Source organism: Aristolochia californica, unplaced genomic scaffold (genome assembly GCF_029961685.1).
Source record: "Aristolochia californica isolate CCGP_79_NKW_82.1479 unplaced genomic scaffold, dmAriCali1.0.hap1 SCAF_10, whole genome shotgun sequence".
Taxonomy (NCBI): domain Eukaryota; kingdom Viridiplantae; phylum Streptophyta; class Magnoliopsida; order Piperales; family Aristolochiaceae; genus Aristolochia; species Aristolochia californica.
This window is the reverse complement of record NW_027181771.1, coordinates 19541466-19613554: the sequence shown is the minus strand read 5'-3', so window position 1 is coordinate 19613554 and position 72089 is coordinate 19541466. Positions and strand designations below refer to the sequence as shown.

The 72089-nt window shown below is 37.9% G+C and overlaps 3 protein-coding genes across 3 annotated transcripts; 1 reads left to right on the top strand and 2 right to left on the bottom strand.

The window, feature by feature from the left end:
• Positions 1 to 10041: 10041 nt before the first annotated feature.
• LOC137942881 (uncharacterized) lies at positions 10042 to 10461 on the bottom strand. The gene has a single exon (XM_068788604.1). The coding sequence runs from the start codon at positions 10459 to 10461 to the stop codon at positions 10042 to 10044; it is 420 nt and encodes a 139-aa protein (XP_068644705.1).
• Positions 10462 to 40974: 30513 nt separating this feature from the next.
• Positions 40975 to 50349, bottom strand: LOC137941268 (transcription initiation factor IIF subunit alpha-like). Its single transcript, XM_068786602.1, has 10 exons — positions 50168 to 50349; positions 49805 to 49978; positions 49556 to 49714; positions 48467 to 48612; positions 47723 to 48090; positions 42890 to 43005; positions 42412 to 42549; positions 41790 to 42014; positions 41433 to 41651; positions 40975 to 41237 (listed from the first exon to the last, which is right to left on the bottom strand). The coding sequence occupies exons 2-10, from the start codon at positions 49973 to 49975 to the stop codon at positions 41148 to 41150; spliced, it is 1632 nt and encodes a 543-aa protein (XP_068642703.1). The 5' UTR covers positions 49976 to 49978; positions 50168 to 50349; the 3' UTR covers positions 40975 to 41147.
• A 9396-nt stretch (positions 50350 to 59745) lies between these two features.
• On the top strand, positions 59746 to 64560 carry LOC137942880 (uncharacterized). Its single transcript, XM_068788603.1, has 7 exons — positions 59746 to 60327; positions 61084 to 61275; positions 61443 to 62176; positions 62393 to 62511; positions 62937 to 63101; positions 63631 to 63853; positions 64359 to 64560. The coding sequence occupies exons 1-7, from the start codon at positions 59746 to 59748 to the stop codon at positions 64558 to 64560; spliced, it is 2217 nt and encodes a 738-aa protein (XP_068644704.1).
• The last annotated feature ends 7529 nt before the right edge of the window (positions 64561 to 72089 follow it).

Sequence of the window (72089 nt, the reverse complement as noted above, 5' to 3'; positions counted from 1 at the left end):
ATTTATTTTTTTTATATTAGCTTCTGCAATCATCTGAATAGGGAGTGAGGGGGTGGTGGCCGGTGCAAAGGATTTTAAACTGAATGTTGACACCCAAACCATAAGTCATTTATTACAAAAATTATAGCCGTTAGACATCATTAATCGATCAATAACTTTACAATGATCTATGATTGTAAGGTCAGCTTTTTGTAAATGGGCAAAATGTGGCATATTTCGCTCGGGTAAATATCCCACCACACGTTAACTTGAGAATTTAATTTCTTCTCCTCAACATTTTTGGATCATTAGGTCATTTGCATCTTCAACATGTTTGATGCTTGCATATCCATATTTAAAACATGTTAGGATCAATTAGAAATCTCTTTTTTAAAAAATTCCAATCTATTAGGGATTTAACAAGCGGAATTTCTTAGACATGGATAAAAAAACTTTGGTGTTCATTTGTAGTGCAAGCATAAAATTGCTTTACTTACATTTATTATTGTTTTCAATTTTTTACATTCATAAACTCTAAAATTTTCATTTTGTTGTGATCTATTTGCGTAAAATTTATGTTCACGAGAAAAAATGGAGTGAAAAATCAAGTTTGGATTTGAAAAAAATTTGAAAATCTAAAATGGAAATGCACAAATGCAGAGAGAGATAATTCCCAAAACTGTCTGTAATTTTTAGGGATTGTAATGTCTTTTTAGTTTTTATATATTAGGTTTTGCAATCATCAAAAAAAGGGGGCGGGGGATTTTATACTGAGTATTGACTCCCAAACCATAAGTCATTTCTTACTAAAATTATAGACGTTACACATCATTAATCGATCAATAACTTTACAATGATCTATGATTGTTCGGTCAGCCTTTTGTAAATGGGCAAAAGTGACTAGTTTGACTCGGGTAAATATCCCACCACACGTTAACTTAAGAATTTAATTTGTTCTACTCTTTGAAATTTTTTTATCATTATGTCACTAGAATCATCAACATGTTTCATGCATGCATATCCATATTTAAAACAGGTTAGGATCAATTAGAAATCTCTTTCTTATAAAATTCCAAGCAATTAGGGGCTGAACTAGTGGAATTTCCCAAACATGGAGAAAAAAACTGTGTTAATTTGTAGTGCGTGAATAAATTTTATTTACTTACATTTATTTTTTTTTCAATTTTTTGCATCCATAAACTTTAAAATTGTCATTTTGTTGTGATCTATTTGCCTTATCTTTTTCTTTACGAGAAAAAAGGGAGAGATAAAACTAAAGTTTGGATTTGAAAAAAAATTAAACATCTAAAATGGAAATGCATAAATGCAGAGAGAGATATTTCCAAAAGTATCTGTAATTTTTTGGGATAGTAAATTATTTTATTTTTTTATATATTAGGTTTTGCAATCATTTGAAAAGGGGGGAAAGGGGGGGAGGTGTTTTAAACTGAGGGTTGACTCCCAAACCATTAGTTATTTCATACAAAATTTATAGCCGTTATGCATCATTAGTCAATCAATAACATTACAATGATCTATGATTGTTAGGTCTGCTTTTTGTAAATGGACAAAAAGTTGTTTATTTGGCTCAGGTAAATACCTAACTTGAGAACTTAATTTGTTCTACACTTTGAAATTTTTGGATCATTAGGTCATTTGCATCTTCAACATGTTTAATGCATACATATCCATATTTAGAACTTGTTAGGATCAATTAGAAATCTCTTTCTTATCAAATTCCAAGCAATTAGGGTTTGTACTAGTGCAATTTCCCAAACACAGATAAAAAATTTTGGTATTCAATTGCAGTGTGTGGATAAATTTTATTAACTTAAATTTATTATTGTTTTCAATTTTTTGCATGTATAAACTCTAAAATTATCATTTTGTTGTGATCTTCTGGCCATATCTTTTTGTTTATGAGAAAAAAGGGAAAGAGAAAACTCAAGTTTGGACTTGAAAAAAATTGAACATCTAAAAAGAAAATGTACAAATGTAGAGAGAGATAATTCAAAAAAGTATCTATAATTTTTAAGGATTGTAAACTCTTTTAGTTTTTATATATAAGGTTTAGTAACCATCAAAAAAGGTGGGTCGAGAGATTTTTAACTGAGTGTTAACTCCTAAACCATAAGTCATTTCTTACAAACATTATAGTCGTTACCCATCATTAATCTACCTATTACTTTACAATGATCAATGATTGTTAGGTCAGCTTTTTGTAAATGGGCAAAAAGAGTCTTGTTTGGCTAATGTAAATATCCCACCGCATATTACCTTGAGAATTTAATTTGTTCAACTCCTTGAAATTTTTGGATCAATATGTCATTTGCATCTTCAACATGTTTCATGCATTCATATCCATATTTAAAACATGTTAGGATCAATTAGAAATCTCTTTCTTATAAAATTCCAAGTTATTAGTGGTTTTTACTAGTGGAATTTCCCAAACAGGATAAAAAAACTTTGGTGTTCATTTGTAGTGCGTGAATAAATTTTCTTTACTTATATTTATTATTGATTTCAATTTTTTGCATACATAAAATCGAAAGTTTTTATTTTGTTGTGATCTATTTGCCTTGTCTTTTTGTTTATGAGAAAATTGGAATAGTGAAAACATAAGTTTGGATTTGAAAAAAAATTGAACTAAAAAGGAAAAGCACAAATGCAGATAGAGATTATTCCAAATAGTATCTATAATTTTAAGGGATTGTAATGTCTTTTTAGTTTTTATATATTAGGTTTTGCAATCATCAGAAAAGGGAGGCGAGGGATTTTTAACTAAGTGTTGACTCCCTAACCATAAGTCATTTCTTAATAAAATTATAGTTGTTACCCATCTTTAATCGATCAATAACTTTACAATGATCTAAGATTGTTAGGTCAGCTTTTTTGAAAATGGGCAAAAAGTGGTTGTTCTGCTCCGGTAAATATCCCACCGCACGTTAACTTGAGAATTTAATTTGTTCCACTCTTTGAAATTATTGGATCATTAGATCATTTGCTTCTTCAACATGTTTCATGCATGCATTTTCATATTTAAAACATGTTAGGATCAATTAGAAATCTCTTTCTTATAAAATTTAAAGCGATTAAGGGTTGTACTAGTGGAATTTCCCAAAAATTGATAGAAAAACATTGGTGTTAATATGTAGTGCGTGAATAAAAATTTTTTACTTAAATTTATTATTGTTATCAATGTTTTTCATACATAAACTCTTAAATTTCCTTTTGTTGTGATCTATTTGCCTTATCTTTTTCTTTACGTGAATAAAGGGAGAATGAAAAGTAAAGTATGCATTTGAAAAAAATTGAACATCTAAAATGGATATGCACAAATGTAGAGAGAGATAATTCCAAAAAGTATCTGTAATTTTTTGGGATTGTAAACTCTTTTATTTTTTTTATATTAGGTTTTGAAATCATTTGAAAATGGGGGAGGGATGGTGGGGGATGCGAGGGATTTTTAACTGAGCAATGACTCCCAAATCATAAGACATTTGTTACAAAAATTGCAGCTGTTACGTATCATTAATCGATCAATAACTTTACAATGATCTATGATTGTTGGGTCATATTTTTGTAAATGGACAAAATGTGGCTTGTTTTGGTCTTGTAAATATCCCACCACACGTTAACTTGGGAATTAAATTTGTTCTACTCCATTAAATTTTTGGATCATTAGGTTATTTTGCATCTTCAACATGTTTCATGCAAGCATATCCATATTGAAAACATGTTAGGATCAATTAGAAATCTCTATCTTTTAAAATTCCAAGCAATTAGGGTTGTACTAGTGGTATTTCCAAAACATGGATAAAAAAAATTTGGTGTTCATTTTTTGTGCGTGAATAAATTTTCTTTACCTACATTTAGTATTTTTTTCAATTTTTTGCAAATACAAACTCTAAAATTTTAATTTTTTTTGTGATCTATTTGCCTTATCTTTTTGTTTACGAGAAAAAAGGGAGAGTGAAAACTCAAATATGGATTTGAAAAAAAATAGAACAAATGCTGAGAGAGATAATTCCTAAAAGTATCTGTAATTTTTAAGGTTTGTAAACTCTTTTTAGTTAATATATATTTGGTTTTGCAATCATCGAAAAAGGGGTGGCGAGGGATTTTTAACTGAGTGTTGACTCACAAACCATAAGTCATTTCTTAAAAACATTATAACTATTACACATCATTAATCGATCAATAACTTTACAAAGATCTATGATTGTCAGATCAACTTTTTGTAAATGGGCAAAAAGTGGCTTGTTTGGCTCCGGTAAATATCCCACCGCGTGTTAACTTGAGAATTTAATTTGTTCTACTCTATAAAATTATTGGATCATTAGGTCATTTACATCTTCAACATGTTTCATGCAGGCATATCCTTATTTAAAACATGTTAGGATCAATTAGAAATCTCTTTCATATAAAATTCCAAGCTATTTAGGTTGTACTAGTGGAATTTCCCAAACACGGATAAAAAAAATTTGGTGTTCATTTGTAGTGCATGAATAAATTTTCTTTACTCACCTTTATTATTGTTTTAAATTTTTTGCGTACATAAACTCTAAAATTTTCATTTTGCTGTGATCTATTTGCCTTAAGTTTTTGTTTACGAGAAAAAAGGGAGAGTGAAAACTCAAGTTTGGATTTGAAAAAAAATTGAACATTTACAATGAAAATGCACAAATGAAAAGAGAGATAATTTCAAAAAGTATATGTAATTTTTAGGGATTATAATTTCTTTTTAGTTTTTATATATTAGGTTTTGCAATTATCGAAAAAAGGGGGGTGAGAGATTTTATATTGATTGTTGACTCCCAAACTCTAAGTCATTTCTTACAAAAATTATAGTCGATACGCATCATTAATCAATCAATAACTTTACAATGATCTATGATTGTTCGGTCAGATTTTTGCAAATGGGCAAATAGTGGCTAGTTTGGCTCAGGTATATATCCTACCACACTTTAACTTGAGAATTTAATTTGTTCTGCTCCTTGAAATTTTTGGATCATTAGGTCACTTGCATCGTCTTCATGTTTCATGCATGCATATCCATATTTGAAACTTGTTAGAATCAATTATAAATATCTTTCTTGTAAAATTCCAAGCTATTTGGGGTTGTACTAGTGGAATTTCCCAAATGTACATAAAAAGACTTTTGTATTCATTTGTAGTGCGTGAATGAATTTTCTTTACTTTCATTTCTTATGTTTTTTCAATTTTTTACTTACATAAACTCTAAAATTTAAATTTTTTTTGTGATCAATTTGCCTTATCATTTTGCTTATGAGAAAAAAGGGTGAGTGAAAACTCTAACATGGATTTTAAAAAAAATTGAACATCTAAAATGGAAAATGACAAATGCAAAGAGAGATAATTCTAAAAAAGAATCTGCAATTTTTATAGATTGCAAACTCTTTTTAATTTTTATATATTTGTTTTTGCAATCATCGAAAAAAGGGGGCGAGGGATTTTTACCTGAGTGTTGATTCCCAAACCATAAGTCATTTCTTACAAAAATTGTAGTTGTTGAATTTAGGACCACATTAATACTAGCTCGAGCAAGCTGAGATAGGGAAGAAAACCAAGAAGGAGAGAGAATACTTTTGGGTAGAGAGGGGAGAAGAAGAAAAAAGAAGGAAAAAGAAGAACTTCTACACGAGAGAGAGAGAGAGAGAGAGAGAGAGAGAGAGAGCTCCATGCTTTTGATTTGATTTTTCTTGAATAAAAGCTCCATTATTTATAGTGGAGGAGTAATATAATTTATGTACACTTTCCAACTTTAATTCAACTCAATTTAGAACTTACACAAATTGTAACTTACCCATATTCTAACTTACCCAAAAACTGAATTTCCCAATTCCTTCTTCACGAGCTGGCTAGGCTGAGGATGCCAGCTCATGTTATATTCTTGTGGCTCCCATTAGATATTCCAGCTCATGGGACAAAGATGCCAGCTTGTGTTATCTTTGTGGGTCCCACTAAATCTTCAATTCTACCAACTTATTCCAGCTCATCATCCAACTCATGTCAGCTTGTGTGTTGTTTCATCTTGGCTTCTCACGTCCTCATGGTGGGTCCCACCAGCTCATGCAACCATGGTGGGTCCCACATGTAACAATAACCATTACGCATCATTAATCAATCAATAACTTTACAATGATCTATGATTGTTAGGTCAACTTTTGGTAAATAGGCAAAAAGTGGCTTGTTTAGCTCTGGTAAATATCCCACCGCACGTTAACTTGAGAATTTAATTTGTTCTACTCAAAATTATTGGATCATTAGTTCATTTGCATCTTCAACATATTTCATCCATGCATACCCATATTTAAAACATATTAGGATCAATTAGAAATCTCTTTCTTATAAAATTCCAAGTTATTAGGGGTTGTACTAGTTGAATTTCCCAAATATGGATAAAAAAACTTTAGTGTTAATTTAAAGTACGTGAATAAATTTTCTTTACCTAAATTTATTATTGTTTTCAATTTTTTTCATTCATAAACTCTAAAAATTTCATTTTGTTGTGATCTATTTGCCTTATCTTTTTCTTTACCAGAAAAAAGGGAGAGTGAAAAGAAAAGTTTGGATTTTAAAAAAACATTGAACATCTAAAATGGAAATGCACAGATGCAGAGAGAGATAATTCCAAAAAGTATCTAAAAATTTTAGAGATTGTAATGTCATTTTTGTTTTTATATATTAGGTTTTGTAATCATCGAAAAAGGGGGGGCAAGGGATTTTTAACTGAGTGTTGACGACCAAACCATAAGTCATTTCTCACAAAAATTATAGCCGTTATGCATCATTAATCAATCAATAACTTTACAATGATCTATGATTGCTAGGTCAGCTTTTTGTAAATGGGAAAAATGTGGCTTGTTTGGCTCGGGTAAATATCCTTCTGCACGTTAGCTTTAGAATTGAATTTTTTCTACTCCTTTAAATTTTTGGATCATTAGGTCATTTACATCTTCAACATGTTTCATGCATGCATATCCATATTTAGAACATATTAGGATCAATTAGAAATTTATTTCTTATAAAATTCCAAGCTAATAAGGTTGTACTAGCGAAATTTCCCAGACATGGATAAAATAACTTTGGTGTTCATTTGTAGTGCATGAAGAAATTTTCATTACTAACATTTATTATTATTTTCAATTTTTTGCATACATAAAATCTAAGTTTTTCATTTTATTGTGATCTATTTGCTTTATCTTTTTCTATACGTGAAAAAAGGATAGTGAAAACTCAAGTTTGGCTTTGAAAAAAAAATGAACATCTAAAATGGAAATGCACCAATGCAGAGAGAGATAATTCCAAAAAATATCAGTAATTTTTAGGGTTTGTAAACTGTTTTAGTTTTTTTTTATGAGGTTTTGTAATCATCGGAAAAAGGAAGAGGTGGGGAGGTATTTTAACTGAGTGTTGACTCCCAAACCATAAGTCATTTCTTACAAATATTATAGCAATTACGCATCATTAATCGATCAACAATTTTACAATGATCTATGATTGTTAGGTCAGGTTTTTCTAAATGGGAAAAAGTGGCTTGTTTGGCTCAAGTAAATATCCCACAACACATTAACTTGATAATTTAAATTGTTCTACATCCTGAAATTTTTGGATCATTATGTCATTTGCATCTTCAACATGTTTCATGCATGCATATCCATATTTAAAACATGTTTGGATCAATTAGAAATCTCTTTCTTATAAAATTCCAAGCTATTAGGGGTTGTACTAGTAGAATTTCCCAAAAATTGATAAAAAAAACTTTCGTGTTCATTTGTAATTTGTGAATAAATTTTATTTACTCACATTTATTATTGTTATCAATTTTTTGCATTCATAAATTCTAAAATTTTCATTTTGTTGTGATCTATTTTCCTGATCTTATTGTTTACAAGAAAAAAGGGAGAGTGAAAACTCACATTAGGGTTTAAAAAAAAATAGAACATCTAAAACGGAAATTCCCAAATGCACTGAGAGAGATTTCCAAAAAGTAGCTGTAATTTTTAGGGATTGTAAACTCTTCTTAGTTTATATATATATATTAGGTTTTACAGTCAGGAAAAGAGAGGGCGAAGGATTTTTAACTAATTGTTGACTCCCAAACCAGAAGTCATTTCTTACAAAAATTATAGCTGTTATTCATCAGTAATCGATCAATAACATTACAATGATCTATGATTGTTTGGTCAGCTTTTTGTAAATAGGAAAAAAGTGGCTTGTTTGGCTCGAGTAAATATCCCTCTGCAAGTTAATTTCAAAATTTAATTTATTCTACTCCTTGAAAATTTTGGATCATTTCATAATTTGAATCTTCTACATGTCTCATGCATGCATATCCATATTTAAAACATGTTAAGATCAATTAGAAATCTCTTTCTTATAATATTCCAAGCTATTAAGGGTTGTACTAGTGGAATTTCCCAAACATTGATCAAAAAAAACTTTGGTGTTCATTTGTAGTGTGTGAATAAATTTTCTTTACTTATATTTATTAATGTTTCATTTTTTTTGCATACATAAACTATAAAATTTTTATTTTTTTGTGATCTATTTGGCTTATCTTTTTGTTCAAGAGAAAAAAGGGAGAGTGAAAACTCAAGTTTGTATTTGAAAAAATATTCAACATCTAAAAATGAAATGCACAAATACACAGAGAGAGCGTGAGAGAGAGATAAATATAAAAAGAATCTATAATTTATAGGGATTGTAAACTCTTTTTACTTTTTATATTTTTTGTTTTGCAATTATCGAAAATGGGGGCTGAGGGATTCTTAACTGAGACTCCCAAACCATAATTCATTTCTTACAAAAATTATAGTTGTTATGTATCATTAATCAATCAATAAATTTACAATAATCTATGATTGTGAGGTCAGCCTTCCGTAAATGGGCAAAAAGTGGCTTGTTTAACGCGGGTAAATATCCCACCACACGTTAACTTGAGAATTTAATTTGTTCTGTTCCTTGAAATTTTTGGATCATTAGGTCATTTGCATCTTCAACAAGCTTCAAGCATGCATATCCATATTTAAAACATGTTAGGATCGATTAAAAATCTCTTTCTTACAAAATTCCAGGCTATTAGGGGTTGTACTAGTGGAATTTTCCAAACATTGATAAAAAAAACTTTGGTGTTCATTTGTAGTGCGTGAATAAATTTTCTTTACTCAAATTTATTATTGTTTTCAATTTTTTGCATACATAAACTCTAAAATTTTCATTTTATTGTGATCTATTTGCCTTATCTTTTTGTTTAGGAGAAAAAAGGGAGAGTGAAAACTCTAGTTTGGATTTGAAAAGCAAATTGAATATCTAAAATGGAAATGCACAAATGCAGAGAGCGATAATTCTAAAAAGTATCTGTAATTTTAGGGATTGTAAACTTTTTTTTATTTTTATATATTAGGTTTTGTGATCATCAGAAAAGGTGGTGGGTGACTGATTTTTAACTAAGCGTTGACTCCCAAACCATAGTCATTTCTTAGAAAAATAATATAGCCGTTACACATATGTTATGGTCTCTGACCTTGGACCTATTAATTCTACGGTGGAAGAGGGTTTCTTGTATTTCCGAATCTGAATCAGGTCTCCTTGTTCTGCCTAGATGACCTATGCTGATGAATGAGGGTGAATAAACGGAAGGGAAAAGTGGAAAGGAGGAAATCGATGAAGAAGAAGGGATCATGCTCGTCAAAGGGAGTCTTGCACCTTGGGTTCCAAGGGAACACCGACCCTGGTTTGTTGAAGGAGAACACATATCCTTGTAATTTTCTGCAGAATCTTTCCTTCCCTCTCGATAGCCTAATAAAGCCAAGGCTCAAGCTATAGAGTCATTGTTTATTACAATATTTCCCTCATGGCCTTCCTACTTGCCATTAACAATTTAAAAGAACAAATGTTGCCTAATGTACTTCACTGCTCTACTGAATCATCGTCTCGTCCGCATCGCCTCTGGATTACTCGTTCTGCTATCGAGTCCATAGCATCACTCCCCTCCTAGAAAATGAGGTTATCCACAAGCTCAAATGTGGGGTAGACCTACTGGAAAACGTCTAGGTCCTCCCAAGTGGCAATGGTTGCGTCATTGTGACACCATTGAACTAAAACTTCTCTTCGCTGCGGATTCTGATGAGCCTTCAAAATTTTTATGGGCATAAGAGATATTTGTCCATCCTCCATGGGTGGTAAAGAAGGATTGTGAGGAGGGGCACTACCTTTGAAAGGCTTGAGGAGTGAAACATGAAAAACATCATGGATCTTGGCTTCTCGAGGCAGTTGGAGCTTACATGCGACTTCCCCGATCCTCTGAGTAATTTGGAACGGCCTAAAATATTTGGGCGAGAGCTTGTGCCTACGGCCCGCTAAGGAAGCTTGCCTGTAATGTTGGAGCTTGAGCCAAAAAAAGTCACCTGGGTTGTACTGAATATCTCTGTGGCCCTGATCATAGTATTCTTTCATACAGGCCTGTGCTTGGTTGAGTCGCTGTTGAATAATGGCCAATAACTGATCTCAATCAATGAGAGCTTTGTCAATTGCATCGACTCGGGTGGAGCCATGATCATATGAAAGGAGACGTGGAGGGTCCCGACCATACATAACTCGAAATGGAGTTTCTTGTAAGGCAGTGTCGAAGGAAGTGTTGTATCAATACTCCGCCCACGGAATGCATTCCACCCATCATTTAGGGTGGTCACCTACCAAGCACTGTAAATACATGGCAATGGTGCGGTTAAGCACTTCTGTCTGGCCATCAGATTGTGGGTAATATGTTGAGGAATAATTCAGTTTGGTGCCGCAAAATTTGAAAATATCACGCCAGAATTGACTAGTAAAAACAACAACCCGATCACTTACAATTGACTTCAGAATGCCGTGTTGGCGCACAATGTGTGTAAAGAAGACCAGGGCTATTGATGCCGCTGTGTATGGATGCTCCAAGGGGATGAAATGATCGTACTTGGAGAATTGGTCCACTTCCACCAAAAGAATAGATTTTACGGAAGACTTCAAAAGACCCTCAATAAAATCCATAGATAAGTCAGCCCAAACATGAACGGTTGCAGCACCCCAACGGGAGATAAATACTTCGCCTTGTTCAATTGACACACCTAACAAGCAGCTACATATGAGGTAATGGAGGATTTCATACCAGCCCAATAAAAATCCTTGCGGATCTGAATTAGTGTCTTTTGAATTCCTTCATGATACCTGTCATGATAAGCTGATAATATAGTGGCAATCAGATGAGAAGATTGAGACAAATAGATGCAGTGCTTATAAAGAATGTGTCCAATCGGAAGGCATGTTGCCAGTTGTAATGTTCTGAAATAGTTCTTGAAATTCCGGGGAGCTTCTGTTTGCCACCTTGATGGAGTCCAAGAGGACCGGTGTAGGGTGACTTATTGCAGATAATTGTGGTGCATCTTTTGATCTGTGTGACAGAGCATCAGCTGCTGTATTTAATCTACCCGCATTGTGTTCCACCGTAAAGTCAAAGCCCAGCAATTGAATGATCCACTGCTGCTGAGGTTAGGTGGAAATACGCTGATCCAACAAACATTTCAAACTATAGTGGTCCGTTCGAATAAGAAAATATCTACCCCATAAATAAGGTCTCCAGTGGCGGACTGCCTTTGCTAAGACAATCAGTTCACGCTCATATGCTGGTAACTTGTGTTGATGACATGCGAGTTGGCGGCTGAAATAGGCAATAGGATGGTTGGAATATTGCAGCACTACCCCGATACCACCTCCAGATGCATCACATTCAATCACAAATGGCTCTTCAAAATTAGGCAACTGTAAGACCGGCGCCATGGTGAGGGCTGTTTTTAAAGTTTGGAATGCTATGCTGGTCTCTTCATTCCTTCCTAATGCTATGCTGGTCTCTTCATTCCAAAGGAAGGCATTGCAATGTAGCAGGTTGGATAAGGGTGCTGCTAGGCCCGCATAGTTGGAAATGAACTTTTGATAATACCCGGCTAAGCCCAAAAAACCCCGTAATGCTGAGACATTGGTTGGTAGAGGCCATTGTGTGACTGCTGCAATTTTCACGGGTCCACTATAACTCCAGATGCTGTAATAATGTGTCCCAAATAAACTACCCGTTGTCTCCCAAATGTACACTTGGTTCTTTTATAAGTAAAGTCGATGGGCTCGAATCAGTTGGAAAACCATATGTAAATGCTCTAGATGTTGAGGCCAGGACTTGCTGAAAATTAATATTTCATCAAAGAATACTAACACAAATTTTCTAAGATAGTCAGTAAATACCTCGTTCATTAAGTCCTAAAACGTGGATTGGAGGCCAGTGATATCATGGAGAGAAATGGCAGGTTCTTCCTCCACGGATTCTTCACTCTCTGGGACTTTTACCCAATCATCATTGAGTTCTAACCAAAATAACTTCTGACACTAATGCCCGAATGTGTATTTTTCCTCACAATTATAGCATAAGCCTTTGGACCTTCTTTCTTCCATCTCTGCCATGTTATATTTTCTGATGAATGCTGGTTAAGACGGACTGGGATTGGGATTTGTAGGCGCAGCTGCCGGTGCAGGTGAGCGCCAGTGGTTGCTGGTAGGGGAGGCGCATTGAGATGGTTTCCCTCCCTACCAACTAGATCTCTGGTAGCTTCTAAGGTCCTGGCCAAGTTCATTGCCCTTGCTAAGGTAGTGAGGCCCCAGTAATTCCACTTCTAAGCAGAGGGACTCGGTCAAACCCGTTGTAAACAGACTGACTTGTTGATCCTCATGAACCATCTTGCTGGCCCTTGCCAATTTTTCTTGAAATAATTTTTGATAGGTCTCCACACTACCTATTTGGTGTAGCAGCACTAGATCCCCCAGTGGGTTGCTTTGTGTTGGAGATCCAAACCGAATTGTACACAATTCTTTAAAATCATCCCAATCTAGGTTCGGATGCTCCAATTCTAACTGGTGGCCCCATAGTTGCGCTTCATCGAGCATGTGGAAGGCGGCCAACCCCACTTTGTCATTTTCAGCTGTCCTTTGATGTGAATTTTTTTTTTCACACCTATTGATCCAAATCAAAGAGATCCCTTATAAATTAGAAAGTCCAATTTTGTATACCGTGGAATGGTCCCACTACCTGGACCAGAACTCATGCCACTTGTTGGGTGCTCTCTTTGCCCAGCAAATTGGTCCCCTTGCGTGATCGTAGGGCTTCTCCCTCCTTCCTGAGGGGTTGGGGGTTTCTTACTCTCATGCATTCATCAAAATCGATTAGATAAACTTTGAACTTGTGTATTTACCTAGTGAAAGGCTTGAGAAATTCGGTTGTCCACCAACTCAGCCAGACGCCCTTTAATCTCTTCCTACCCAGCTACCTGGTCTGCGTGTATCATTTCACTAAGAGTAGCTATCAATTCGGTGTTGTTGGATGACTCTCCCATCCTGACCTGCTCTGATACCAAGGTGTTATGGTTTCTGACCATGGACCGAATAATTCTACGATGGGAGAGGGTTTCTTGTATTTCCGAATCCGAATCAGGTCTCCTTGTTCTACCCGGATGACCTATGGTGACAAATGAGGGTGAATAAATGGAAGGGAAAAGTGAAAAGGAGGAAATCGATGAAGAAGAAAGGATCAGGCTCGTCAAAGGGAGTCTTGCACCTTGGGTTCCAGGGGAACGCTGACCCTGGTTCGTTGAAGGAGAACACAGATCCTTGTAATTTTATGCTTAATCTTTCATTCTCTCTCGATAGCCTAATAAATCCAAGGCTCGAGCTATAGAGTCATTGTTTATTAAAATATTTACCTTGTGGCCTTCCTACTTGACATTAATAATTTAAAAGAACAAATACTGCCTAATGTACTTCACTGCTCTATTGAGTCACCGACTCGTCCACGTCGCCTCTAGATTACTCGTTCTGCTATCAAGTCCACAACAGCATCATTAATCAATCAATAACTTTATAATGATTTATGATTGTTAAGTCAACTTTTTTTAAATGGGCAGAAAGTCGGTTGTTTGGCTCGGGTAAATATCCCACTACACATTACCTTGAGAATTTAATTTGTTCTACTCCTAGAAATGTTTTTATCATTAGGTCATTTGCATCTTCAACCTATTTCATGCATGCATATCCATATTTAAAACATGTTAGGATCAATTAGAAATCTCTTTCTTATAAAATTCCAAGCTATTAAGGGTTTTACTAGTGGATTTTCTCAAACATGGATAAAAAAACTTTGGTGTTCATTAGTAGTGTGTAAATAAAAAAAAATTCTCAATTTTATTATTATTTTCAATTTTTTGCATACGTAAACTCTAAAATTTTCATTTTTTTGTTATCTATTTGCCTTATCTTTTTGTTTAAGTGAAAAAAGGGGGCGAAGGATTTTTGTTGTTATCCAAAAAGTATCTGTAATTTTTAGGGATTGTAATATCTTTTTAGTTTTTATATATTAGGTTTTGCAATCATCAGAAAAGGGAGGCGAGGGATTTTAAACTGACTGTTTACTCCCAAACCATAAGTCATTTCTTAAAAAAATTATAGTCGTTACACATTATTAATCGATCAATAACTTTACAATGATCTATGATTGTTATTTCAGTTTTTTGTAAATAGGCAAAAAGTGGCTAGTTTGGCCCAGGTAAATATCCCTCCACACGTTAACTTGAAAATTTAATTTTTTCTACTCCTTGAAAATTTTGGATCATTAGGTCACTTGCATATTCAACATGTTTCAAGCATGCATATCCATCTTTAAAACATTTTATGATCAATTAGAAATCTCATTCTTATAAAATTCCATGCTATTAGGGGTATTACTAGTGGAATTTCCCAAACATAGATAATAAAACTTTGGTGTTCATTTGTAGTACGTGAATAAATTTTCTTTACTTACATTTATTATTGTTTTTTATTTTTTGCATACATAAACTATAAAATTTCCATTTTTTCTGATCTATTTATCTTACCTTTTTCTTTACGAGAAAAAAGGGAGAGTGAAAAGTGAAATATGGATTTGAAAAAAAATTGAACAAGTAAAATTGAAATGCACAAAAGTATAGAGAGATAATTACAAAAAGTATCAGTAATTTTTAGGGCTGGTAAACTCTTTTTAGTTTATATAATTTTGGTTTTTCAATTATCAAAAAAGAGGGGCAAGGGAATTTTAATTGAGTGTTGACTTCCAAACCATCAATCATTTCTAACAAAATTTATAGCCATTACGCATCTTTAATCGATCAACAACTTTACAATGATCTATGATTGTTAGGTCAGTTTTTTTGTAAATGGGCAAAGACTTTCTTTTTTTGCTCTGGAAAATATCCCACCGCACGTCAACTTGAGAATTTAATTTGTTCTACTCCAATAAATTTTTTGATCATTTGGTCATTTGCATCTTCAACATGTTTCATGCATGCATTTCCATATTTAAAAGATGTTAGGATCAATTACAAATCTCTTTGTTATAAAATTCCAAGCTATTAGGGGTTGTACTAGTGGAATTTCCCAAGCATGGATAAAAAAACTTTGGTGTTAATTTGTAGTGCGTGAATAAATTTTCTTTACTTACCTTTATTAATGTTTTCAGTTTTTTGCATACATAAACTGTAAAATTTTAATTTTATTTTTATCTATTTGCCTTATGTTTTTCTTTACGAGAAAAAAGGGTGAGTGAAAAGTAAAGTTTGGATTTGAAAAAAAATAGAACATCTAAAATGAAAATGCACTAATCTAGAGAGAGATAATTCCAAAAAGTATCTGTAAATTTTTGGTATTCTAAACTCTTTTATTTATTTTTATATTAGGTTCTGTAATCATCTAAAAAGGGGTTGAGGGGGTGGTGGGGTGCAAAGGATTTTTAACAGAGTGTTGACACCCAAACCATAATTCATTTCTTACAAAAAATTATAGCCGGTATGCATCATTAATCGATCAATAACTTTACAATGATCTATGATTGTTAGGTCAACTTTTTGTAATTGGGGAAATGTGGCATGTTTGGCTCAGGTAAATATCCCACCGCACGTTAACTTGAGAATTTAATTGCTTCTACTCGTAATAATTTTTTGATCAAGTTAATGAAGTCAATGAAGTATTTCTCTTTTCCATAAATTCAATAGTTTTTATAGCTTTTGAGCTACATTCCCAAATATTTTCCGCCTTGATCCTAAACCTGTTACTACCCTTGAAAAGTCCATATGATGCATTTTATGCATGTGATCTGAGTGGTGGAGAATGAGAAGATATGCAAGCCTATGGTAGATCATTTCTATTGGAATGAATTTGAGCAAAACACATACCCTTCAAACACATAAGAGTCGAGTGTTTATTTCTGTGAGGGTCTACTTATTTAGTTTACTTTGAATGAAAATGCTTACTAAGTAATTGTAAGTTGATTAAGAATTTTTGTTCATGATATGTTATGAGTTTTGAAGATCTTGGTGGTTCTTTTTTTATGGCGTTACAACCTTGGTGTTTTCTGGAATGTGAATTTGAGTTTTGCCCAAGGATGAGCAAAAACTTAGTGTGGGGGAATTTGATGAGAATGAAAAATGTCATATTTTTCTCCCTTAATGCATAGGCTTTTATAATTATTTGGTGCCTAAATATACTCAATATTCTTTTATTTTTATTTAGGATACAAATGGAGGTGTTAAGTGCAAAACGAAGTTAATTGGGCGATTCTGGACAGTTTCAACATTGCTTCATAATCTAGACATAACTCTCTCATCGGAACTCTAATTGATATGATTCAAGATGTTATGGAATGAAAATAAAAATTTATACAACTTTTATGTTTATAATTTTGATAGATATTGGCGTTATCCAGGTCCCAATCGGGCTTGAAGTCGCGGCACGTGCACTGTGACATCTTGGAACTCACTTTCCTAGTCAGGGTAGTATTGTATTTTTTTATTGCTTTTAGCGATTTTTGCGCAAAGGGACGAAAATAAAAAAGGTAATTAGGGCCGGGATCTTGTTCTCTTCTCTTGGTCTCCTCTCCAGCTTTTCATCCTCTTTTCTCTAGTTTTTCCCTCAGTTTTCTTCATGACCATGCGTGGCTAAACTTTCAGACTTGGTCAAAGGAAACTGAAGCCATCGGAATCAATACAACTGTGAGATCCAATTTGTTTTCATCGATCAATTTATGTTTTGAGTATCCGATGTTCTTCTATAATTTTCTTTCATGATTGTCTCATTTAATCACTAGGGGGCCTACTAGTTTATTACTCAGTGCAATCTACTACTAGATTAGATGTCGAATCCGTAATTATTTGATCTCTCTAACTTGTGAAGCAATTGAGATTTGATGATTTGTTGCATCAAGAATTATTAGATCTTAAGAAGAATGCTTGACTAAATTAAATGCAGCCACTTGTGCTTATGTTGTTTAGTTTCATCGATCTCTCTAACTCTTAAGGTTGTTGCAAGATTAAATCTTTAGCGCTTGTCTTGGGTTGTTTGGTAGTTAGGGTTAATTGGATCGTTTGTTTTCTAATTAACTATGAAAGGAGAGATAGGAAGATAGTTCCAACGGTGAAAATTCAAGTGTGAATTGATATACACGGGCATCGATGATCAGTTGTGAAATTCCGATGGTGGATGTTGACTTAGACCAATATTTGACTTAGACCAATATTTGAATTATTTCTTAGTTATTTTTCTTAAAAATATTTCCGATATACTCAAACCCCCCATCCTTGTTCACGAAGCATAAAAGTAGACTAATCACTCTTCATGGGAATGATCCTTGATCCCACTACTACATATATTTTTAGGAATATAGGTTTTATTTTTGGTGCATATGTCAGTACACCAACTAACTTGACTAAAACACCTTTAAACTAAAACTTTTCTTTGAAACCAGCTTCCAGAATAATAATTTTAGTTTTGTAAGACTTCTTATTGTGTAAGAACTCATCATGCCATAATTGTATGGACCTGGGCTTCTCCTTGGTCTTTGGGCCATGAAGCCATCTTCCACATCTCTTGGATGTGTGGGTCTTCCTTAGTCTTATGGGCTTGGGCCCATCTTCCAACACACTTGGCTATGTTGGCCTTCCTTGGTCGTGTAGGCTTGGGACTATCTTCCAACACTCCCCCTCAAGCTGGGGGTGAGAGAACATCATGAACTCCCAGCTTACTACAAATGGTGTATAGGATCTACTCATATTAAATGGTAGTCCTTCATATTTTCCAACACTCCCCCTCACGCTGGTGCTCTCTTCCATGAGGCCCAAGTGGCATAAGATAAGTGAGAGTAAAATCACTCTAAGTCGTATAACATTGCTCCATAGTCTAGTCATAACCCATGCTGGATGTAGGGCACACTCCTATAATTCTCAGGTAGATGCACTCCTACCTTTCACAGGTAGTGGGTCTATACGTAGTGCTCAAAAGTGTAGTAAAAAATCATCCTTCCCTGTATCCCTCCACAGGACAACGACTCTCAAGCGGTAGGAGTAATAAATACTAATTAAAATAGGTAATATATATGTAGTAATAAGCTCCTCCATCACGGTGTCCCAACTTGGGCACCGACTCTCATAGGTTGAAATGGATGATAAATGTCTGTCATTCACAAGACGGCGATAAAAGATGTGATACGTGATAAGTATCTGTCATTCACAAGACGACAATAAAATACGTGATAAGTGGGTAATGCATGTCATTCACAAGACAGGGATAAATAATTCATGAGTATATATTGTTATGAACCCAATAACAAGCCGAGTCATGTAGAAACGTCGTGGCTGAGTCAATAACTCTAGCTGAGTCAGTTACTGAGTCATTAAGTTTATTTTTCAAGCTAAATGCTATGGAGGGGCTAATCTATAATTTTCCCTTGAACCTTTTGTTTTTCAAGTTAAATGCCGTGGAAGGGTAAATCTGTAATTTTATTTTGAACTTTGTAGATATGAATCCTATTAAGAGCGAAAATGGAACGAAAGAAGGAAGTCTGGATTTATGTTCAAAAGAGGGTTTGAATTCTCGTAAACGAGTATGCGTTGTTAATCGTAAATGAAATGCGTGGAGTTCTACGCGCAGAGTTTTTATCAATGTTACGTCAGTCTTCAAAACGAGATTACAGGAATTCCAGAAGCGTCCTAAAAATATTTCAGAGAGGAATGTCGCCGTTCGTCGGCCGGCCTCAAATTTCTGAGGAAGGGGCCGCAGAGAGAAAGGTCGTTCGACCTCAAATATCTGAGCAGGGAATTCCATAGGCGCAGTCCAAAGCCTGGAATTTCAAATACTGGGAGCCTTGAAATCCAAAATCGGAGGGTTATGGAGCAAAGAGCTCTTCGGAACAGTCTGACGAGCGCCAGCCCCTTGTTGCTGCTTTCGGTCTCCAAGCTGGAAATCCATCTTCTCTGGAACTTACGGAAAAGAAGATTTTGTCGGAACATTACACCGATTTGAGTTCGACCTCAAATCGACCCTTTGCAAGGCAACCTAAAATCCTCCCAAAATAGGAGAGGGAAAATTTCCGAATTACCTCTGTCTCGGAAAATTTTTTACCTAACCTCTCCAAGCTTCTCCGAGTGGAGAAGCCCCATATGGCTGCTGCTCACCATCGGGAACCGGTCAGTCTCTCACTTTCACTCTCACTCTCGACCTCCGAATGGGAAACTGACCTAGGCACAACCTCTCTTATTCCGGCAGACGGCAGGGTGAATCGAAAATGGGAGAAATGGAAATGGCGACTACTGTGGGAGAAAGACCACAGTGGGAGAAATGGCGTTGACCTTAGAAGGAGCAGTCAGGAACAGAGAATTCCAGAAAATTACAGATTGCATTTGGGTTTTTGGCGGCAAATGTTTTCTCAAAGGTAAAATTTCCTTCAGTTATTGGCTATGTGTGGGTCTTTGGATCAGGACTTGAGGAAGGCTCTCTATTTCAAATTTTTGTTGACAATACAAGCTTCTCAAGAGATGGAGTTTTAGTAATGGAGAACTTTCCTGGTTTTTCTCCATACCGAGGTCTATATGAGTTTACACAGTATGCCTTTACTGGAAATTCTATTGGAATTTCTGGAATGTATTGGAGGGATCTGAATGACGTTGATAATGGGATCAAAGAAATTTTAAATCTTATGTTTGATGAAAAGCCTGAAAGAAAGGTAGAGTACTGGATTTCTATGCTAAGAAGTTTTGTTGAACAGGGGAATGTGATGAATTATATTACTGTTGTTGAGAACAGAAACAGTGTTCTGACTGCTTATGTCATTCTTGGAGATCTTGAGACTGAGATGATAATGAAAATTAAAATTGGTGTTGCTGTTGCAATGAAGAAAGGTGCACCACATCAGAAAATGAAAACTGAGAGTAAGGATTTTGATGCAGTAGGTGCCCTTCTTCATTTTGGAAAGTCTGACTTAATTTCATCAGTGGCAAACATGGGTCCTCCAGTTGAACAAGGGACTGTTGGTGGCATTGCATTTCCTTCCCCTATGGATGTGGAGAGGAGATAGGAGGAAGCTACTGGTTTTGCACCACATGTTCGGCAACAATTCACTCGAATTGTTTGGTAAAATGAACACTCATGCTGTTGGACTAGAACCGGTAACATACCTGGGCCTGTTCAGTGCTTGCACTCAGGGTATTTTAGTACAGCAGGTAACCATCTTGAAGGCCCCTAGTATTCTGCCAATTTCTGTACAGCGCTTCCAGTCGGGAAAACTGGCAAGCTCAACAACATGGTAATTTTTGGGCAATAGTCTACTATGTGCAGAATAACCAGGGGCAGTGGTACAAGATTGATGACAGCGGGTATCTGAACTGGATGGAGGAATGAGCCTCTCAACCATTAGTGGACTCGGATGTTTATCAGGCTTCACAGAGCTCGGTCTGGAAGGGCAGCAAGCAGCAAGGAGTTTCTTGGAGGATAATGCAACTTCGTGTGCAGCAGCAGCCTTATGAGCCACGTACCGACAGGGGATTCCAGGTAATGCTGATTGCTTCAGTTGATGGGTTTGCCTTTGAGGTTTACGTCAAGGCAACAGATCCTTGCAGTGAACGAGGGCAGAGTGATCCTAGAGCAGCAGTTGAGGCAAAGAAAAGAGAAGGTACACTGGAAGAACTGGGGCGGACAGCAGTAATTATGCATCAGTGGAATCTTGTTTGGCTTCCAAGAATTGGAGTTGGGTCTCAATTTGCAACTGCCCCCATCACTGGTTGATAGAGTGTATGAGGTTGTTGGCCAGTTCCATGACATGCCTATCAAGGCACTGAGGGAGGACTCTTTTAGCAGAGTTTTTGACCAACTCTCACAGAGGAATTTAAAAGGTTGTACTGCAATAATGTTGGCACACTGTGTTCCTGGATATCTTGCAGCAGTGGGCGGAAAAGCTCCAGCAACAAAACCGAGGCAGGCAGTTGTGCTGTTTTTCTCGCCTACATTGGTACATAAGCTGCTGCTACTGTCAGTTTCAGGGGCACCTCATATCGTTTGCCTGCCTGGTCTGTGAGCATCCTGCCTGCTGACTAGAATGGGGTCTTCAACACAGCAAAGATCAACTCTCCCACTACTCGTTTGGCTAGGAGATGCCTTAAGTCTAGTTCCCAGAACATTGTTGGCTCTTCAGAAGTGTACCAGTCAGACTGGAGCTGGGTGACTGAACCTATTGTGCATCATCATGATGAGTGCAAAGAGACCCTCAGAATGGAATGTAATCACTATATTCCTGGTTGCTATGATGGCAGAGCTAGAGTACTGAAGAACGCAACTAAGTTATTCAGTAGAGTTTACTTCTACTTCTCTGATGCTTTTGCCCCATATTCCAGAGGAGACCTTAGAGACCTTCTCCTCGTGGCTTGGGGTGTTGTCTTGGATGACAAGAAAGACCTAAGGAATACAGCCCAAGTGCTTGCCTCTGCATGTGCCTGGACAGTCAATATGTGATTCTGCCCGGCATCCAATAAACAGGGAGTACACGGTAAGCAAGTGAAAAACTGTGGTAGACCAACTATATCAACTTGTACCTGGGATGCAGATTGCAACTGATATAAATTGTGGGTTTCATGTCACCATTTTGGTCAGCGTTAGCCTTGCTGCCATGTATGGCATTGCGGTGGCAGTTCTTGGAATGCTGAGCACCATTGCTCCTAGTTTGGCCATTGATGCACATGGTCCCATTAGCGACAATGCTGGAGGTGTTGCTGAAAAGGCTGGCATGAGTCACAGGGTACGCAAAAGAATGGATACCCTTCCTGCCGCTGGAACCACTAATTCTGCTCGTGGAAGGGGGTTTGCCATGGGTTCAGTTGTCCCCGTGTCTTTGGCTCTCTTGGGTGCCTTGGTGAGCCATGCTGAATTTCCCACAGGGGAAGGTTTAACACCTAAAGTCTTCCTTGGGTTGATGGTGGGTACAATGCTTCCATACTGGTTCTCCACCACGACCATGAAAAGTGTGGGAAGTGCAGCCTTGCAAATGGGGGCTGAAGTGAGGAGGTTGTTTCACACAATTCCAGGACGGATGGAGGGAAGAGCAAGGTCTGACTATGCCGCTTGTGTCGTCCAATGTGTTGACGTGGCTGCCACAGAGGCTACTTGCGGAACAGTGGTGACGTTGGCACGCTTCCCTACTTTTGAGTTTGAGGACAAACTCGTTCTCCAGGGGAGGGGGGTGTATTGTAATAAACCCAATAACAGGTCGAATCATGCAAAGATGTCGTGGCTGAGTCAGTTACTAAGTCATTAAGTTTATTTTTCAAGTTAAATGCCGTGGAGGGACAAATCTGTAATTTTCCCTTGAACCTTTTCCTTTTCAAGTTAAATGTTGTGGAGGTCAAATCTATAATTTTTTCTTGAACCTTGTGGACATGAACCCTATGTAAAGGGGAAATGGAATGGAAGAAGGGAAGTCTGAATTTAGGTTAACACAGGGTTTAAGTTCTCCTAAACGAGCTCGGGGATGTGTGTTCTCTCCTTAACAAACCTAGGGTTTTCAAACTTCCCTTCAGTTTGATTTTTTTCTCCCCTCTTCTTCCCTATGAATCGCTATGTTAGATCCGGGACAGTAACATATATATATAAAGAGTCTCAATGGACTTAAAACAACTAACCAAGATCGACTTCAACTCCCAACCGAAGCGACATGTAAAAGGTTACCCAAAGATGTATGTGAGAGTCAAATAAATGATGGTAGAAGTAAGGTTATCAAATAACCAATAGGTAATGGGTAAAGAAAAAGATAGGATAGTGAGGTCACCACTTCTTCAATAATAATGTCTCATCCAAAGAGACACAATAGTTGCAGATAAAATGGGCCTGGGCCCATATAACATGAACCAAAATAAAAAAAATCATTGTAAAAAGGACCCAAGAAATAATACAATGTAATATGTTGACTAAGGAATATGTTGTGAATACCTCAAAATAATAATCCGGCTGGAAAAATATAATCAAGTCAAGTTGAGTCAGGTATCACTAATAATTACCACAATTATTACTACGAGTCAGGATTTTTGATCTTCAATTTATTTGCTGCAAAAAATTTCTTCTTCGATGAAAAAGTTTCGTTGTGCTCCCCCTTTCTTGAGTATTTTGGTCACATAAAATTTACCACAACGTATGAAACAAAATACATCTTTCTTGTATTTCTTTTACTTCCCCCCACCCCCTCAAGCTGGAAGGTAATGACAGTGCTCCCAGCTTGAACCAAATAACATAGACATAGTAACTAAAAAAGGGGTAAGTGAGATATGTTCCTAATATAGTTGATCAATAACAACAACTCAAAAAGTGATGCAAAACAATTGGCTTAAATTTGGATTTTTCAATGTAACAAGATACCAGTATGACCTATGTTTTCTTCCAATGCAAATGTCCTTAAATATAGATTAGATTGATATGAAATTTTCTTCTTTTGAAACTAGACTTAAATATCTTTCATACAAGTATAAATTCTCTGCATAAAATATACTTCTATTGAGATATATAATCTGATAGATTTCAGTCTCTATCAAACTATGTACTCTCTCCTTTTTTCAGCATAACCATTGACTCTTTCAAAATCAATATCTCTATATGAAAAACCTCAAATCGAGAATTTTTTTCAATAGGTAAGAAATTAGACTTACAAATCTTTCTTTTTAATATATAATTCTCCTTATAAAGTCTCGTTCTTGATAGCATAAAATAGCTCAGACGTTGAAGCTTTCAGCTGCTGCACGAACCTCTTTTCCAATCTGACCTTTGCTGCTTCAAATATCGATTTCACTTTTTAGATAACTCCGATTGAAAAAAAATTCATTTTTCTTGTAAAGTAGACTTGAATATATTTTCTTCAATATATAATATGCAATATGAAAAGCTCAGTATAGAGGTGAAAACGTAAAGCAAATAATCAGTATAGGGACTAAAAAAGGATAAATACGAACCTAAATTACTAGAGATAATAAATAAAAAAATATCACATTACCTCTGTGGGTTGACCGAGTCAACTCATAGAACCTACTCTGATACCATGTTGAATTTATGGAAAAGATAAATTCTTCATTGACTTATATAATCAGAGTACATGAACCTTTATTATAATAGAGGAAAGTAGTAGAGTCCAATTACAATTAAACTACATTTGTCCCAGTTACACCCAAACTCTAACACTTAATGATAAGTCATAGCATAATTAAATAACCAATATAAAAAGAAGAGTAACATGACTAAAACACCTTTAAACTGAAACGCTCTATGAGACCTGCTTCCATAATAATTTTAGCTCTATAAGACTTCTATTGTGTAAGAACTCATCATGCCATAATTGTATGGGTTTGGCTTGGTCTATAGGCCTTGAGCCCATCTTCCACATCTCTTGGATGTGTGGGACTTCTTTGGTTTTATGGGTCATCTTCCAACACACTTGGATATGTGGGCATTCCTAAATCATGTGAACTTGGGCCTATCTTCCAATAGGCTTGGGCCCATCCTCCAACACACTTGGATGTGTGGGCCTTCCTTTGTCGTGTGGGCTTGGGCCTATCTTCCAACACACTAAAGTGTCATCCTCCATGGGCATAGGGGAACATCAACCGACCCAGCCGAGACCGTGAAGAAATTATAGAGGAGGAAGAGGAAGAGGTGGAATGAATGGTTTTGTCAGAACATATGGTAGGGAATGCACCCATTGTGGGAAATATGGTCACACAATAGATCATGTTGAATTAATGGAAAAGGAAAATACTTCATTGACTTATTATAATCTGAGTACATGAACCTCTATTTATAATGGAGGAAGGTAGTAGAGTCCAATTACAATAAAACTACTTTTATCCCAATTACACCCAAACTCTAACACTTAAAGATAAGTCCTAGCTTAATTAAATAACTCAATGTAGATAAAAGACAGACATAACTCAAACTAAAACACTTCTTGGTCTTGACCCTAAAATATACTTTTGTGAGTCCTTCTTGATCTTCCAACTGATGTGATAAGGATGCCAGCTCATGGTAATCATCGTGGGTCCTACTTCTTATGTGCTTGGGCCCATCTTGTGGGCCTTCTTTGGTCGTGTGACCTATCTTAAATACTCTTACATATGTGGGCCTTCTTTGGTCGTGTGACCCATCTTATAATACTCTTACATATGTGGGCCTTTTTTTGTTGTGGGCTTGGGCCCTATTTTCCAACACTCCCCCTCAAGCTGGGGGTGAGAGAACATCAAGAACTCCCAGCTTGCTGCAAATAATATATAAAATCTTTTTTTTTGTATAATGTGGCAGATCTTCCAACACTCCCCCTCACGCTGGTGCTCTCGTTCATGAGGTCCAGCTAGTATAATATCAGTGAGATTAAATCACTCCTAGCTACTAAGTCATTGCTCTGAAGTGTCCATCTCCACCACCGTGTCCCTCCATAGTACAACGACTCTCAAGTGGTAGAGAAGTAATATATGATATTGATGGGGGGAAGTAACATAAATATAATAATAAATTTGTCTGTCATGAACTCCAAACCATGATTTTTTTTTACAGGGCCCATCATGGTTTCCCAACCGTGATATTTTTTAACAGGGTATCCTCCGTCATGGTTTCCCAACCGTGATACTTTTTTTTTATAGGGCCCATCATGGTTTCCCAACCGTGATATTTTTTTACAGGCTATCCTCCGTCATGATTTCCCAACCGTGATATTTTTTTACGGGGTAAAATAAATGATGTCCCCAATAATAATGTCCCCAAAGAGACATAATAGTTGCAGCTGAATATAACACGACCATCTTCCAACTCATATAACACGAACCAAAATAATAAACCTTGTAGAAGGACCCATGAAATAATTATAATCAAATATAAATATTTTTTCTTAGATGCAGAAGCTTCATCTTTTGTGCTTCCCTTTTCTTGAACATTTTTGTCACATAAACTTATCCACAACATATGGAATAAAAATACCTCTTTCTTGTACTTCTTCTACTTCTCCCCCTCAAGCTGGGAGGTAATGGTAGTGATCCCAGCTTGAACCAAATATCATAGATGTAGCCATAAGAAAAAATAACAAAGATGTAAAAATAAGCCCTCAAACCAAGGAAAAGTGAGATATTTTTTGATATATCAACTCAAAAAGTGATGCAAAACATGGGCATAAATTCGGATTTTTCAATACAATAGAATACCAGCATGACCTTTGATTCTTCTAATGCGAATATTTCTTTAAATATAGATAAGATTGACATGAAATTTTCTCCTTCTGAAAGTAGACTTAAATACCTTTCATAAAAATATAACTTAAATTCATAAAATATAATTATCAAAAGATAAATAATCTGATATATTTCGGTCTCTGTCATCTAGCCGAACTAAGTATTGTTTCTCCTGTTTTTCCAAAATGACCATTGACTCTTCCAAGATAAATATCTCCTTATAAAAAATTTAAACCAAGAATTGGTTGAATATTAAAGAAAATAAACTTACGTATCTTTATTTTGATATATAATTCTCCATATTAAGTCTCTTTCTTGATAGCATAAAATACATCGGAAGTTGAGGCTTTCTACTGCAGCTCGAACATCTTTTTCAATCTGACCTTTGCTGTTTCAAATATTGATTTCTCTTTGTAGATAACTTAGATAAAAAATTGGTTGAATAGGTAAAAGAATAGACTTAAAAATATTTTTTTTGATATATATTTCTCCATATAAAGTCTAGTTCTTGATAGCAAAAAATACCTCGAAATTTGAAGATTGCTGCTGCTGCTCAAACCTTTTTGCAATCAGACCTTCGCTCATTCAAATATCGATATCTCTCTGTAGTTAACTCCGATTGGAAAAAATCGTTTTTATTTGGAAATTAGACTCAAATATATTTCCAAAAATATATAATTTTCAATATGAAAATATCATTATAGATGTGAAAACTCAAAGAAAACTATGGTTGTAGGGACTGAAAAAATAACTATGAACCTAGACTTAGGGTTGAGGGTTTAGGATTTAGAGAAAGGATCACATTACCTCTGTGGGTTGACCATGTCAACTCACAGAACATGCTCTGATACCATGTTGAATTTATGGAAAAGGAAAATACTTCGTTGACTTATTATAATTTGAGTACATGAACCTCTATTTATAATAGATAAAGGTAGTAGAGTCCAATTGCAATAAAACTACCTTCGCCCCAATTACACCCAAACTCTAACACTTAAAGATAATTCCTAGCTTAATTAAATAATTCAATGTAGATAAAAGACAAACATAAATCAAACTAAAAATCTTCTTGGTCGTGACCCTAAGATAAAAATACTTTTGTGAGTCCTTGATCTTCCAACTGATGTGATAAGGATGTCAGCTCATTGTAATCATTGTGGGTCCTACTTCTTATATACTTGGGCCCATCTTGTGGGCCTTCTTTGGTCGTGTGGCCCATCTTATAATACTCTTAGATATGTGGGTCTTCTTTGGTCGTGTGGGCCTTCTTCCAACATATCAGTGTTTTAAAATCCGTGGCATACCAAATTGGGTTAAGGCTAATCAAGCCTCTTTAGATGATACAAAGGAGGACCAGTCTACCCCATCAACAGAAAAGAAAACCCTTAATGATGATGAGTATGACATATTCCAGAAAATGAAAACACTGATGGTCTCTCCTCCAAGTTCCTCCTCAACTACTGTTCCCTCCACTAATTCAGGTTTGCTCTCTGCCCACTTCCTCCTCTTCATCCTGGATAATTGAATCTGGGGCCTCCGAGCATCTCACAGGTAACAAAAATCTACTCCACTTAGTTTCTCTTTGTCTCTCGAATAAACTTGTTACCACAGCTAACAGCTCCTAAACTAAAGTTCTCAGGAAATGATCCACCTCTGTTACACCATCACTTCTGCTCATAGATATTCTTTTTGTTCCACCTTTCCTTTGAATCTTTTATCTGCTAGTCAACTAACACAACATTTTAATTGCTCAATTAACTTATCACCTACTTCTTGTGTGTTTCAGGATCTTATAATGAAGCAGGTGATTGGTGGAGGCCGTGAACAAGGGGGGGGGGGGGGGGGGGGGGGGGGGGCTCTCCTACTTAGACGTGCCTAAAATAAAAACCATCTCAACCAAGGAAACTGAGACAAGTCTATGACACAATCGGTTGGGACATCCATCTGCACAATCTCTTCATCTTCTTTTCCCTACCTTTAAGGATGAGTCAAATTTAATTGGCAAGTCTATCAGCTGAGCAAACACTAGAGGATCACATACTCACCTCATCTAGAACTCAATTATGTTGCTCCTTTTTCATTGATCCACACAGATGTATGGGACCCTTGAGCGTCTCAAACATTTCCCGAGTCAAGTACTTTATCACCTTTATTGATGATTTTACTCGTACCATATAACTATTTATTTTTAAAGAGTGATCTGAAATACCATCCATATTTCAATCCTTTCTTGCTATGGTTGTCACTCAATTTGGTCAGAAAATCAAAGTACTTCAGTCTGATATTGCCAAGAAATATACTTCCAGAGATCTTGACTATGTTTGTCAAGAGAATGACATTATTCATCAAACATCTTGTGCCTACTCTCCCCAATAGAATGGTGTAGCAGAATGGAAAACCGTCACCTTCTCGAGGTAGACCGTAACTTATTGTATACCATGAAAGTCCCATACTTTTATTGGCCACATGTCATCCTTATTGCATGCTTTCTTATAAATAGGCTACCCTCTTCCGTTCCCAGTCATAAATATCCATATTCCTTATTATTTCCACATGGTGATCCTTTTTCACTTCCCTTGAAAGTCTTTGGTTGTACATGCTTTGTTCATATTATCTCTCCACAACATAGTAAACTTGATCCAAAATTTGTCAAGTGTATCTTCTTAGGATACCCTCGCACGCAGAAGGGTTATATTTCTACAATCCCACTCTCCAAAGGTTACTTGTGTCCAAGGATGTAACTTTTTTTTAAGACTCTTCATACTACTTTGACAATGCTCCTCCAGGTCTCTCTTCTGTACCAGCCTCTCCTCGACCAGTTGTGCCCCGTGCTACGGAAACTGTTCAACCCCCTAAAGCACTGGCTGACACCACACCTATGGATTTTGTGGATCCCTTCGAGGTAAGTCCATCGTCTCCTATTCTTTCTGGACCACAATATGATATCGACCCATTGCCTTAAGAAAAGAAACCAGACCTTGCACTAGGCCCTTTGCTTCTCACTCCATATCCAATTTTGTGTCTCACCATCGTTTGTCCTCTTCTTGCTATCAATTTCTTTCGTCTATCACCTCCATCTTAGTCCCACAGTCCTATCAAGAGGCTCTAAAATATCCAAGGTGGAAGGCGGCAACGAATGAAAAAATGCAGGCACTCTATGAGAATCAGACATGGCCTCTAGTTCCTCTTCCATCAGATAAAAAACTTGTCGGTTGTAAGGGTTTTTACTGTTAAACACAATCCGGATGGGTCAGTTGCTCGACTTAAGGCCCACGTAGTTGCTAAAGGTTGTACACAGTGTTATGGGATTGATTATGAGGAAACATTTTCTCCGATGGCCAAAATGGACTCGGTACGTATTTTATTATCTCTTACTGCTAATTCTTCATGGTCAGTCTATCAGCTTGATGTGAAAAATGCTTTTCTGAATGGGGATATATGCAACAACCACCTGGATTTGTGGTTGAGGGGGAGTCGGTATGTCGATTGAAGAGATCTCTTTATATTCTTAAACAGTCTCCTCGTGCATGGTTTGATAAATTTAGCCAAGCACTCATACGGGCCGGATTTCACAGATATTCTGTAGATCATTTTGTATTTCTTAAAGACACACCTAAAGGCAAAGTGATTTTGGCCATATATTTTGATGATATTGTCTTAACCTATAGTGATCCTGAGGGCATTCAGGAAACCAAGTAAAAGATATGTGAAGAATTCAAAACAAAAAATCTTGGACTACTTAAATATTTTTTTGGTATTGAAGTACTACAGTCCAAACATGGGATTATACTATCTCAAAGTATGTCCTTGTTCTACTGGAGGAGACAGGAATGATGGGATGTATACCAGCATAAACTCCTATGGATTCCAATATAAAATTATCTACAGGCACTAGAGAAGATGTGGATATCGAAAAATATCAAAAACTTATAGGAAAACTCATTTATCCCTATGTAACTAGGCCGTATATATCATATGCAGTAAGTGTGGTGAGTCAATATATGCACAAAACCACAACTTACTCACTAGCAAGCACTAGAATGAATATTGTGATATTTGAAAGTAGCTCTAGCTACGAGTCCTAAAAATCAATGATATGAATCCATGTTAATTTTCAGGACTCCATGGATTACACCATGGTGAAAATGAGATAAGGCACTTTGGGGACTTGTGTCCAAACCCTCCCCTTGAAGCTCTATTTATAAATAAATAAAAGTATAATATTACAATTATACCCTTCACCCGATGAGTGAAGAAGAGATAAGAAAGATAAACTAACTACTTCAGTGTCATCTTTATGAGATGACTTCTTATTACCATCATGCCACCTCTCTTGGACGTGTGAAATTTCTCCTTGGTCGTGTGGGCTTGAGGCCATCTTCTAACAATTTGCATATTTTAAATGTTGAGTTTTTATTGATCTAAAAATATATTTGTCATCATCAAAAGGGGAGATATAGTTGGCTTAAAAGGTCCCCTCAAGTTAATTTTGATGATAACAAACACTAAGGAACTAATTGTGATATTTAAATGAGCAATATGGACCAAAAAATATTGCTAAAGAAAGTTGACATTATATCCATCTGACCCAATTAACTCGTTAGAACAATGCCTGCAAAAGTTACCCTAGTAGTATTGGAAGTAAACCACATGACTACAACTCGACCACATGACTTGAACAAAAAAAATCCTCAGTTAGAAGTCATATGCCAAAACGACTGAATGAGGAAGGTTCACAAAGAAAGAAGGAAATAGAAACTACGGAAGATCGATTAATTGATTTCAGGAAGACAAGTGACTTGAGAGAGAAAACACTTTGTTGCAACTCAATCAGCATATTAACCAGATGCCAGTCGAACAACTAAAACTTTAAGAGAGTCTATTTCAAGTCATTCGACACATTAGATGGATGACTTGAACAAATTACCAGAAGTAGTAAGAAATAATGGCAAAACCATCCCAACTTGATCATATGACATTGTTGAGAACGAAAATACATTAATGGTTTGTCTACTCGATTCAGCCAACATGAGTCGTGATAGCTTGTAAGTGATTTACCACTATCAATATCAGCTCAAATAATGGTTTTTAAACAATACTCAAATGATTATTTTTTTTTTAACTATTTTAATTAGGATGCTATAATGAATTTTGAGGCTCCCCAAAGTATTCTTGTGCTTTAAGATTTTGAAATCAATTTTAAGTGCCTAACAAAGGAAGTATTTAAAAAAAGTTAAGTACATGTGCTCATGAATTTGAAATTGATTTACTTATTATTTTTATTTGTTGAACTTCTTGTTAGGAATTAGACGCCCAAATTCTAAACTAACGAAAGCAATAATAATAATTATGGGAGAAAGAAAAAACAAGCATGAAAAAACACAAAATTTATACAAGTTCGTCTCAAGGTGAGACTACATCTTGTCTTTCGCCGCTGCAATAATCCACTATGAAGATGAAATAGTTTACAAAAAAAATCGCACACACTTATAGGAGTTTTTCTCTAACCTTTCTCGGGGGCCGCAATAGATGATGCTCCTCGGATGATGAATGATACTTGGCTGATGATAAAACCCTAATAGCAGCGCCCTTAAACATAAAGAAAAATTTATGGCAACCGGATTACAAGTGTGAAATCTCCAAACTACCCTAAATATAAACAAATCGCATATAAACTCAGTGTAAGGCAATAATTAGGCTCCACAACATAACACTTCTTGTGTTTATCTTGAAATCGAATTAATTTGAGTTCAGCCTATCATTTTCATAAACTTCAAACTTTATGAATTGACTTTTCCAATCTCACTGTGCTTTTGCTTTGAAATTCATAGTTTGAGATTGGATTTGAGTTGTTATTTATTGTGGTACTATCACATAGGATTCTTTGTATTGTTATTTGTGCCTTTTATTGTAATATCTATCTATTAAGAGGTTTTGTGCTTAAGTGAAAAACAAGCTAAACTAGTCAAGACTTGGATAAGATGATTGCTAGAAGCTATTAAAAAATCCATTTGGTCTATGTGCCTATATCTAATTGTTGTTGGCATAAGTCCCAAATATTGGGCAAGTACTAAAAATTGGATCTTTGAGATCTACCATTGTAGATGTCGTTTGGCTGTAGATAGTGGAACCTCTAATTCCAAGACAAGAGATCCCCAGGAGGGGAGTAGCTATCTTAAATAGTGATTGTGAACTACTATACCTCTTGGTGTTCTTTGTGGTTGAATGTTTGACTAACTTTATTGTTTGCTTAGTTGCATTATGATAGATGTTAAAGTTTAAACTAGCCATTAGAATTTGGTAAACTTACTCATTCCCTCCCTATAGGTTTATCCTTGTAGGACCTAACATCAATGACTCATAGCATTTAAATGGATTGTTTAAGCATTTACAGGGTGAAGTTTTAGATTGAACAAAAAGACTCTGAAAAAAGCAGCATTTGGATGCCGCACCCAGCATCAAAATGGTTCAACAAATAGAGAGACATTGGAAAAGGCAGCATTCTAATGCTCCTCATCCGATCATTGGAATGACCAAGTAGACTATTGGCTTAGGTATCTTTCTTAAGGGCATATTTGATACTTTGCATAATCTTGTTACCTAATGATATTAAAAGAAGTTAGCTACTAGAAATTAAACCCTAATTGTCTTTCTCTCCAGATTCTCTGATTCTTTTTTCTAGCTTAATATGTTGAAATTCTTCATGGTGTTAGAGTAGTGCTGATCTAGGGTGATCTTCATCCCTCCAATCTCTTTAATTCTTTAACCAGTGAATAATTAGAATATCCAAGTTATAGGGTATTTTGTTCTTTGTGCCATGACCTACCAATGTTTGGTCAATACGCTTTTAAAATTGTTGACAAAAGTTATGCCCCAAGGTAGGGTTGTGTAATAAGTATTTGTATACTTTTAATTTGGTGTTGAAGGGAGAGTTACAATGTTGAGAAAAAATTCTCGAAGGAAAAGTTGAAGTTTGTCTCCCATGCTTTGAATCTATTACACAAATTCAGCACAATCCATTATTATGTCATAAAAGGTTATACAAAATTGTGTTTTTGGATAATCAAATATACATAAGTGTGTTTCCTTTGAGATAATTGATTCTTCCTCTTTTAGTCAGTGTTTTGTGTTGCACAATAACCTCATCTAGGTCATCTGATGTGGCCTCAGAGGATACTCATGTTGATAAAGATAAGAAAAATATTTCACGTGTCTAGATTAAAAGTATGAAGTTGAATGACAAGAATTATTTTGTATGGCTAAGGGCATTAAAAATCTTCCTTGAGGCCCAACAGAAGGATTATGTTTTGGTCAATCATCCACCCAATCCAATTAGAAGTACATGGAAGAAAGATGACATTATAAATATGACTTGGCTGATTAACAATATGAAACCCTTTGTTCATAATCAAGTTGTGCTTTGTGTCACAACTAAAGAAATTTAGAAAGTGTTAAAGATAATATTTTCTCATGAGAATTATTTGTCAAAAGTATAAGAAGTTCATTCCAAATTGTCTTGCACTTCTATTCTAACTCTAACTTTTATTGCGACTATGACTTGCTAAGATTGGCACATCCGAACATCCAACTCAATTCCCAACTTTTTCTCCTAATTTCTAATTTATCCATTACTTATACATAATATCCTAAAAGCTTAATTATACTAATAAAAACTTATATTCCTAAGCTCCTAAAATTTACCCTTTAATCTCTTTAAAGTGCCAAAAGTCACTAATTATTATTATAACTATTATACCCCTAATTTATTAAAACTAAGCTTATTGGATCTGTAAATATCCAATGACTTGGCTAATGATTTGGGTTAGATTTGAATAAATTTAAATCCTTGATAGTCCTAACCTTGTAGTCTTCTACCTGGTTTGTTCTTTTCCTTTCATGGATTTAACTAACAAGGGTTGCCTATTATGGTCCCGGATCTGACACATGGATTCGTAAGGAGGGAGAAGAGAAAGAAAAAAATCAAGCCAAAGGGAAGCTTGAAAACCCTAGGTTCGTTGAGGAGAACGCACACCTCTGAGCTCATTGAGGAGAACGCACACCTCTGAGCTCGTTGAGGAGAACTCAAAACCCTGTTTGCTCTAAATCAATGTTTGCTTTTCTCATTACTCTTACCACTTAAATATGGTTCACCCATACAAGGTTTAAGATAAAATATTGCAAAAATACCCTTATAAATGAAATATTCCAAAAATGCCCCAATGGCCTATTAATTATTTAGCTGAATTAAAATAAAATAAAATAAATAAAAATAATTAAAATAATAATGTTATTAAGTGCATAACATTACACGCCCCTGGGAGAAAGAGCTTGTCCTCAAGCTTGAAGGTAGAGTTTGTATACCAACGTCTCCACCTGCTCCCAAGTAGCATCCGCAGTAGCTGTGTCCGCCCTCTGGACACCCAAAACTGGAGTATTCCACCTTAGTAGCAAGTTTTTTTTCCTCAAGGTCAAAGGTAGGGATGCATGCAGAACGTCGCCACATCTCCCCAAGTAGCATCTCTGCCCTCCATTAGTCCTGGACTGGTGTGAAACTGCCCCTCACAAGCGGCCCCCCATTGGCAAGGTTGAACTGCCCACACTTTTCCAGCATGGCAGCAACCTTTCCTGACTAGCCCCCTGGGATTGAGAAGACTCAGCAGCACACATTATATATATCGCCGTTATTTTTTCACTCTCTTCCTGCAGCGGCAACTAGATATTCTTTGAGTAGAAAACTCATTACATCTACTGCCTCGGCATAGGGGAACTTGCAGTATTTTATTCCATTGATCTCTGCATTCCTTTGAGCATCTAACACTACGGATGCATTCATTTCAATGCCAACTACCATGCCAACACGATGTCCCAAACTAAGGCCAATGGTTCCAGTACCGCAGCACACATCGAAAAACAATGTATCCGGACCAAGATCAGCCCAATCACCAGTTAGAGAGTATAGCTTCTCTGCAGCCAGAGTGTTAACTTGAAAACAATGTTGTAGGCGATATAGAAAAGCATAAACGACTGATGAAATCATGAATTCTTGCTGCAACGGGGGCTTGTAGGACCTCATTGCTCAAACCTCTTTCCACCTGGGATATTGGCAGAGGCTGCAGTGGGCAATCAGTTGCTGCTGCATTTGATATGCTTAGTGTTGTTAAGGGCAGTGGGGGAGATCATGCAGATGCTCCTTGAGTAAGGGATTGAGCCAATTTTCTAAATTCACTTTCAACCACTGGAGCTAGTTAGTGGCAAAAGTAATCGAGCACCATTACTTACCATGCAAGAGGTCAATGAGACCAATAAAGGAGTACAACCGAGACTGAAGGCCCTTTCATATTCATTTATGTCCTGTTGCAATATATCTTCCATCTCATTAAAAGGACTAAGTAGGAGACTCATGTTTGACGTTTCAAATCCAGACCATGAGTAGAAAAAAGTCACTATGCCAATCACTGATTGATTAACTTCAACACCTGCTAATGTAAGAGTTCCTGCAAGTGGTTCAAGTGCCACCCCAACGCAAAAGCACTAGATTCAACACCACTGGAACCATACTTCCCTTTTCCATCACTCTGGTTTATTGTCATGATTGCATGAAAATAGTCATCTGCATCCTCAAGAAGCACCTTGGCTTGGCTGCCTTGATCCTTAATAAGAATCAAACTACCAATAGAGTGGTAGAAGTCAGAGAGTAAAGATGCATCCTTCAGAACTGCGTGAAGCGTTGAAGTGATTGCCTCTAAAATTTTGTCTCCAACATTCCAATTCAATATGCGATTGAAGTAGTCCTGTGTCCTAGAAGATGACGAGACAAGGGTCTCAACAACAATAGGGCATGTTCATGGGCTTATATCAGCACTGTTCCCTACATAAAGAACTTGAAGTGTCCTCAGCACTTCATAAGTTTCCTCTAGGCTTCCAAAAGATCCATCGATCGGAGCAAACAGTTTCAAAGCAGCAGATCGGTGCTCATTTGACATCGGTTGGAAGAGCGCAGCCTTACAGGAAATCAACCAAACAAATAGAACCAGAAGACCGAGGTTCCTGGCCATGCCTGGCCAATCTGTGTCCACCATGCTTACTACGACAGCAGCAGCAAGTAATTGGTCTGCTTCATCAAGCATCAGATACTATACTTCACTTGTCTTAATTTTTTTTGAGCATTTCCTCATCTATCTTGTAGGCTACATCGGAATAAGCCACTAAAGCACTTCCAGGTTGCCCGCGTGCTTCATGTATAAGACCTTCAATATGCAGTGTAGCAGCAGGATATCGCTTCACTGCTCTGGCTTTCTCCAAGCATATTGCGCCAAGTTTCAACTTTGCCTTCATTCTTAGCAGTGGACCCTAGTCGCACTTGGCAGTTTCATCGAAAGCTGCATCAATAACAACTTCAGCCTCTGATATCTCTGTTGAGCAAATAAAATTAAAGCCAGCAACCTCCACCCTTTTAATATCGATCCCCCTGTCGCATCAATAATTGAGTTATACTGTGCAGCCCAGCTATAGAAAAATCATTCTATCCACCCACAAGACCATTCCTAGCACACCCAAAAAAATTCTATCTTCGTTCTTTTTTTAACCAAGAAACGACAAATTTAACTTACTATCCCGTGAATCTCCTATCACAGCAAGGCCCTTAACTACCTGTTATGATAGCATATATACCACTCAACATATTTCTCAAGTTCACTTCAGGAGGCCTCTTAAATTGAGGCACAAGAACCCTTTCCTCCGGTGGCAGTCTACACAGAAGGAGGGTAATCTTCTTCATAATGAATGTCATCGGTCGGTTTATCAAGGTTAGAAAGCGAAGAATATGAAACACGTCCTTCATCCATGCATGCAGTAGCAATTTGAAGAGGCTCACTGTTGTTGTTCTCAGTAGTAGAAAAATAAAATAACATACAAAAAAAAAAATTCTATCAATCCCGCATCCCCAAAAAAATTCCATCTCGGAATTCATACATACAAGCCAGAATTCCAGCAATTGTGCAATGTTTCTCTGTTTTACAGAACAAAGAACTTCCGTCCCCAATTTTCGAGCAGCATTGTTGTTGCTCAAGCCCTTGGAGCCCCATCAACCCCATGGAACAACCGATTTGACCTAAAATTCGATGGCGTTTCAGAAGCTTACCCCCAAATGCGTTGAAGTTGGTTCCCCACTGGACTCTCGAGAGCGAGTTTGAGAGTGAGAGTGAGAATCCGGAAGCCAAAGCCCACCGGATTTGTTTCCGTTGGTGCCTCCTCTTTTTCGGTGGCGAATAACAACCCTTTGGGGCTTCGCCGCTTGGAGATTATCCGAGACAGAGGGCTCTCGGATTTTTTTTCCCAATTTCGGATGTCTCCTATTCGGATTTTTCTTGCATCCCTTGAGAAAGGGTTTTTTGAAGTAGAACCCAAATTTACCATTACCGATGAGGTGTTTGCAGTATAAGCCTCCAATTTTGGATTTCCAAGGGCTCGAAAAATTAAATTTGTCTGGCCCATCGCTGGACTTCCCTACGTGGAGATGTTGAAAATTTCTGAAGCTTGGCCTTTTTGCCCGTCCGAGAGAGTGTCTGCTGCCTCTCGTTCAGTGCTTATTTCGTGCTATGAGATGGTGAAATTCTCTAGCCCTTGGCCTTTCTGCCCATTCAAGACAGCGTCTTGAGCGACTATGGCAGCAAATTTCTCTATTGCAGAAAATTTAATGGAAGATGCACGCCATCTTTCGTCAAATGCTCTACACCAAGTACGTATTTCTTCCAATTGATCGTGCATGGCAATCCATTTTTTTTGGGACATAGAATTGCTCATTGTGTTCCTGCTCTGATACCAGTTGTTATGGTCCCAGATCTGACACATGGATTCATAAGGAGGAAGAAGAGAAAGACGAAAATCAAGCCAAAGGAAAGCTTGAAAACCCTAGGTTCGTTGAGGAGAACACACACTCTTGAGCTTGTTGAGGAGAACTCAAAATCCTGTTTACTCTAAATTAATGTTTGCCTTTATCATTACACTCTTATCCCCCTTAAATACGGTTCACCCTTACAATGTTTAAGATAAAATATTACAAAAATACCCTTATAAATTAAATATTTCAAAAATACCCATATGGCCAATTAATTATTTAACTGAAATAAAATAAAGTAAATTAAATAAAAATTATTAAATTAATAATATTATTGCGTGCTTAACACTGCCTTATTATCTCGTGATGATGGATTTAGAAATCAGAACTCCTTTTTTGTTTTAAATTATAGTAAACAAAAGTTGAGTTGATATCTTCTTACAGTTAATTAAGGACTTTTGTTAAGCGTATACTGTCATACAATGTTTTCATAAGTCTTTAGACATTACTAGGTGAAGTTGTGTTCTATTTTAAATTTCAGATTTTTTTTATATACTAATTTTCCGTTTATTTAACTGTTTAGCAGTTTTTTATAATTGGTAATTTGATAAATAAACATAATACTCATATTTATTAAAGGTCCATAGGGAAATGGAATAAAAAATGCTATGAGAATTATACACAAGAAAACTTATCCTTAAGTTCATATACAGTTTACACTAGCAAGTTCAATAGGAATTAACTTTCAAAACAAACTCTAGTGGATTGGATAGATGTATGTATACTACTAGACATGGTTTAGCATGAGCTACCAGGGGCTTGACGTCGTGGCAACATGGAGGGGCACGCTCGTGCATTTTCCCTTTCAAAACCAATAAAAACGAATGAATAATTCCAAACAAATTTATTTGAGCTGCTAAATAAACTAGTAGTTCGCTTAAAAATTTTGGAGACCTACAAACTTCATATTGAAGCTTGGAATATTCAAACATTTGTTTTTGTTCAAACATTCTAGTTTTGTTGTATATTTTGCTTTGGGCTTTGTTCATATAGATCCTTGTGTTCGAATATTTCATCTTCAGTTGAGGCTCATATTCTAGAACTTTTTTCAAGCAATCTCCTTTGTTCGAATACTTCTTTCTCTTCCAAGTCTTTTGTTATGAACTTTTTGTTGAACTACTTCTCTACAAAGTCTTTTTCCGGTGAGTTTTATTCAAATATTGACCTTTGCTCGAACCTTCTTTTTTCCATTGAACTTTCTATTAGAATGATTTGTCTGAATATTCTAATTTCGTTCGAACATTTTTTTTATCTTGGGTCTTTTATTTGATGTCCTTTGTTCAAACATTTCCTTTCTACTTCTAATACACTTCCTGTAGAGAGTTTGTTCAAACATTTCGATTTCTTCAAACGGTGAGTGGTAACGATATTCAAATTAAAGTGTTCCACTAAAACATTTTTTCCAAACAGTGTAATCTTGGAGGTGTTTGTTGTCGTCAAAACATTATTGAATGAAGATTTTAAGATCATTTTCTTCTCATTAGTAAAACATTTTAGCATTAATAAAAGTGTGATTTCATACAAACAAACAGATGAATGCCACAATCCGACCCTACATGGCCTATCATGAAGACTACCCTATGATCCCCACTCTCACATGCTTCAAGTTGTTTGTTATCATAAAAATACAGCAATACTTGCAAAGGTTTTTTAACTTAAAAAGTGTTATGTTCAAACATTCTTTCAAAACTCAATCTTCAAGTTATTTGTTATCATCAAAGAATGAAAATTGTGACACCAATATCATATTTATTAGCAAAAGATTTTAGCATTAATAAGAGAGTGATTTCATTTAAACAGACAAACCCCACGGTCTCACTCCCACATGGTAGGCCATGAAGACCACACTATGATCCTGCTCTCACATAGTCGGGCCAATACCACACATAATGGAAGCATTTAACAAATTTACATCATTAATAACTTGTAAATGAATTATTAGCAAACATATATGATCCACCTTAAGTACATATGTTGATTTTGACCTAAGCAGGAGGAAGAAGAATATGCAAAGGAGGTGTCCCACGACAAATAAGACCTTGAAAAATCGTCAAACAACAACAGAACAAAAGAAAACCTGGAGAAGAGGTTACATCTATCATTTGACAACAGAATGTAGATAATGGTAAATTCCAATGCCACTAAGGGATGAAGTTAGAAGAAGGGGAGGAAAACAACAAAATTAATGTCTTCCCAACAAGGAAAACCCTTTATACCTGAAATATCAACACCCACACCCAAACACCCCCTAATCAAGGTTCCAGAAAGGCGAATGTACCTGCCAAGTAAAAAAACTATGGAAAAAGCTGGGTCAATACCTCAGGAAGAGTTGGGTGGCTAGAGTGAGTCGGAGAATACCGACGGTGGTTACTTCGCTGAAAGCAAAGGCAAGTTTATAAAAAAATAGATGAATTAACATTGAAGTCAAAGTAATCTAAAAATTGTAATATATTAATAAATTAATACATAAAAGGTAAAAATTCCTTCATAAAATGTGTTTACTCTTCATATAATAATAACTGTTATGCCAAGAGAAGAGAAACAATCAAGCAGCTCCCAATTAAGCAGACACTTAAAGATGCTCCTCCCAAGCAGAAGTACCATTAAATTGTAAAGGAAATCCGAACTTATTTGTCTCTCAACACGACATAGCTGGGTCCATTTGTCTTCTGAATTTTAGATATTCTTTTCAAGATGTCCGCAAAAGCCTTTTTGTCCTGCAACATCGTTCTCCAAGTTAAATCAAGGACAACATAATAAGTGCATAGAGATGACGTTTGAAAAATCAAATGATCTCATGTGGATGACCATTAACTCCAAAAAAGTCGGCCCGAGTTACTTGCACAAAAAGAAAGTCATAGACATGAGGGTATTTTACATGAAATTGGTGAAATGAACAAACTTGTGCCTACCTCTGATGATCTCAGTCTAGCCTTGAATTTATCAACAAGATTTTGTGTTGTCACTGGGGCCTTTTGCAACAGTACAGCCCTAATTTCTTCCTCAGTCACAGGAGCCACTGATGTTGCAGGCCCGTTAGTTGAAGATGATGAAGAAACTTTTGGAGGTGCCCCACTTTTAGAAGCGGAAGAAGGTTCTTCTTTAATTGATGAAGTCTTAGAGTCCTGAAACTAGTTTTCCCCAGACAAACCGATGGAAAACAGTACAGCACCAAATATGCTTCCAAAAATTATTACTCATTTTAAAAGGATCAGCAGAAAGCAAAACAGAAAAGGTAATAGGTTTCCCATGAGAAGAAAATTACATACATGTTGAGGCTTCACCTTTTTGGCAGGTGAGCCACTGGATGATTTCATATCATCACTATTAGCTTTCCTCTTTGTCTTTGCTGACTTAGATTGTGAAGGAGTTCCTCGAGAAGAACCAGCGACTGAAGTTTTGACAGGGCTGTTGTCAACAGGTTCTTCTTTAGGTGCATCTTTCTGTTTCATTTTAGGAGCTAGCACAGGTGACAAGCCTTCCTCCTCATCTACCTGCACACCCAAGCAAAAGAGCAAAGTCAATTAAAATGGATCAAACAGGTGACTTAATTTCACTAGGTTTTGAATACCGGTCATCTCATTACATTAAGAAATCATCAGTATGGGCATCAAGCTTACAGGATCAATTGACAAGTACAATTGATTTTATTGAATATATTCCAGTTATGTTCATTTAATATTTTCTAAAGTAACTAAAGAATTGAAATAAGAATATGAGGTGTGATAAGAGTATTCTACTAGATAGAAGAGCCCTATCTTCTAATGCCATACATATGTACTAAAAAATATTATTAAACTTGGATATTTAATCTTTATTTTTTTAACAAAAATGAAAGTCCTTGAAACAAAATGGCAACTGCAGTTTAGTGTCAGCAGTTAAAGAATTTACGTCATCATCCTCATCATCATCTTCTGCTTCAGATTCACTCAAGCCTGCTGCTTTACCAAGCAACTTTTTCAGCTCCTTCCCTGATTTGCTCAGCTTTGTACCCTCCTCTTCATTACCATCTTCTTCATCCTCCTCATCCTGCACGCATGAAAGAAAAATTTTACAGAAGAAGACAAATTAAGAAAACTCAAGTGACCACCAATTATGAAATCAGGCACTATAGAATATAAATGAAGATGCATATGAAGTAAAAACAGATGAAGGAAGTTAAATAAAATCACACTAGGTAATCTATTCACAAATATAAATTTTAAAAATAATAACATATTGGTGAGAATAATCTCAAATAGTTTCTAAAAAAACAAAAAAAAACTGTGGTTATAGTTGGGAAAAGACCTTCTAACTTTGGTTAGTAATCATCAAATGAGCCTGACCTTATTTTAACAAAGCACTACACAAAGTTGTCATTCAATTCTACCTGCTTGATTTCTGGTGGTGCAGGAACTTCTGGAGCAAAATCTTCTCTCTCCTCCGGGTCATTTGCTACACCTTCATCATCATCAGTAAATATTTCTACATGCTCCCAATCATCACCTAAGAAGAGCTCATGACATTGACACATCAGATAGAAAAATTTTATCCTCAGGTCATACAACTAATGAATAAAAGTTAATCACCTGAGGTTCCACACTACATGTTCATTCCAGTACCATCTGAACAGAAGTAGGCATGGCAACTAACAAGATTCCAAACTCAACATTTCATATGGAAATTAAAATTAAAACTAAAACTAAAAAAAAAGCTTTATGTGTCTGAAGCAAATCTACATTCCAATAAGCTGCATACAACATTGTATGCCCTTCCTAAGGTGGTTTGAAATGGAAAAAAATGGATAAAATAGATGATTAATGGAAACGTCAATCACTAAAAGTTCTCAAGCATATATGATGTCTAGTTTGATAAGGGAAGTACCAAACCAGATGGAGTAGTCACCAAAAAGAAATTTTGATGGTCTATAACATTCTAAGAAGAAACCTGTTAGAGCTTTTTTCTTTAATGAAATATTTAGTAGCATATTCTATGGCCTAAAGTCTTGCACCAGCCATACTTTTACTATAATTAAGTAGATTCTTCATTAGATTACATAAGAAAATTATCTTTCCAGCCATCATAAATGTCAAAGTTTTCTTTCTCAGTGTTCAACGAGTTTCAAAATGAGTCTTCTCTATAATAAGAAGATATGTAAAGACCAATTCCTATTATACCCAATGTTTTCCAACCCGGGATTTGGACCCGACCCATGTTTTTCAAAATCCGGGTGGGGTCAGCCAAGTTAGGTCGGCTCAACCCAAGTTCAGTGTTGGACTCAGGGCAGGTCGGAGTAGATTTGCCCAAAACAGAAGGGGCAAGTCCGACCCCAAACCCAACCCTACCCCATTAAAATCCAGGTTGACCTGGCCAAGTTGGGGGTTGATCTGTCAAAAAAACAAACACTTGGCAAGGTCCCCCGCGGGCCTTCTACAGCCTAGTGACCTACCAAAGATGGTTTGGGAGGATTTGACCATGGACTTTATTGAAGGGTTGCCAAAGTCAGAAGGTGTTGATACTATTATGGTGGTGGTGGATAGGTTGAGCAAGTATACTCATTTTTTGGGGTTGTGGCACCCATTTACAGCCAAAACCGTGGCTGATGTATTTGTGAGACAGGTGATTAGATTGCATGGGGTACCCAAGTCTATTATTTCGGATCGGGACAAGGTGTTCATGAGTCATATCTGGCAGGAACTCTTCCATCTCCAAGGGACTGATTTGCGACACAGCACCACCTACCAGCCTCAAACCGATGGTCAATCTGAAGTGGTTAACAGGTGTTTGGAAACCTATCTTCGATGTTTCGCTTTTGATAGGCCAAAAACTTGGGCGAAATGGTTGGCATGGGGCAGAATATTGGTATAATACCAGCTTCCATTCCTCTACGGGTACCACTCCATTCCGAGTCTTATACGGACGTGACCCCCCATCCTTATTGCACTATAAGTCCGGGACAACTACCGTTTTTGAAGTCGAACAGATGTTAAAAGAGGAAAGGGATGCGTATCTTGATGATTTGAAGATGCAATTACTGCAGACTCATAAGAGAATGAAGTCCATGGCTGATCTTAAACAGAGGGATGAAGAGTTTCAGGTGGGGGAGCGTGTGTTTGTAAAACTCAGGCCCTACCGGCAACGCTCTTTGGCCACTCGGCGCAATGAGAAGTTGGCAGCCCATTTTTATGGCCCTTTTGAGGTGGTGTCCCGAGTTGGACGAGTTGCTTACAAACTGCAACTTCCACAAGAGTCTTCTGTGCATCCGGTGTTTCATGTCTCCCAACTTCGTCGAGCAAAAGGTATATCGCATTCATCTTCAATTCTTCCTCCACAATTGAATGCTGAGTTAGAAATGTTGGTTGAACCTGCTGCCATATTGAATATACGCACAGTGGAGAAAAATGGACAGCAACAGTTAGAGGTTTTGGTGCAATGGAAGGACCTGCCCAAGTTTGAAGCCACTTGGGAGGATTTTGAGGCAATGAGGCAACAGTTTCCTACTTTTCACCTTGAGGACAAGGTGAAAGTTTGGGCCGGGGGTAATGATAGACCCCAAATCAGTGTTACTTACTCTAGAAGGAATAAACAGCACTTGGGAAAATAATTAGAGGGTGATTAATGTGGTCAAGGGCATTTTGGGATTTTCCAATTTAATTACGTTCATTAGGGTATTTAGCGGGAGAACAGAGGAAGAGGAAGGGTCGTCGTTTTGAGTATTCGGAGGAGCGTGGCTCAGGGAGAGTACTGGTTTCTCGAATACCAGGGTTATCGGTGACTATTTCCAGCGAGTCTTACATCGATTTCGACAGAGGAGTTCCTGTTTCTTGTCGTGGGTCATATTCGCATCAGGAGTCATATCTATCGGGCGTCTTCTCGTCGATTTGGGTGATTTCGGCAAGGAAGGGAAGGGTCGTCGTTCCTTCTTTCATTTGTTTTGCTTGAAAAAATTTTATTCCTGTTTCGGGGTATATCATTGACCTAGCAGGTCTAAAACCATTATTATACCACACCATTTCATTCTCGCCAGTAAAGAAAATTTTAAATTATTTCAGAACATTTCAAGTCTGCTGCAAAGCCTGCTGGACTCCCCTTGACCCCTCGGCTCCCTTCTAAGGCTTCTTAGCACCCTGTCATTGAGCGATTGGAAGGGCGTTTGGCCTCCTGGAAAAGGAAATTCTTTTCAAAAGTTGTAAACCGGTTCTGAATAAATCCTGTTTACATGGAATTCCCAACTACTTTTTGTCCATGTTCCATTGTCCTCCGTCAATCAGGAACAGAATTGAGCTTCTAAAAAGAAGATTCCTTTGGGGAGGGCCAAATGGGGAGAAAAAATATCATCTAGTAAAATGGGAGGAGGTTTGCAAACCAAAATCTCTTGGTGGTTTGGATATTCAGGTTACTACCACTACAAATTCTGCACTTCTCTTTAAATGGATCTGGAAATTCAATCTCTATCCTGCCTTAATTTGGAGAGCTCTTGTTGCGGCAAAAACTAACAAGCATTCAGGCTTGTGGACAGAGGGGGGACGATTCTATTCTGTCTCCCTTGCTTGGAAAAAAATCGTCAGACTTCTTCCTGAATTCAAAAAGGCAGTAAAATGCTACATCGGAAATGGTACCTCAACAAAATTCTGGAATGATTGGTGAACTGGCCAATCTTGCCTCAAAATTAGCCATGAAGCAATCTCTAGCCTTTCAGTTAATTTTGATGCCTTCATCTTTGACATCTGGTCAGACAGTAGAGATTGGAATTTAAACCTTAGAAGACATCTCTCTGATCTTAAAGCCATTTTGGCCTCCAATCTCCTTGAAAGCCTTCCCGCAATGAAGCCCAACAACACAGATGATACTTTAATTTGAACATCAAGCTCAAAAGTATCTTTCTCCACTACCTCTGCCTACAACTTCCTATGCAACACGTCCATAGCCCATCCAAAACACCCTGCGGCCTCAACCTGGAACCTCCTCACCCTGCCACATGAAAAAAATTTCATTTGGACCGCCCGCAGAAATAAAATCCTTACCTCTGATTCTTTAATCCGAAGGGGTACCCAAATCCAGGACCCACTTTGCCCTTTCTGTAAAGTTGCTCCAGAAACAGCCAACCACGTTCTCCTATCATGCTAGTTTGCCCATTCAGTTTGGACCTCTCTCTTTTAAATAAAATTGGGCTCCAATACTGTGTTGCTGCAATCTATTAGTTACTATCCTCTCACTTATTGATTCCAGATTCCCAAAGTTAGGAAAAATGATTATATCGTGTTTTATTGGTCATATCCTATGGGTACTATAGAAAGAAATAAATAGGAGGAAATTCAAATTCAAATCCTCCCCAATTGAAGTTCTGACTGAACAAATATCGGGACAAGTATCTATTTGGCTCCTTAACTAAAAAAAATTCAGAAACTTTAGCTACACCAACTTCAGGGAAAATTGGCAGTTAGTTGCAGGTCTCTCTCAGCCCTCTCCCACCGGTCATGGCTATTTGGACCCCAACACTTCAAGCTTAACTTTGATGGGAATGCTCTCAGTTGCCCTGGTCCTGCAGACTACGGAGGAGTTATACACAATGCAAATATCGATCTCCTCTTCTCTTAGGAAGGACCCCTTGGAAACTCTGATTCCACAACAGCTGAATTATCGGGACTGCTAAACAGAATCAAAAAAATTTCAAATCATCTCTCGGGTCCACTCTGCATTGAAGGCGACTCAAAGGTGGTCATCAACTGGTGTGCAAAATCCATTAAGCCCCCATGGCATCACTGGGATATGCATTCGAAAATTTGTAATTTAATTTCTCATTTGAATTATAATTTTAAGTACATTCCCCGCTCTGCCAATCATTGGTAGACACCCAGGCCAAGGCGGGCATTTCACTCCAACACTTTGTTGAGGAGGAAAGCCCTCCGACCTAGGTTTGTTTGTACTTACTCTTCTCTTTTAATCTATTACACACTCCTTCAAAAAAAAAAAAATACTTATCTTAAAAATGCTCCGTTCCAAAAACACAACAAAACAACCGACAAAAAGAATATTCTGCAAAGAGTTTAAATGTTTCCAATAGACATCTTTCATGGTTTCAAACTTTTAAAACTTCCTTTGGGCTGGATGGACAGAAAGATGGTCGAGCAAATGAACAAAGAAGTAATAGTACTCAACCATAATCACTAGCAAAAATTACTGGACATAAAGTAGAAGAAGTACAACCAGACTAGGTATTCACCTTTTTCAACATCATCATCATCATGATCAAAATCCCCTCCTCTTGGACCTTCTTCATCACCATCAAGACCCTTTTTGTTGAGTCCCAGCCTATCTTTCCTTGCATGTTCTTCCTCCTCATCTTCCTCTCCTTGATCTGAAGCAGCAGCTTCATTATCATCAGGTTTGCCCTTTCGGCGGGGCTCCTTCTCAGCACCATCCTTGCTGAGATCAATCTTCTCAACTTCACCAAATGCAGCTGCACCATTATTTGCTGCCTTCATCATCCACCGCTCATAACCATCTGCTGTTTTCCTCCGGTTCTTCATCTTCTCCTCAGCTTCTTCAAGAGTAAGTTGCTTATACTGGGCGACTTTGTTAAAGTTGTACCTACAGTCAAAATGCATCTAATCATACGCTAACAATCTCTTCATTTTGCAAGCTTAACAAGAATAAGTTGCAATATGTGATGAAGGGCCAATACTGTGAGTTGGCATCAAAACTCTTTTGTTTGTTTCTATTAGGAAAATTCTATACAAATTCATCAAGTTACTGTTTAAGTTACATTATAATCTAAATTTGAGGAAAACAGAAACATTAACATCCAGAAGCATCACTTATCAGATGTGCTCATATAGTCAGGCTGCTCCATTTCCTTCTCTTTCTTGATTGTTTTCAATGCATCCATTCATTCTTTTTCAAAGAAAAAAATCGAAAACATAAAAAAATAATAATAATAAACAAATAATAATCAATTTATGCATACCAGGAACCAGCTGGAATAGCAAGAAACTCCTTCCCCTGCATCATTAACAGGTAATAGTTTGCAGATGGAGCACCCTCCAGATGACCCTGGTACTGACCCTGCCCAGTCTCATCCTCCAATGCCCAGGGTTTATTCTTATACTTCTCCTATTTGATGTACATTGGAGACACACCAATTAGTTCTATTGTAATTACAAAGGCAAATTAAAAATATAAATAAGAAATGAAGAGCAAATGAGAAGTTCCAAAAAAAAAACTCTCCAGCATCCTTAGGGCAAACTACTTGCAAATCAAGTTGCAGTCAACAATTGAAATTCCTAGTAGCTCAAGGTTTCAACAAATTAATTTTCTTATTGTGAAAGAAGCCATATGTTAGAGTCTAAGCCAAGTCTCATAGAGGAGGAAGTCTCATAAGAAGAGCAAGCTCAAAGCAGCAGGGTGTAATTGGAAGATGGTACTTTGCTTTAAGTATAATTCCCAGTACAATAAGTTTTTCATGAATAGAATATGTGAGAGAAATATAGTACATGTTCTTTCACTTTCTCTCTTTTCTCTCTCTCACAATTTTTCCACTCCTTTACTCTCGTTCTTTGATTTTTCACACACATCATACACAATCAGACAACAAAATGACACAAAATTAACTTTAAGAAAACTTCATTGATTTTTTATCTGCAGTATTCCTAATGTGCAGTCAATTCCTAAGATGTCTGGTATTAAAGCTCATACCAAAGTAGTTAAAAGTAAAATAAAAGAAAAAAGAACCAACTTGAAGAGATGTCTGCAAATCAAGAACAAAAGCTTCAAACAGTATTGGTAAACTAACCTTGATAACCTACCACCTCTAAGGCTTCCAATCTAACGTAGCCTAGAATAATTCGTGCCACCCTCAAACCAAATGATATGGTCTTGAATTAGCTGTGAACGAGATAGTTGAGAAAAGAAAACCTCGCTTATACATCTAAGACCCGTCCAGCATAAAAAAGATAATTGCCACATGATTTTAATAAACACCAATTATAGATTGCAACCTTTCTGAAGTCCAATCATTCTCAATCTGGAAGAATCAATTTCTGAAACTAAAATTTACCCGCAAAGTATCAGTTACTTGACGCCCCTGAAGTCCTTCTTTCCGAAGTGACCACTTATTTTCAGCACTTCTCTTCTTCGAAAATGTTGGCAGACCCGCAGGAAATCGTGCAATAGAGTAAGCCTTATCCGTGTTCGTATTAATTCGGACATTGTATTCCTATAGAATAAGATGAATAACAATCAGTCTCAAAAAAACCTATTTAAAAAGAATACACGCAGTCAAATCTAGACAGAGAAGAAAACAGACTCTAATCAATCGAGTGATTTGAGCTCCACACTCATAACATTTGGCATGGATTTCTGCCTTTTTCTTTCCGCATGACAAACACAGCGTCATGTGTTTGCAGTTGCTCCCGTAAAGGTCAGATGTTGAACCACAGCCGCCACAAGACGGCTTTAGAATCAGATCAAATGACATTTTCTGATCCCCAAATAGCAAAAAGTAAAATAAAATATCAGAGAAACAATAACAGGGACAAGTTCACTGGATCAAAAAACAGAGACGCTTTAAATCAAACAGATTGAAGGAATAATCGAAGAAACCACGTTTTTCGATTAAAATGCCTGATGAAGTTAATAGACTTCCTCAAAATTGAATTCAATCACTCACCGCGGGGGAGAAGCCGGACTCCCGTGCCCGTACAAGAGTACTGTATACGACTATCGAGTGTCTACCGAAATCTGAATTGGAGGAGAGCCAGAAGGCGACGGATCAGAAGTTCAAAAGTTATAAGGTCGGAATTTTGATACAAGAAATGCCCCATGCGAACTTCTTTGTACTGATAATTATGGCCCCGGAACCCGGATATTTTGCACATGTACTGAATTATTTATTTATTTATCTCATGAGAAAGCGAAAATAAAAACCTCTACACCAAACGGCGGCGGGCTGGGTATCCCGACCCGACCCGCTCAACGGTGAGAAGGTTTTTATTTAGAAAAACTCACATTGGAGTCTAAGGGTAGCCTAAAAATCTAATACGTGGGTCTAAATGATAATATAAAATGTAGAAGAATGGGATAAGTTCTTGAACACTATTTTACAGCCTAACAAAGTTAGCCTTTTTTATATTGTAATTCCACTCGTATTTCTTGCCCTAGAGTTGAAAGATTCCACTATCAAAAGTTAAACAACATCTACTTCAGTAGACTTCAAAAGGTCCAATTTAACTACTCAAACCTTCGAGTGCAAATTTATGTGGACCCAAAGCAAAAACTCATTGAAGTAATGTTGCTAAGAACAAGTATTTACACGAAGAGGGAACATAAAGACTTGAAGATATGGAGTCTTGAGTGTCATAGAAAACTCAAGAACTCTAGCTATGTAAGGGGATAACTGTTCAAAATGTATAGCTATATAGCGTGATCGGAGGAAACTGTATAGCGTGATTGTTTCCTCCGATCCCGTGATTATATTCTTGATTCTATTCCTTGATTTTAGGATCTAAATTGATCTTAAAATCAACTTGTAATGTATTATAAATAGCCTCCTAAACGGAGAAGAATAAACTCATCGGAAAACCATTCGTTCAATCTCTGTTATTATTTTCGGTTCTCTGTTTTTACATGGTATCAGAGCAGGAGAATTATCCTCTCTTTTTCGTTGCAGAAATTTGGAGCTAAGTGCTCCTGTAATCGCCGAAGGAGGAAGCCGGAGGAAGGAAAAAAAATCCGTCGGAGTTGTAGAACTCTGTTTTTTTTTTTTCTGCAACTCCATATTCCGGCTGTCCCGACGCCAAAAGAACGTCGCCGACGCCGACGACGGCACCACCACCCTGTTCCGACTGAAGCTGACGCTCCGCTTCCGTTTCCGAAGAGGAAGGCTGACGTTGTCGACGACGAAGACTGCCGTTGCCGAAGATGAAGGCTATCGTTGCCAAAGACGAAGCGTTTTACGTAGTCGGAATCACGTCGCCGACGAGTGCTGACGATCGCCGACGAGCGCCGACGACGGCACCACCACCCTGTTCCGACTGAAGCCGACGCTCCGCTGCCGTTGCTGAAAAAGAAGGTTGCCGTTGCTGAAGATGACGGTATTTATGTTTTAACTTAAGGCACTGTTCATTTATTTTTCTGTCGACCCAGACCGACGGGTCGACCGAATCGAACTGAACCAGTCTAAAGCCGAACCGGATCGGACCAGCACTGGAGCGGACCAGAATTGAATCCGCCCAGATCGTACCGAACTGGACTAGATCGAACTGGACCAGACTGAACCGAACCGGACCGGATTAAAAAAAAAAAAATCAGATCGATGGCCACCACTACAGGCGCATCCACTGACCTTATCCCATCACCACAGATTATAGTCCACCAAGATAATTCTGCATTTCCAACTGGAATTATCCTCGATGAGACCAATTATTCCTTATGGTCCCAACTCATGGAGATGCGAATTGGCGCACGCAACAAAGCTGGATACCTCACCGGCGAAACAAAAAAACCAGCATCTGGTGATGCTAATCTTGGAGCATGGATTACTGAAAATCAAAGAGTCAAAAGTTGGCTTATTGACTCCATGAGTCCATTGCTCATGCAGCGATTTATTAGCCTCTCCACTGCCAAGGAGATATGGGAAGCAATATCAAAAACATTCTATGATGGCTCCGATGAAACTTGTATATTTGAGCTAAACCAGAGATCTTTTTCTACCAAACAAAATGGTAGACCGTTATCCACATACGACAATGAACTGGTTGCTATTTTCCAAGAGATTGATCATCGAACTATATCTCAGGAAGGAACAGTCGAAGGGCTAATCCAGTTGCACTCTGCAATGGCTAGGCTTCGGGTTCATATTTTTCTCAGTGGGCTTGACTCCGAATTTGATCAAGTTCGTGAAGAAATTTTGCGAAAAGATCCCAAACTTGATTTGGAAAGTACATATGCCTATGTCAGACGCGAATATCAACAGAGACAGACAATGGGGAGCTATCGCCCAGTCTCCAAGAACTCGACGATGTTGGTCAACCAAAATCGACAAGGATCATCAAGCAGTCGGAACCCTCAATCCTCTGGCAAAGGTAACAATCGTGTATGTATTCATTGCGAAAAAAAAGGACATTCACAACACTGGTGTTATGAGATTATTGGTTATCTGGAGTGGTGGGATTTCTCGAAAAATCCCTGTAAAAAGACTGCTGGGAAAGCTATGGTGACATCCATGGAAGAGAATCAGGAGCTACCTACTGCAAATGTTGCCCATCCAGGTATTCTCGATAATGCATTAGTATTTTCTGTACATTCTAAGAATAGACCTTGGATTATTGATACAGGCGCATCCGATCACATGACAAGGGATCTCAGTCAGTTACAATCCATCCTACCTTCTCCACAATCTGTTATTTGAACAGCCAATGGTAGTACCTCTCCTATTACTGGGGAAGGATCTGTTATCTTATCCAATAATCTGACATTAGATATTGTCCTTGTGGTTCCCTCTCTTGAATATAACCTTTTGTCTGTTAGCCAAATTACTTCCACTCTTGCTTGTACTGTAACTTTTTGGCCCTTATTTTGTGTCTTTTAGGACATTCTAACCCGAAAGATTCTTGGTTATGGTGTTAGACGAGGCAAACTCTACTATTTGGAGTTGACAGAGAACGGGGGATCGAAAATCAGTCAGACAAATCAAGCTAGCAGTGAAGATAATGCTCAAACAACTGTATGGTTATGGCACCGACGATTAGGCCACCTTTCCTTTGGTTATCTTAAGAAATTGTGACCTCAACTTTTTTCAGGTTTGACTGATGTGCATTTTCATTGTGATACATGTGAATTGGCTAAAAGCCACCGTATTGCTTATTTCCCGAGTTTGAATAAAAGTTTTGAACCTTTTGCGGTTATTCATTCTGATGTTTGGGGTCCAGCCAAGATTCCCTCTATTTCTAGAGCTCGTTACTTTGTGACATTTATTGATGAATGCACTAGAATGACTTGGGTATCTCTGCTTATCCACAAAAGTGATGTGTGTCTAGCCTTTCAGAAATTCCATACAATGATACATACTCAATACCAAAAGCAGATTCGTGTTTTACAATCTGACAATAGTACTGAGTTTGTTAATGCTTCTCTCGAAACTTTTCTGACCACTCATGGAATTCGTCACCAGACTTCTTGCACCTATACTCTCCAATAGAATGGATTGGCAGAAAGAAAGAATAGACAAATTTTGGAAGTAGTATGTGCCTCTCTCTTTGGCATGAACATGCCTCGATTTTATTGGGGTGAAGCTATCACATCTGCTGCCTACCTCATCAATCGAACACCTTCTAGCGTACTAGATTTTCACACTCCTCTACATAAGCTGCAATCCCTGATTTCAATTCCCCATCTTCCGAATCTTGAACCCCGAATTTTTGGGTGTACCGCTTATGTTCATATCCCAAAGATCTTGGGAAATAAACTTGATCCACGTGCCAAGCGATGTGTATTTGTTGGCTACTATCTTCAAAAAGGATATCGGTGTTATGATCCACACACCAACAAGCTCCATGTGACTTTAGATGTCTCCTTCCATGAATCAGTCCCTTATTATTCAGGGGGAGTTTCTTGGACATCTCTTCAGGGGGAGAGTTCAAATGAAGAGAATGTTCCACATGAAACTAACGGAGATGTTGAAAGAGGTGCCGAATTTATTGAGTTAGAAGCGGTGAATGAATTTTTTAAGTGTCATGATGTGCAACAAGACTGTGATTCAGTAATTTCACCTGAAGAACCCCCAGAGTTGCCCCCGTCTGCACCAACAACTGAAGAATCAACCCAGAATGTTCCTCCTCAGGTAAATACGAATCCTGTGTTTGATGAGTCTACTAAAACATGTCTTCCTACAGAAAACATAACCTCTAGATATCCACAAAGATTGAATAGGGGAGTTCCAAAAAAAACAATATGAACCTAATCTTGAAGCAAAGACCAAATACTCAATCAATAACTATGTGTCCTCCCATAGGTTGATTAAATCATATGCATTTACTATTGATCAATTATCCAGGGTTTCTATTCCTAGTAATGTGCAGGATGCATTAGCTGATCCAAAATGGAAAAAAGCGATGAATGAAGAGATGGAGGCTCTACAAAAAAATGCCACTTGGGAACTTGTTCCCCAACCTAAAGGAGTAAAAACAATTGGATGTCGATGGGTGTTCACATTGAAACTCAAACTGGATGGAAGCATTGACAGATATAAAGCTCGGCTAGTTGCAAAAGGATATACGCAAAGGTATGGGATAGACTATCAGGATACTTTTGCACCAGTAGCTAAAATCAATACAATTCGTATTCTTATATCTATAGCAGCAAATCGAGACTGGCCTTTGCAAAAATTTGACATTAAAAATGCCTTCCTCAATGGAGACTTAGAAGAAGAAGTCTACATGGAACTACCACCAGGTGTAAAAAGTGGTTCTTTGTCTCAAGGTAAAGTTTGTAAATTGAAGAAGTCATTGTATGGGCTGAAACAGTCACCTAGAGCATGGTTTGGGAGATTCTCGGCTCCAATGAAGGAGTTTGGTTATAAAAAAAGTAACTCAGATCATACTTTGTTTATAAAACACAAAGAAGGAAAGGTAACAACATTAATTGTATATGTTGATGATATGGTCGTGACAGGAGATGACCCAGGTGAAATGCAAGCTTTACAGGAGTATTTTGCTACTAAATTCGAAATGAAGGATCTTGGACAACTTAAATATTTTTTGGGGATTGAAGTTGCAAGATCAAAACATGGAGTCTTCCTTTCACAGCGAAAATATGTGTTGGATCTTCTAGCCGAAACCGGAATGCTTGACTGTAAACCAATAGAGACGCCGATGGAAATGCATCATAAACTCAGAATTCTTCCAGATCAAATTCCAGCAGACAAAGGGTGTTATCAGCGATTAGTTGGAAGATTAATCTACCTATCCCACACAAGGCCCGATGTAGCATATGCAATAAGCATTGTGAGCTAGTTCATGCATGCACCAAGTGAAGAACATATGGAAGTAGTCTATCGGATCTTGAGATACTTAAAGAGTGCTCCAGGAAAAGGTTTGTTATTCTCAAAAAATGGTATCTCTAGTATTGAAGGGTATACAAACTCTGATTGGGCAGGTGATCAGACAACCAGAAGATCCACGTCGGGTTACTTTACTTTTGTGGAAGAGAATCTTGTCACTTGGAAAAGCAAAAAACAGAAGGTAGTATCAAGATCAAGTGCTGAAGCTGAATTTCGAGGTATGGCTCATGGTGTATGCGAGTTGTTATGGATACGAAATATACTGAGAGACTTAGGGATTGAATACGACAAACCTATGAATCTTCATTGTGATAACAAGGCAACTATCGTAATTGCACAAAATCCAGTTCAACATGATCGCACTAAACATGTTGAAGTTTATCGTCATTTCATCAAAGAGAACCTCGATGCAAAGATTATACAATTCCCCTTTATTCAATCTGCGAGTCAGATGGCTGATATACTCACGAAGGCAGTATCAGGGAAAGCATTTCATGGTATAATTGACAAGTTGGGTTTGACTGATATCTATGCACCAACTTGAGGGGGAGTGTTGAAATGTATAGCTGTATAGCGTGATCGGAGGAAACTGTATAGCGTGATTGTTTCCTCCGATCCCGTGATTATATTCTTGATTCTATTCCTTGATTTTAGGATCTAAATTGATCTTAAAATCAACTTGTAATGTATTATAAATAGCCTCCTAAACGGAGAAGAATAAACTCATCAGAAAACTATTCGTTCAATCTCTGTTATTATTTTCGGTTCTCTGTTTTTACAATAACTAGCCAGATTCCAATTCCTAGGTATCAATATGTTTAGAGCTTAGGACATTCAAACCTTTTCTAGAACCATGTTTACAAAGCTTATTCAAATATTTTAAAACCTCTTATTGATTTGGCTTTGGCCTAATTGTGCTTAGAGCTTATTTTTATTCTCTGCCAATAAACATGATTGATCATCGGCAAGGCATAATAGATTATACATGTAAAATTCTAAAACTTGATCAATCATCTTCAATATATGATCGATCATATAGAATGTTGCCAAGGTAGGATATAAAGTATGAATGATCGAAGGTATAAAACTTGATTGATCAACTAAATTTGCAATGGGTTGTAAAGTGGTTGATTGATGGCATAATCAATCAAAAGTCCATGAGAACTACAAAATATAGTTATTAGAGGTTGATTGATCAATCAATGTAAATGTATGATCTGATCAATCAACCCTTTTGTGCAGCCTTTTGTACAACAATATAAAATGTCTAATTTCACCAAGAAATTTATAAATAGGGACTCGGACTCAGCCTAAGTAATGAGCACATATTAGCATACCAAAACTTTGAAGAAAGATTAGTGTGCCTCAATTTCTAACTTTACCTTTTTACATGAGAAAAGGGCCAAACTTGCATATATTTACAAATTCTCTACATATTTCTTAGCATTCCTTGTTCCATCAACCTTTTCATAGTTCATTCTAAGTGCTTAAAGATTGAAAGTTTGGATCTCACTAAGAAAATGGTGTCTCTCCAAAAAGGTGTAACTTTTATTTTCTCTTTTGTACTTTGACTTTCTTTTGGAAGGGGTCTTCTAGAACCTTGAATCTAGAAGAAAATTGCCCACCGGAGTTAGAATCTAGTTGTATGTTTGGGATAAGTGTAATTGAGTATTACACTTGGCTTAAAGAGACCCAATTCTCTTTATATTTTCATCAATAGAGCTAGATAGTGAAACTTTTCCTAAGCAAGAGTTCTTGAGTGGTAATTACCACTAGGGGAACATCAATAATAAAACATCATTCTCTTTATGCTTGTGCTCGTGTGCTTTTATTATTACCTATTTACTTTGTTTAGTTTCACTACAAGAATTTAATTTTACAATTATGTACATAATTCACCCCTCTATTGATATGCCACCTGAGCCACTAAATGGCATCAAAGCAAGCCTTGTTAGGTTGTGGAGCCTAATTAATGCCTTACGCTATTGTTTTATTAAGGGCAGTTTGAAAATTTCACTCTTATAATACGGTTGCCCTAGTTTTCTCTTTAAATTAGGAGGCGCCGTTATTAGGGTTTGATGATCTTAATCTAAGGAGCATCTCAAGTTGCAGCCTGAAAGGTTAAAGAGAAATACCTGTAAGTGTACGATTTCTCTTTTAAACTATTTCATCTTCATAATGGATTACTATTGATGAGGACATCAAGCCTACAAAGACTACTCATGAACCAACTCAAGTTCCGGTTGGTCCAGTGACGAGGGCACAAGCTAAAAGATGCAAAGACATGCTGCATAATTTCGTCTAGAGAGTTATGCAACAAGGAACGAGTGTGGCCACAAAGGAAGGGGAGCAAAGGCTGATTTCGCTCATCAAGGTTGATCCGGAAGAGGGCCTAGCAGCCACACATGTGCATTGAGGAAGAGAATGTGGGCCACGAGTTGGCAAGACATTAGGGTTTCCTTAAGTCTCTTTTAGTGAATGTAGTTAGGGTTTCGGGCCTCCACTATAAATAGAGGCTTCTAAAACAGTTTTCGGACTTTTGCATTTTGAGTGAAAATCATTCTCCTTGGATTCTTGCACGAACTATTCGAACTTATCAAGGATTTTCCTTACGGCATTCATTGACTTATCAAACGGATTTCCATTCCCGTTTGTGGCATCTTCGATTTCCATCCAAACTTGAAAGGTCTTGGGGACGTTTACCATATTTGGTAACGGGTTTCGTCATAGGTTGGCGTGGTTCGTATCAGTTGGTAATCAGAGCTTTGGTTTCTCAGGTTTGTCTATCCTTTTCGTTTTCGTTATTTCTATCTATTTTTTTCGTCCTTTTTCTTGGTTTAGGTATTTCAATTATCATAAAAAAAAAAAATTGGCCTGATTGTTATTCTCGTCTTTCTTGATTTCTATCCTATTTCCGTTGTCTTGATTTCTGTCCTTTCCGTGGTATTAGTCTTTGAGTCCAGTGTCTCAAAAAAAGGGGGGGGGGGGGTTCCGAATTACTCTATCTTGATACTCGTTTCATATCTAGTGAGTTTGTTTGGAAAAGAGAGAAAGGAAGAAAGAAAGAAAGAAAGAAAGGAAGGAAGAAAGAGAAGAGGATCCCAAAAAAAAAAAAAATGTACCAAAACATCTCTTAAAATTTTTTGTTCTAATCTTGATTCTTATGTTCTAGAACCTCTTTTGCCAAGCTTGAGCTTCAAAAATCATCACATTCCGGGTACAAATTTGTTTCATTTGGGTCTATTTTTAGTGCTGATTCATTTGGTTTGTTTCCATTCTGAATTTGTTTGGTTTGTTTCCATTCTGAATTTGTTTGGCTTGTTTCCATTCTAATTCGTTTGGTTTGTTTTCGATTGATTCGCTGCTGGAATTCCTTATTCTTGTTTGATTAGTTCCAAAAGAACTCAAAGAAGAATACGAGTGGATTGGTAAGGGAGTATAGTGAGGGTCCTTTTCTTTGTATATCTTTTTGTGTGTGTCTGACCATATTTGCCGAGTCAAAATCATGTCGCATAATCAAGAGAAAAATTCAAACGAAGAGAGCCCATCGGCTGGTCTTTCGAAGCTACAAATACAAGCATTAATGGGAGAGTTGAGATGGATGATGAGGGCAGAGAGGGAAGGTATGTAGGGAAGGTTGGATAGGTTAGAAGAGGGGACACAAAGGGTGCAGTCTCCATTGGTTCCAAACACCTCAGTGAGGAACAGGTGGCCTCGAATGGAAGTAGAGGATATGGATGAATTTGAAGGTGACAATCTAGAGGAGTCTAACGGAATGGAAGTGGGCAGCCATAGGAGATATGGCCGGGATAGAGAAGCTAGGAACCGGATAGATAGTAATTTGGGGAATATCAAAATGAAAATTTCTGCCTTTCAAGGAAAGAGTGATCTTGAAGCCTACCTTGAGTGGGAAAAAGATGGAACTGGTTTTTGATTGTCACAATTATTCCGACTTAAAGAAGGTAAAATTAGCTGCCATTGAATTTACAGATTATGCTATTGTATGGTGGCATCAGTTGGGCATCAATAGGAGACAGAATGGAGAATGTCCTATTGACAATTGGGATGAAATGAAGAGTGTAATGAGACGACGGTTTGTACCCAGTCATTACTACCGGGATCTCTACCGCAAGCTGCAAAGTCTCTATCAAGGGAACCGAAGTGTTGATGAGTATTAAAAGGAGATGTAAATGGCAATGATTCGAGCTAATGTGGAGGAGGATAGGGAGGCTACAATGGCCAGATTTCTAAATGGGTTAAATTGGGAGATTGCTAATATAATTGAACTACACCATTATGTTGAGTTGAAAGATTTGGTGCACATGGCTATCAAAGTTGAAAGGCAACTCCAAAGGGGTGGTACACGGCCAAGAGTAGTTCCACAGAGTTCAAGTAGAACATCTTGGAGGTCAAACTACCCAAAGAATGAAGAAACTTCATCCACCTTCAAGGCCAAACCAGAGCCCAAAACAACCACCACTACCACGGCCTCTCAAGGTAAATCAGTCCCTCCTTCAACCCGTTCTAGTGACATCAAATGTTTTAAATGTCAAGGGAGAGGACAAATAGCTAGTCAATGCCCGAACAAGCAAATTATGGTGATTCGGAACAATGGTGAGATTGAGTCCGAAAATGAAGATGATCTAGTTGACATGCCACCATTGGAGGACGTGCCCATCGGAGATGAGGAGGTCGGGGCAGATCATGGCGAGATGCTTGCATTAGTTGTACAACGAGCCTTAAACTTGCAAGCTCAAGAAGAGAAAGAAGAAGTATAGAGGGAGAACATCTTTCACACTCGTTGTCACGTGAAAGACAAAGTATGTAGTGTTATTATCGATGGTGGTAGTTGCACTAACGTTGCTAGTACTTCTATGGTTGAAAAGTTAGGGCTCACGACACTTAAGCACCCTCATCCATACAAGTTGCAGTGGTTGAATGATAGTGGTGAAATAAATGTCATAAAGCAGCTTGTGGTACCATTTCGGATAGGTAAATATGAGGATGAAGTATTGTATGATGTGGTTCCCATGCAAGCTGGACACCTACTTTTAGGAAGACCATGGCAATTTGACCGGCATGTGCAGCATGACGGCTTCAGCAATAAGTACTCATTCTTTCACAATCAGCGGACAATCACTCTAGTTCTGTTGACTCCAAATATATGATGATCAAGTGAGGTTGCAACAATCGAGTGATCAAAATAAATTGAGGGATCAAAAGAATTTGAGAGAGCAAAAGGATGAGAGTACAAAAAAAGTAAGGATGTGCATAGTGAGAATGAGAGAAAAATAGAGAGAAAAGAAAGAGACACGGCCAGTGAGAAAAATATAGAGAGAAAAGCAAGAGACACGACCAGAGAGGAAAAAGTAGAGAGAAAAGAAGGCAATTTCTATGCAAATATAAGTGAGGTTAAGCGAGCAATGATTTCAAGATGGCCGATGATTGTACTCATGTACAAGGAGGCTCTTTTAAACACTAACCCTCTTGACATTATGCTGCCTAGTGTTGTTGTTTCTCTCTTGCAGGAGTTCGAGGAGTTGTTTCCCGAGGAGGTACCACATGGGTTACCACCTCTTCGAGGGATTGAACACCAAATTGATTTCGTTCCCGGTCCATCCCTTCCAAACCGACCAGCATATAGAAGCAAACCGGAGGAGACGAAAGAGCTTCAAAGGCAAATTGAAGAATTGATGGAGAAAGGGCACGTGAGAGAAAGCGTGAGTCCTTGTGCCGTACCGGTGATTCTAGTGCAAAGAAGGATGGAGCATGGAGGATGTGTGTTGATTGTAGGGCCATCAACAACATAACGGTAAAGTATCGACATCCTATTCCTCATTTAGATGATATGTTGGATGAGTTGCATGGATCTTGTGTGTTTTCAAAGATAGATCTTAAGAGTGGGTATCATCAAATCCGAATGAAAGAAGGAGATGAATGGAAGACCGCATTTAAAACCAAATATGAATTGTATGAGTGGTTAGTTATGCCATTTGGACTAACTAATGCACCTAGTACTTTCATGCGCTTAATGAATCATGTTTCGCGTGATTTCATTGGTAAATTTGTTGTTGTTTATTTTGATGATATTCTCATTTATAGCAAGAATTTACATGATCATGTTTCTCATTTGCAATCTGTTTTGGAAGTGCTTAGAAAGGAGAAGTTATATGCTAACCTCAAAAAGTGTACTTTTTGCACCAATAAGATGGTTTTTCTTGGTTTTGTTGTGAGCAATAAAGGTATTGAGGTTGATGAAGAAAAGATCAAAGCCATCCAAGAGTGGCCAACACCCTCCAATGTAAGTGATGTTCAAATTTTTCATGGACTTGTTAGTTTTTACAGGAGGTTCGTGAAAGATTTTAGCACCATCGCTGCACCACTTACCGAAGTTATCAAGAAGAATGTTGTGTTCAAATGGGGTGAAGAACAAGGGAAGGTGTTTCAGCTTCTAAAACACAAGCTTACTCATGCTCCTTTACTTGCTTTACCTGATTTTTCTCTAACATTTGAAATTGAATGTGATGCTTCTGGTGTAGGCATAGGAGCTGTGCTGATGCAGGAAGGAAGGCCACTTGCATACTTTAGCGCACTTAATTACGCCACTTATGACAAAGAGTTGTATGCCTTGATTCGAGCATTAGAGACATGATAACACTATTTATGGCCAAAGGAGTTTGTAATTCGTACAGATCATGAATCCTTGAAAAATTTGAAAGGTCAACACAAGCTGAACAAGAGACATGCTTGATGGGTTGAATTCATTGAAACTTTTCCTTATCTCATTCAGTATAAACAAGGTAAGGAAAATGTGGTTGCGGATGCACTTTCACGCAGGTATGCCTTAATCTCTACTCTTGATGCTAAACTTCTTGGTTTTGAGCACATTAAGGAACTTTATCCAGATGACCACGTTTTTGGGGAAATTTATACTGCTTGTGAAAAGTCTGCAGTAGGTAAGTTCTATAGGCATGAAGGTTTTTTGTTTCGAGAGAATAAATTGTGTATGCCTAATTGTTCAATGAGAGATTTGTTAGTTCGAGAATCCCATAGTGGGGGTTTAATGGGACACTTTGGGGTTGCTAAGACTCTAGCTATTTTGTAGGAGCACTTCTATTGGCCACACATGAAATGGGATGTTGAGAGAATTTGTGGTAGATGTGTCACTTGTAGGCAAGTGAAATCAAGGGTTCAGCCACATGGCCTTTATACCCCCTACCTAATCCCAGTTCATCTTGGATTGATATTTCTATGGATTTTGTTTTGGGTTTACCTAGGAGTCGACATGGTAGGGACTCAATTTTTGTGGTTGTAGATCAATTTTCTAAGATGGCTCATTTTATTCCTTGTCATAAGACTGATGATGCTTCTCATGTTGCAGGTTTGTTCTTTAGGGAGATTGTCAGGCTATACGGCATGCCTCGAACAATTGTGTCAGATTGGGATGCTAAGTTCTTGAGCTACTTTTGGAAGACCATATGGGGAAAACTAGGAACGAAACTTCTATTTTCTACTACTTGTCACCCTCAAACCGATGGTCAAACAGGTAGTTAATCGGACTTTATCTACTTTGTTGAGGGCCGTCATTGGTAAGAACATTAAGACTTGGGAGGATTGTTTACCACATGTTGATTTTGCTTATAATCATACCATCCATTCTGCTACTCAGTGTTCACCATTTGAAATTATTTATGGTTTTAATCCTTTAACTCCTTTGGATTTATCACCTTTACCTATTTTTGAGCATGTGAACTTAGATGGTAAGAAGAAGGCAGAATATGTGAAGCAACTCCATGAGCGGGTCCGGGCCAACATAGAGAGGAGAACCGAACAATACATTAGGCAGGCTAACAAGGAACGTCACAAGCTCATTTTTTAGGCTGGTGATTGGGTGTGGTTAAATATGTGGAAAGAAAGATTTCCAGCACAAAGATGTTCTAAGTTTGTGCCCCGAGGAGGTGGACCATTTCAAGTGCTAGAACGGATCAATGACAATGCTTACAGACTTGACTTACCAGGTGCGTATAATATTAGTGCTACATTCAGTGTTACTGATTTGAGTCCTTTTGAAGTAGGTGACGATTTGAGGGCAAATCCTTCTCAAGAAGAGGGGAATGATGAGGACATCAAGCCTCCAAGGACTACTCATGAACTAACTCAAGTTCCAATTGGTCCAGTGACGAGGTCACAAGCTAAAAGATGCAAAGACATGTTGAATAATTTAGTCCAGAGAGTTATGCAACAAGGAGCGAGTGTGGCAACAAAGGAAGGGGAGCAAAGGCTGATTCGCTCATCAAGGTTGATCCGGAAGAGGGCCCAGTAGCCACACACATGCATTGAGGAAGAGCATGTGGGCCACAACTTGGCAAGACATTAGGGTTTCCTTAAGTCTCTTTTAGTGAATGTAATTAAGGTTTCAGGCCTCTACTATAAATAGAGGCTTCTAAAACAATTTTTGGACTTTTCCATTTTAAGTGAAAAACATTCTCCTTGGGTTCTTGCACGAACTATTCGAAATTATCAAGGATTTTCCTTGTGGCATTCATTGACTTATCAAACGGATTTCCACTCCCGTTTGTGGCGTCTTTGATTTCCATCCAAACTTGAAAGGTCTTGGGGACGTTTACCATATTTGGTAACGGGTTTTGTCACAGGTTGGCGTGGTTCGTATCAACTATAGCAGAGGATGATAGGACATAGTCTCACCTTGAGGCGAACCTGTATAAATCTTGTTGTCCTTTTCCATGCTTGTTTTTTCCCTTTTCTGCGTTTATTAGTATTACTCTCGTTACTTTTGAATTAGGGTATCTAATTCCAAACAACTGGTATCAGAGCTTTGGTTCGTGATTGAAGCAATGGCTAGTGGAGAAGGTTCAGTACTAGGGATCAACAAGTTTGATGGTATGGATTTTGTGTTTTGGAGGATGCAAATTGAAGGTTATCTATACAGTAAAAAGCTGCACGCACCACTTCTGGATATGAAAACCAAAAGGTATGAAAGATGATGAGTGGAATCTTCTTGATAGACAAGTGTTGGGAGTAGTCCGGTTAATACTATTGAAGAACGTTGCTCACAACACTGCATCGAAGAAAGCCACACTGGGGATGATGAAGATTTTGTCTGACATGTATGAGAAGCCTTCCGCAAATAATAAGTTACATCTCATGAAAAAACTCTTCAATTTAAAGATGACAGAAAATACATCAGTTGCATAACATTTAAATAATTTTAGCACGATTGTCAAACAATTGACATTCGTTCAAATTAAATTTGATGATGAGGTTCGTGCATTATTTCTTTTGGCGTCTCTGCCAAATTTTTGGGAGCCTAAGAGGGTTGTGGTTAGCAACTCTGTAGGCAACGGGAAGTTGATCTTTAATGATGATTAGTGTTGGAAGATGGGCCCAAGCCCACATGACCAAGAAAGGTCCACATATCCAAGAGTGTTGGAAGATGGGCCCATGCCCATAAGATATGGACCCACCATGATCACGTGAGGTGGCATGATGAGTCATCACATGAGCTGGGATCCTTATCATGTGAGTTGAAAGATTTGGAAAATCTTCCTAGATTAATGTAATTGATTTATCTTCCCGTGATTTATGTGGATTAGGATAATCATGATTGATGTATTTAGGGTAAGTTCTAGGGGCATAATTATAATACTATAGTTTGATTAATCTAGAAATTGAGCTTCAGGGGAAGGGTTAGGAGATAAGTCAATAACCTCTTCTTTATCTTGTTTTCTCCCAATGGGTGTCTTTCTCCTTTTCTCCCTGAGCTAAATCCATGGAGTCCTAAAAATCAACATGGTATCAGAGCATTGATTTTCAGGGCTTGTAGCTATGGTTTTCAGGATTCCAAAATCCCATGTTCTTTTTTTATAGTTGATGAATTCAGTTTTAAAATTTTTTACTCATTTTCTTCTTGATAAAAATAATCAAAAGGTGGAATTATGGTGAAGTTTTTTTTATTCCTATTGAGAGCTTGGTGAAAAGTGTTTGATAATACCTAGTCAAGTTCCGAGCATGGGTCTCTTGACTCAGTTCAACTCGATTGCAACTCGGTTGTGGGGGAGTTCAGATCGAAATGGCATCCCATGAGGAAAGTCCAAAGGCGCATTCCTGGGAGCTGGGGAAGGGATTGCCACTACAGAGCCTGATGCAACCAAGTTTACCCGGCTCGCCAGATACGGTGGCGGTGGTGTCATTCTCTCTGGAACTTGCGTTTTGGTTGCTCTACTCCATTGATGAAGAAGAGGAATGAAAGATTGTCGCAGAGGTCAACTAGAAAGCATAGAGAAGCGGAAAATATCAGAACAAAAAAGCAAGTCAACTTTCGTAGCCATGTCAGCAGGAGATGACGAGTTTCTCCAAACTCTTGAATTAGCTCGACGTTCCAGATCATCAGAAGATGTATTGATCATTGCGATAGGTGACGTGGGCTTCTCACGCCGGCAAGGCTCTTTCACGACTGCTCGGCTATCATCTAGTCCGTGTTATTCGTCCAAAAATTTCGTTTGGAAATTAATTCAAGATTGGGTTGTTGTCTTCACTGGAACTTGCCATCTTCGTGTTGGGATCTTCTCGAGCCATGGATCTCGTCACCCTTCTTCCTTCTCTTTCCTCCAGATTTGGTCTTGATGTGGGAAGGACTTTTGGTGTTTGGAACGTGGAATGGTGAAAGTGAATTGAGCCTTGAAGGAGGCTCGACCTAGACCTCAGGAGGGTGAATCCGACGTCTAACCTTCTACTTGATTCAATGTTTGATTCTTCATTAAGCCCTTCTCCCCTATAAATAGGATTAGGGACGTGAATGACAAACTTGACCCGTGGGTCACTAAGTTCATGGAAATTACAATCAAACCAAAACCAACATACATAAAAAGTAAAATTCCATAATTTAATTTCTACACCTGTTTATTACCCGGGATGCTATGGAGTCCATAATATCACCCCCCTCCTGGAGAAATATCTTGTCCTCAAGCTCGAAGGTGGGGTAGAGAACCCGGAAGGACGCCAGGGGCTCTTAGATAGTGTCAATGGGGTTTATCTCAGCCCACTGCACGAGAATCTCCCGGTCGCCCCGAATGCGGCAACCCTGCAACACTTGAGCTAGAGTAGAAAGTACCCGACCCTCTTGTAGCGGTGGCAAAGGTGGAGGAATGGAGAGTTGCCATAGAAGGCCTTCAATTGCGAGACATGAAAAAAATTGTGGAGCTTAGCCTCTGGGGGTAGCTGCAAGCGGTAGGCTACTGTGCCAATGCGGTCCAGCACTTGAAAGGGCCCATAAAATTTTGGGGATAATTTGTGACGCTTTGAGGCCGTGAGGGATAGTTGCCGGTAGTGTTGGAGACGAAGCCACCACTTCCCGATGCATTTTATCATAAGAGTGTTTCATTGCTTGTTGGGCTGCTTGGAGGTGAGTGTGCACTTGATTGAGCATATTGTTGTTATGGTCCCAGACCTGACACAATGATTCGTAGGGAGGAAGAAGGGAAAAACGAAAATCAAGCCAAAGGGAAGCTTGAAAACCCTAGAGCTCATTGAGGAGAACTCTAAGCCTGTTTAACCTAAAATTAACCTAAAATCAATGCTTGCTATTCTCATTACTCATACCCCTTAAATAGGGTTCACCCTGTTAGGGTTTAAGATAACATATTACAAAAATACCCCTATAAATAAAATATTCCAAAAATACCCCTATTGCCTAAAACTGAAGTAAATAAAGTAAATTAAATAAAAATAACTAAAATAATAATGTTACTGAGTGCATAACATTACACCCCCTGGAAGAACAAGTTTGTCCTCAAGCTCGAATGTAGGGTCTATATGCTGACTTCTCCACCTGTGCCCAAGTAGCATCCGTGATCGCTATGTGCGCCCTCTGGATGCCCAAAACTGGAGCACTCCCTCTAGAAACTTTTTTTTTACGGTCGACTGTAGGGATGTGTGCCAAATGTCACTACATCTCCCCAAGCAGCATCTCTGCCCTCCCGCAGTTCTAGACTGGTGTGAAACAGCCCCTCACGTCGGCCCCCCATTGGCCAGGTTGCATTGCCTACCCTTTGCCAGCCTGGCATCAAGAAAATCATGACCAGCCCCCTGGGATGGAGAAGACTCAACAACCTTAACCCCCTCCATTTGCTGCACCTTGAAACACTTAGATGCCAAAAACTATCATTGATAACAGGTTCAACATAAGTAGTAGATTCAACATCACTGGAATGATACTGCCCGTGGCCAGCACTCTGGGTTAGTGCCTTGATTGCATGCGAATAGCCCTCTGTATCCTGAAGAAGCACTGTGGCTGGGCTGGCTAGTAGCAGTGTATGTTGTACTACCACAACACTCAATTGGGTTAAAAGAGCCTTTGCGGGGTGTAAAGAACTCAATGGAGTGGAACTTCCTCTCTGCCCAGAAACTCTGCCATACTGCTTGCCTAAATATGGACCGATTAGGTGTGTTGTTTCCCACTGGTGTGCACCAAACTAGACGGCAGTAATCACTGCAGCATGTTCCTGAGTCGCATCAGCTATAGATGCACTCTGTGATTCATTTCCATTTTTGTCTACATATTCCAGGTGATGCTCATCTGCATCACTTCGACCTGGTGTTATTTTTTTTCTGCTGACCCTATTGCGGCAATGCCACCACAATAGCAATTTTCAAGCCACTGTCTATGGCAGGTGTGCATGAAGCTATAAAAATTTTATGCAATTCCATGACCCATCCATGGTTCTGTCTCTGTACACAATATTGAACTGCATTATATTTTTTAGGTTGTCGTTGCTACGGGGGTGCCCTTATTTGCACTGCAATAGTAGCAACAATATGAGATAGCAGCATGATCTTGGGCTCAAGAGCTCCACTAATGGTACATGCAGTAAGAACTGACATTATTTTTGTTGCTGTCCTTGTCCGGCCAAAAATAGCTACATCTGGCAAAGGAGTATCTGTTGGGCCCATAACAATAGATAATTGTGTGCATACATCACTACGGTAACTACTTTCTGAATAATCAGCACTGGTTGTAGCAGTGGCACTACTGGCAACATTGGTTTCTGTAGTGCCACAACAGCAGCACAAAAAAATTGGGGGAAGGACCCAAGGGCTGCAAACCCATCAGCTTCCTCCTCTCTCCTCACCTTCCCATCCCACTTTGCATTTATATTAACCAATCCATTGGATACAAAAACTCTAGATTGAAAACCTTGTGGTATCGTATAATTATGTAGCAACCTGCCCAAGAAAAAATCAATGGGTGGGGCACATATAGGAGGGACACAAGACAATGTGATAAGACTCATCATCAGCTGTTTTGCCATCTCCACAAGCTTGGCAACATACACACCCTTTTTCTCATCTTCACCATATGCATACAGCCAGTCTTCCACTTGCTGGCGATGTGGAGAAACTGCCTCCTTAGCCGACACAATTACCAAGTCATGTACTTGTCATGAAGCTTGTGTCACATGTCATAAACATAAGCTGCAACAACATTCTTCTTTTCACTGGTGGTGTCTGTCACTCTGTCTTGCAAAGCCATCTCACCTTCCTTTTCTAAAGCCTTTTGAACATCTCCGGGCTGCATTGCACCATACACCAACTCTGCAACAGGTATTGCTGTTTTCTTCACCTTCGTATTTTGGGCTTCCACCTTAGTAGCAGTTTCCATCTGAACAGGCTTGACTCTAGGGTTGAGATCTTACGGTCCCTAGCCATGGATATAGTAACTCGGCAAGTTGAATATGAATCCAGCACTGTTTGAGGGTTTCTTATCACGTTTTTGTGAAAAGAACTCTCTTATATTTCTCCTTTCACATTAGGATTGAAAAGGATTTTCCTTTTTTTAATTATAGATGCAACCAGCAAGTTAAAGGACTGTTTAAGCACTCAGATATGAAACCCCTCTTTTATGATTCACGTCAAGAGGGTTTTACTTGCTGTAATGACTCAAGAATAACCCCTTTCCCTTTACTGAATTCATTCCCCTTGAAAAGGAGTTTCCTTTTCTTAATTATGAATGAACCCAACTAGTCAAGGAAGCTCCTTGAGGCCCCAACGTGGAACCCCCTTTCTTATGGCTCACGTCAAGGTAGGGTTTCCAATTTCATGCAGCATTGGTTCCTTATGTAAAAGAGAAACATAAATCTAATCTTAATGCTTGGAATAAGATTAGCAAATACCTCTTGACGTCAACACCAACCCAGCAACCAGAATTTGTCCTCCTTCCTGGTTAGTTCACGCCAACCCTTCTCCCTTTCTGGAATTTTTGTGAAAGAGATGACCTTCTCTTGGAACTCGAAAGAGAAAGGTAATTCCTCTTCCTTTTCCTTCCAAGATCTCCTCAAAGACTCCCCAATGGATGCATCAAACCCCCAAGAGAGTTCACACCAAGAATCGTAGAATAGAGAGCCTAGAAGGAACCTAAATTACCCTAGTTTATGCTAATTCCGAACTTGCTTTATTTCTCCATCCTTACCCCTTAAATAGGGTAATTAACATCAACATAGGTTAGGGTTATAAAACCCAATTCTACCCCTACCTTTAAGTCTTATTACAAATCAATAAAATTCAAAATTAAAAGCAACATAAATAATAAAAGTAAAGTAGATGACTCAGTGTTACTGAGTCCATAACACGGGAACTCCATTTTCTGTTCCACCCATGGCAGCAATTCGAGCATCATGCATATTTACATCATTTTCATTTCCACCTGCGTCTAGACATACAACAGTGCTCTGCACATTGTCTCCAGTGCCATTTTGTGAATCAGGGCCAAAACCTTTCTAGAACAGAGCAATTGAATACGGAAAACTCTCATTGACCTGAACGTCTCTGACTTTAAAAGTTGGACTAAGAATAGCCCATTGAAGTGCACACCCTCGGGCAACACACTCACTAGCAAGCATAGTACGCCTTGGCTCCTTTCCAAAATTTTTGGTTGTTATCCTAATAATCTCTGGAATATGAGATCCTACTCCTACTACTTCCACATAATTTATGTTTCCAGCAGTACGTCCAGCTTCCAACAAGGCCTTTTCAAGTGGGTCCTTACCCCACACCACCGCTAGAGCAGCATCAACTGTTCTCTCAAATTTAACATGTTTATCATGTAGGAGCATCCAATTAAGCACAAACATATATCGGACATTCACACTGCTGGTGATCTTGGTAATAGAAAAATTAAACAGCCTCAGTGTGTCAATTGAGCAACGAACCCACACACAGTGACTGTGCTCATCAACAACAAAATATAACCCTCCAAATTTTTTTTTCAGCAGTCCCCATAAAATTATTTGTATGAATCCCGTCATCCCCAGAAAAATTACATGTCAAAATTCATACACCCAAGCCTGAATACCTTCAATTGGGTACTGTTCTCTGCGTCACGAAACAGAGAACCGTCGTCCCCAATTTTCGAGCAGCATTGCAGCTGTTCAGCCCCTTTTAGCCACATCAACGCCATGAAGGACTCGTCTTGACCTAAATTTCGAGGGTGTTTCTGAAGCTTACCTCCAATTTTGTTGAAGATGGTTCCCCGCTGTGCTTCCGAGGGCAAGGTTGAGCCGAAATTTGTCCGATGGAGCCGACGGAGCCTCCCCCTTCTCCGATGGTGAACAACAGCCCTTGGAGGCTTCACCGCTTGGAGATTTTCCAAGACAGAGGGCTCTCGGAAACACATCCCGGTCATAAGAAGTGCCAAAAATATTACCTTCTTTTGTTCGGCAAGGAGTTTTGCTTGCCGTGAGCCTCGTTAATGTGATTTTGGAATTGCTGGGTCCCCTTGCCCTGCTCGGGATTGTTGCACATGGCGTTCCTGCTTGGAGATAGCCATTGTCCCCAATTTCGGAATTGAGGTCGCACCCAAATCGTCCTGTGCCGACGATTTTGAAATTTCTCCTATTCGGATTTGTATTATCTCCCCGCTGTTTGGCTTTGGATTTGCCTATGTCTTCGGTTCAGAAAGACGTACAGTGTCCATTGGGACAAGATTTGATGCCGAACCCCATTTTGGATTTTTTGACGAAGGGTGTGCTGAATACCTTCCGTTTTTGGAATTTCTGAATCCCAAAATTTGAAAGTCGCTGCCGTCGGAGATATAGAGAGTCCTCTGATTGCTTGCTTCTCTTGCCTGTTCGAGCCAGCGTCTTGAGCGACTGCGGTAGCGAGATCCCTCTTAATTGCAAAAAATTCAATTGCAGCAATTTCAACGGAAGATTCATACCATGCATGTATTTCTCCCATTTCTTTGCATGCTTTTTCCATTGAATCATGTACCTTATCTAGAACAATCCATTGTTCAGGGGAAAATGAATAGCCCATTGTATTCCTGCTCTGATACCAGTTGTTATGGTCCCGGATCTGACACAATGATTCAAAGGGAGGAAGAAGGGAAAAACGAAAATCAAGCCAAAGGGAAGCTTGAAAACCCTAGAGCTCGTTGAGGAGAACTCTAAGCCTGTTTAACCTAAAATTAACCTAAAATCAATGCTTGTTGTTCTCATTACTCTTACCCCTTAAATAGGGT

What these genes read in the sequence shown, in the direction of transcription:
- LOC137941268 (XM_068786602.1), bottom strand. Translation starts at nt 49,975, where the DNA reads ATGTCATTTGATCTGATTCTAAAGCCGTCTTGTGGCGGCTGTGGTTCA. An exon ending in AAGTAACTGATACTTTGCGG is followed by an intron (nt 48,613 to 49,555) that starts GTAAATTTTAGT and finishes TACATCAAATAG; the next exon opens with GAGAAGTATAAGAATAAACC. An exon ending in ATGATGATGAGGATGATGAC is followed by an intron (nt 42,015 to 42,411) that starts GTAAATTCTTTA and finishes TTGGGTGTGCAG; the next exon opens with GTAGATGAGGAGGAAGGCTT.
- LOC137942881 (XM_068788604.1), bottom strand. Translation starts at nt 10,461, where the DNA reads ATGAAAGAATACTATGATCAGGGCCACAGAGATATTCAGTACAACCCA.
- LOC137942880 (XM_068788603.1), top strand. Translation starts at nt 59,746, where the DNA reads ATGGCAATGATTCGAGCTAATGTGGAGGAGGATAGGGAGGCTACAATG. An exon ending in CTCAAGAAGAGAAAGAAGAA is followed by an intron (nt 60,328 to 61,083) that starts GTATAGAGGGAG and finishes TCTCTCTTGCAG; the next exon opens with GAGTTCGAGGAGTTGTTTCC. An exon ending in TTGTGAAAAGTCTGCAGTAG is followed by an intron (nt 62,512 to 62,936) that starts GTAAGTTCTATA and finishes CTCATGTTGCAG; the next exon opens with GTTTGTTCTTTAGGGAGATT.